We start from the raw sequence: 72089 nt of genomic DNA, 5'->3' as shown, positions 1-72089 counted from the left end.
AAACATAAAATATTTCTGGAAGATAAAATTCAGTTAACTTTTTTATAATGTCTGTTTTAGAGAAACAGCATGTATACACATAAATATTTAAATACACACACACACACACATATATATCCATATCTATATATATCCACATATATGCGAAGTAAGTCAATAAAGGAACAAAATGGGCACAGAATCAAAAGTTAGAAATAGAAGAATTAAGCACGCAAATCTAAGTGACACTGGGAGTGTCAAAGTATTCTTTGGATGCAGATCTTCCCACCTTTAGTTGAAATCCTACCACAAAAGAATTTGATAATATTTTCATTAACTCAATATTTTAAAAGTAATTTATCCTCAAATATCCTAGTTGCAATTTGCAATAGGCTTTGGCATTTTGCCCTGCCTACTTCCCTACAGTTTTGATTTTGCGCTGCTGGGTTTATTTCTCACTCTCCCATCTCAACGTTGTGACTTCTGTCTTACTCTGTGTCCTTTTCCTGGCAGGCTGGACAAACAGAAATAACAAGAAAATTTTGAGAGCAGAAAAGAACAATTAAAAATATGTATCACAAGCAATTCCTTTAAACTTGTTCTTGTGAAAATGCTGATTATGCATAACAAGCTCTTTGTGTAGAAGTATAAGGTCTCATGAATGTCTCCTACACTGGAAAGGAACAAAAGATTACTGAGCTGCTAAAATACCACTGTGAACCTGCTGTTTTGCTCTGAGAGCTTACATCCTAATTATAGCATTTTTCTTTTTTTCTTTTTTAAGAGTCTTTTTTATCGCAGCGCAGACCGGACATAAACATTCCTTTGGATTCTGTGTGTAAATAATGAAAACATAAAAACTATGGATTTTTCCCCTATCAAGCAGGTTAATAGTTTAATTGTATACGGTTATTCTTACATTAAAAGCTGCATACCTGGCAAGCTTTATCGGGTAACAGGGACTTTTAAATGTGCCAATGTTTCTACAGAAGTAACGCGGGTCAATTGCAAAAGGGATAACCATAATGATTAAATCATTAAAATTTTGTCTATGCTTCACAGAGCATAGAGAAAATTAACTTCCCACCAACCTCATTTTTCTGCTGAACATGAAATAATGATTTTCTGCCAGTATAATTACAAAGCTAACATCTGATAGAGTCAGCATCCAGGGGGGATTATCACATGCATGAGTATTAGACCTCATTACCAGCTTGACTGCAAAATTATTACATCTTGTAATTGGATGGTGAGATTTATATACAGATTGGCTGGGTTCTCTGTAAGATTGTAATTACAAGCTTCGTTGGTTCGCTACTTATCACACGGTGCAGGAGGAGGCAAAAACAAGCAGAGGAAAGACCATTTCATTAAGCCATAACCCTATCAAGGGAGGAGCACTGTAACATCCCTGTATTTATTAGGCCAAACAGAGCTGTTTGCAGAAGGGGAGGCCATTTATTACCGCCTGACAAATGGGATTTCATTTATTTAACCTCGGTGATCTATTTCAGTAAAATGTACAAACGAGCCATCCATTTTATGATTCCGGAGTCAACGCCTCAATTATCTAAAGGCTAACTGACTGTTAAAGCACCCATCTGCTAGGATGAATTCATTGATTTAATTTGCTTCATGTTACTGAATGATTCTTAGCAGACAGGGAGGGGATGGAAGGGAAAGGGAAGAAGGGAAGGAAGGAAGGGGGCGGCTGGTGGTTTAGGAGAATGCATCAGAGTGATTCAGCATGCCGGTGTCTGTCTGCGTGTCTGCGCGCGCGCGCCACTGGTTTTTTTTCTTAATCCTTCAGCACAATAGAAGAAGGAGATCAATAGCAGCTTAAATTTTATGAGACAAGGAGTTAAGTTGTTCAGCTCGAGCCAAAACACCTTTGTTCTACCATAACAAGTAATCTCTGTGGCGGAATTAATATTGACAAGCTGGCTTCTTTGTAGCTAATTTTGTGGGTGCCTGAGCCAATCGGGAGCCTTGCAGTAATAGAGTTGTTATTAGAGTTCATTATAAAAGCTGTGGATCAATGGCTACACTGGGAGGGAGAGGACATGCTGCAGCAGAATGCATATGTATGCTCAAGGAAATGAAATCCTTTTAATGTCCTTGTAATAATTTATTCTATAGTTCTCTTTGGCATGAAAAAAAAAAGGCTTTCAGAAACAAAATTAAAAATGTTCCCTTGTGAGGCTTTTAATTTTATCATAACACTGAAACTGATAGGAGGAAAAGCAGGATTTCAGGGGCGGGGAAATTCAGGGAGACCTCCTTACCTAGCTCTGAGTTTTATTAGAAGTGGATTTTGTCTGGAAAGTACCACCACTCCCATTTTATCCGAATCGCACAGACTGGTTTGTTGAAAGCTTATGCTGCTATGAGCATAGCATTGATGTCTTTTAAAACACCCCTTTTCATCTTCCTCCCTAAACCCTCTGTCTCATTAAATCTGATTTTGACTTTTTTTCCTTTGATGAGGTGTCATTTTGTAGAAAACATCTTTACACTCAAGGAGAAGAAGTCACAAATAGCTTGCTAAAGGTTTTTTCCCGTGTTTCTGGGAAGCAATGACCTGTATGCTGTGAGTTAGCACTTTCAGCAAGCTGACAACGAGTTCACAGAACACAGCTCTTTGTAAAAGGTTGCCTCTTTCAGCTGTAAAAGGGCCCTCCTTGATGTAAGTGTTCCCAGAGTAATAATCCATTTCTCTTGTGGCAGGCACCAGCTCATGCTATAATCTTTCCCACCAGCTCCAAATCAGTACAAGAAAGCTGTTTACTGGACAATTTTCCCTACATCTCAATGTCAAATGATACTGCATTAAAATGTGAGAATATCACACTCTAAGAAAGGCAGGAGGATCAAAGGGAGCCCTCACAGTGAGTGAGTTGAAACAAATTAGCATCTTTTGGTCATGGTTTCCTAGATATAAAAATATGGCATTTCAGGGCCATAAGTTGTTTGCTTTTCTTCCTCTCCTTTATTTCACTATAAAAAAAAAATAGCCATTTATTTTTTCCATCTCCCTATGCTTGTCTCTGCCAAAAAAATTGAATCACTTTCAATTGATGCAATTAGACGGGGTAAGTCCCTTGTGTAGACACTGTTGTTTCAATTCCAGCAGATATCATTAAGTCAATATAAGAGACTCTTCCACAAAAATAAGGCCATCAAGCATGAGCACAGTTCAGTCTGTTAGGGTTTTTTTTTCCAGTTACCACATTTTTCTCAAGAATTGACACAAAAACAATCATTTCAATTTTCTCATTTCTTTTTTTTTTTTTTCTCCAGACATCTGTCTTAAAACTTAGATTCCTGCTATTTGGTACAGTAACAGAAAATATTCTGTGAGAGAAAACCAGTGAATTAAAGAAACCTTGCCATCACAGTTTCCACCCTCTTTATCTTCTATTTTCTCTTCCCAGCTAAAAGAAAGTAGAGGGAGAGTGTCTGGAAGCAGTAAGAGGAGGCATTGAGAATGAGCAAAAAATTCAAAATACAGGCAATGTACAAAGGCAAAAATCTTAGGGAGAACAATTTTTTGTTAATTAGAAAGTTTTGAATTTGGCAATTTCTTTCTTTTCCTGTAACACAAACCCCACGCAGCAGTACAGGCTGGGGGCTGACAGCTGGAAAGCAGCTCTGCAGAGAAGGGCCTGGGGGCTCTGGTGAACAACAAGCTCTCCATGAGCCAGGAGTGTACCCGGGGGGACAAGAATGGTATGTGGGGGGCATCAAGAAGAGCAATGCCATCAGGTTAAGGGACGTGATCCTGCTCCTCTACACAGCCCTAGTGAGGTCACATCTGGAGTGCTGTGTCCAGTTCTGAAGGGCAACAAATTTGGCTAGGGGACTGGAGCATCTCTATTACAGGGAAAGGCTGAGGAAGCTGGACCTGTTCACAGCCTCACAAAGAGCAGACTGAGAGGGAACCTCATCAACATAGAAGTATCTGAAGGACGAGGACGGAGGCTCTTCTTGGTGGTGCCCAACAATAGGACAAGAGGCAATGGGTAGAAACTGAGGCACAGGAAGTTCCAACTGAATATAAGGAAGAACTTCTTTACTGTGCTGGTGACTCTGAACTGGAATAGATGCCATCCCGCTTGAACAGGGAGGTTGGACCAGATGACCCTCTGTGGTCCCTTCCAACCTTACCTGTTCTGTGCCTCTGTGATAATAAGCTTAAATCTCAGAATTTTACCTGAATATACCTTGATTGGAATTTCACTTTGAAAAAGGCTGAAAGAGGAAGTGTGACATACTCCCTTTTTCCCCTGTTTAAGTAAATAATTTTTCCAGTCACCCTCTGTTAGTTCCTTTTCTCTTCATGACAGCTTATTTCTGATAGTGAAAGAATGTCAGAAGAAACCTATCTTTAATTTTTATGACTTGTCATGCTGTTCTCTGACATTCACATCCTTCCCAGGATCCTTCTGAGGGATCCTTCTGAACCTCAGTCTCATTGATTTCATTGTTCTTTGGTGTTCCTTATTTGTCCAGTACAGAAAGCCTTTAAAGAAAGCTTTTAAGGGAAAAAGAAAATTGGCAAATATATCTCAGAGGTCAAAAGGAGTTTCCATAGAAATAAAATTACTGCAAAATGAGCGAGATCCTTCAACAATAATGAGAAAAAATAGCAAAAAAACTTTTCAGCCACATAAGAGAAATGTGAAGTCACATCACAGTGAGATTGACACAGAGAGTAAGGGCAATATGGATCTCGCTTAAAAATTAAATTACCATCCTTATAGAAAATGGAGATAAAATACCATCCTTAGAGGTAAGAGCAAGACAGCTACTGGAAATGCAAAGCAGAATTTCCCCTAGCAAATTATTACTTATTAGATAGATATATATTCTGGTAGGTCATCCTTTTATTAGCATACTCCTGTAAGTGCTCTGTGGTCAGAGATGCCAAGAACTACACACAGCTGACCTGTGGGAAGCCTAGTACAGAAATTGGAAAATTAGTATTATGATTTCTCCTGTGCATCTGCCTTCACTAATTAATTTGTCAGGCCTTCAGCCAGACCTTCTTAATGTACATCTAAAGTTCCTTAGGACACCAAATTTCTTCTTGCAACATCATTTGGGACACTCCATGTCAGTGTAACACAAGCATAGAAATCTTAAAAAATTGGTTTTAGTTTTCCATTCCCTTTCTACCAGATTTCACTGCTCTGAACCACTACTCATCACTCCTTTTTATTGATTATTATTAATCTCCTACTTTACCCCATTTAAAGTTTGAAAATGATTCTCTTTTTCTGCTTGATGGAGTACAGAAGGTCTCTTCAGCCTTGAATCCTTGATCACTGACTTTGAAAGTTACTTCTATACCTCACTGCAGTCTACTATAATTTCTATTAACATATCTGCAGCTGAAATTCCTCCAGCACCAGATCAGTCTCTAATTCTCCTTGATTTCAATGGAGAGAGAGTTTCACGATGCAGATCTGATGCTCTGTCACAGCACTTGCTTATACTGACACCACTCCAATAATTTCACTGGGCCACTCCACACTTACACTAAGAAGCAAAGAACAATCAGACTGCTGTGGTAAACGGGTAGCTCGTAGGACAGACTCTTTCTTTGCCACATGTTTATCCTTCGTGGAGATGAGATAGACTGGGGAGTTGTATTTGCTATGCTCTCTTGTCACTAGAAGAAATGTAGTAACATTTAAGCTGCTGCTCTACCTGGATATCCCATAATACTACTACTAGAGCAATAACTTTAGAACAATATACTTTTGGGTCCTTAAATGCAATGGTATTTCTTTCTTTGGGGTTTCTGCCTGCTTTCTGAAAATATTTGAACAGCAGGGGAAGCCACTCACCAGAACACACATTCTCCAGCCTTACTGCTCACAATTAACATGGGCAATAAACCACTGAATACAGCTGTGTGCTGCATATGCGGCTACAGTAAAAGACATCTACTTTTCAAGTTTTAATGCTACTTGTCCTTTCACCTTACACCTCAAAACAGGCCTGAGGCAGGTATGTATTGCAGTGTAAATAAAGGCCTTGGAACACACTATTCTTTAGTAAAATATGTGTTGTAATGAGATAACACTGCACCTCTAATAGTTTACCATATCATGAAGGTCTACAGTTATCTCAGTCTGAAGTCTGTTCAGCCTAGTCTTATCTACTCATTCAGTTATTTTTTTATTTACAAATTTTCAATACAACTCAATTGTCTATAAATAAACAAACAGATATTCAGTGCCAGTTAGTTTGTCTTATTTCAATACAAGGGCCAACATTTTCACTAACTTTCATGAGAATAGCATACATGGTGAGATTTTTGAAAGAACGGTTTTTGTCTTTTACGAGCTCATACTCTATCTAATCTACATGCACTAAGATACAAAGCATTTCACAAATTAAATACGTTCACAACTCAGAAAAGACATTTACCAGGGAAAAAAAGAATCAAACAATGTAGTCATGGTAACCTGTAATTAAAGATCAGATCCAAAAGCTTATCACAAAACTGGTATCTACCACACACACATGCTTTCTCATCTTACTAGAAATAAATTCTGGAGAAAAGCTGTATCCAAAACCAGCAGATGTGGGTCGAAGGGTTCTTTAATAGCATGAGCTGGGTCAAAGAGACACCAAATTGGGATCTGCATTGATAGTTCTAAGGAAATTTACTGAAAAGGCATGTTCAGTGAATGTGCTTAGGAAGGCATCAAACTGTGGAGGTGTGTAGAGTACCAGATGTCCCTCAACAACTCTGTAGAAGCAAACATAGCAAAAAACTCTGACCGGATAAGATAAAATCATGACAGCCCAGGTTGGAAGGCCTTTGAAAGACCACCTCATTCAACCTTTTATAGAAAAGGGAACTTAGATGAGATTTGTTAGTAACCCAGTTGCGTCTTGAAAACCTCCAGTGATGGGGACTCTGACCCTTAGAGAAGTTGTTTAAGTGATTGATTGTTCTCACTCTGAAAATTTTCTTTCTCATGTCAAGATGAAACCTGTCCTGGAACCTGTTGCCCTTTGTCATCTCCACATTGCTGCTTGTGAAGAGAAAGTCTCCATCCTCTTTGTAGCCACCTTTTAAGTACAGGGTGGTGAGATCCCCTGTAAGACTTTTCTTCTCCAGAGTGAAAATACCTCTCTACTTCAGTTTTTTCTGCTAAGGCATTTTCTCCAGACATTTGATCATTTTCATGGCTTCCTGTAGTGATGAGATTGAACATTTATAGTGTTATCACTTACTATGCCTCATAACTAGAAAAAGTAGTTAGATATATTTGGGAAGGACAGAGTTGTTTGAGAGTCACTGTTGTCCCGCCTGCTAACTCCACACCTGCCTGGTAATTACTTTGCTAATGGACAGGAAAAGCTTCCTAACTAGGACAAGAAAGGACTCAGATAAGGGTTAGATTTGATCTAATAATCGAGAGATTCATGATCCCAAATGCATTTTCACCAAAAGACTTGGAATTCTGATGGGGCATTTGGGAACTACCATGACTTGTAATAATGAACATGGCACAATGATTAGTCCCCTGATCTACCTAAATGTGTGCTTTTGGCTTTGCTTTAATCACTGGGTGAGGAAAAGACTCTGAGGATGTCATTTGTCAGACCAAAAAAACCACCTGGTTGCTGAATGAGGAAAGCACTGCTCTGGAACTAGGTATTTTTAAGAATGTGTTTTCTATAATCTAGTTAAACGTAAGAGTATTTTATTTCTTAAGGACACGTTTCTTCCCCTGATTAGGTGGATATGATTAACATACTGATTTTAATGTAGCAGTAAATTAATTAATCATTTATTATCACTTAGGTAGAAAATTGGTATTCTTGGTTGTGCAACTAAAAATAATATTTTCAATAAAGCCTGTAATTCTGGTAATGAATCCTCAGGCATTCTTAGGAGTGACTTCACATGAACAACTCATATCACAAGATTAATACGAGACTAGAATAATTTTGTGTAACGCATAAAGAGCTCTATCTTCATTTGCACAAAACCAAAATGAGCAAATGTCAGGAACACACCAGGACACAAAGGCAGTATTTTTAAGTAAAAATTGGTAAACTCAGGTTTCTGCTTTTGCCGTTATCTACAAATCGATACATTTTTTGAAACAATAGGGGATTATTGCTTCAAGGATGATGAAAAGACCACAGAATTAGCGAAGCACTTGCTCATCAGGAGCATTTCCCTTCATTGCCCTTGTTCTATTTTGCCCATTGCATTTTTTTCATCAATATCATTTCTCTGCTGACAGTAAGTGCCAATAGAGTCATCAAAACAGTCTTTGAGATCAAGAAAGACATACATACAAACTACTACTGTTTGTTATTTTGAGAAAAAGGCATTCATTTAACACATATTTTTTAAAGTCAGATGCTTCTAGATAGCAAGTTCCTCAAAAACATTTTCTAACATTTCTTGTTTGTATACTAGCCTTGACAACTATGATCTCAAAGAAACCATCAGTGTTTGGGCACAGTCAGAAGCCCTTAGGAGTTCTGAAAACCCATGTTTTCCTGAATATAAACACCTTTGTGGAGGGTGGGGAGGAGGTGCGGAAGAGGATAAAATTAGTGATAAATTCTCCCCCAAAAACGATTTGGAAAACATAGTTAGAATTAGAGTCAGTACTTAGGCAACACCTCTCTCCTCATCAGCTTTCCATAAGCCATAATAGAGGGTCAAAATTAAATCTATTCACTTGTTCAGTCTTTGATGTAAGTGAAAAGCACTATTCTTCAGTTTGTTCCTCTGCTTTCTGTGATTTCCTAGAACTCTGATTGAAGGACTGAGCAAGCCTAGGAGTATTTAACTTCCAAAAGACAAACAAGAAAAAAGGACTGCAGTTTGGCCACTTGGCCTCTATAACACTGCAGATCACTGGTGGGGACCAAACTGAGTTTTCTCTGTCACAGATACTTGCTTTAAGCAGAAGAGCACCCTCTCTCCTCATGGACACATGATTTGCGTTCCCGTAACGAAACTACCAGTTTCAGTCAAACAAAATTAAATTGCAACATGGAACAGAACCTAGTATTTTGGCTGAATAAAGTAATCACAGTAATTCTTATTGCCTAATTATAGTAGCTAATGGGGGAGAAGTGCATGGGACCTATTGCTTCTCTCTCACAGGTAAGTACACAAGTCAGCAGCCTGCAGTGCTGCATTCACTTGTAGGCATAACAATGCTGAAATCTACTGTGCACAGCAGACCAGCTTCAACAAGGGACCAGGGAGCACTCACCTTGGAATATCCTACATCCCACCAGTGAAAGTGATTTCCTATTACAAGCACTTTACACCTCTTTTCCACTCTTTTACCAATTCCTATGCAGAAGGAATATGTATGCCCAGCTTGGCAAGGTCCTAAGTCCATGGGCTGCAAAGAAAGCAGCTTTTTCTTCCCTCAACCTTGGGAGAAGAGCACTTTCCTTCAACTAAAAATATCCACCGACCACTCTGGTTTTGTGTTTCTTTCTGTCTGTGAGTCATTTCTATGGTGGACTGAACATTTCTAGGAAAATAAATAAATAATGAATTTATATTACACAATTCATTCTCTTCCACATCTACAGTGACTGAGGCCAGCCTTGCAGGGACAGGAGCCCTGCTCACTAAACACAGAGCTCCTGGGGGTTTGCTACTTGACAAAACCATTCTTAATCATTCCTATCCCCTTCCTTTTGTGGGAAAATGACAATGAAAAAAGAAACAGCAAAGCATGGCAAATGGAAAGCTAGGGAGAAGGGTGCATAAATAATACAACTCTGCATTCTTGTGAGACCAGGACTGAGTCCAGCTGAACATGGAGACAGTCAGGGTGCTGGTTCCCTATCCTTAGGACGCAAAGTGGGCATTGGGTCCAGCAAAAATAGCTGCCAAACTAAAAAGAGGAAAAGGAATATCTATGCTATCTCCCTACCTTGTTCCTTCACAGGATGGTTCCCTGTTCCCTCTACACCACATCCACCCAGCTCCTGTCAAGGCTAACTCAGCCCATGTCTGAAGAGAAAGGCATTTCCCCAGGGACTCTCCATGTGACTCTGGCCCTGAGGAGGCCAGATGCTTGCCATCTGAAAGGAGTGGTCCCATCCTACTCCAGGCACCAAAATATCTCATTACAGCTCTGAAAATAGCATTACATATATAACACACATATGGCATAACTTTCCCTCTTACACTGCAGGACTGTCAAATAAAGTCAGTGGAGTTGCAGTGATGTAAAATATGCATAAGTAAGGTAAGAATAAGACCCCTTTCTGCCCTCTGCAGCCTGATCATATGAGAAGCTAAACATTTCCCACTAAGTGCTTAGTGCCCTCTGCTCACATCTATTTGGTTTCAGTGAGAATTCAGCTAGCAGAGTTAATCTCTTACAACCTACTATTCTGATGCAATATGTTGCTCATATTCAGGAAATCTGAACTGAGTTTAGAAATTCCCAGGTCCCTCTGACAGTCAATAACTTACTATTTTAGTGCAATGAGCACATTAGCCCCGAACAGCTTGAGACTACATTCTCCATTGATCAGATAAACAATTTGTGAGATATTTTATTACAAAATGATTCACCAATTTAGCGATCTTTTCATCAATGATGTGCTTAAATTGGATGTGAAATGCCAAGAAAGTTGCCTCCCCAGGGCATCATCAGTGAGAAATGTAAAGCAGAGGCTTTCAGTTAATATAGTTCACGTAGCAGAGTTTTATCTTTCAGTCACATCAAATTTAAGTCAGCTGGTAATACGTGTTTGACCTCCCATTATCTAAAGCTATAAATTGCATTGTAGTGATTTGTTAATCTCACCTTAAATTATCCAGCAACCTTTATATCTTTTTTTTTTATGAAGCATGGGGGTTTTCTTCTTCATTTACTTATGAATCTGTTAAGTACAGTTAATTACATCTCTGGTTTCTTGTACCTACCCCAGTCATTCAAGAACCCTTACTTCTGTTGAATATAAAATGCATTACTGTTTCTAAATTCATTTAGGTATAGAATACCCCACTGTGGCTATAAGTGCTTTATTCCAGAGAGAGCATGTATAGTCCCAACAGCCCACTTTCAGATTGCATCTCTGAATCACAAAAGAAGTGGAAAATGAATCATACAGTGTTTGTGATCTTTTCTCAAAAAGTACCTAAGCCTGTGTTAGCATATTTACTAATACAAATTTAATTAACAAAATGGCTGTCCTCTTTTATGTCACAGCCACTTCCTGTTGCACTTCTAACACAGTTTCATCTCGAAATTTCAGGAATGACACAAACCGTCACGGTTCAATACACGACATAAATAAACAAGCAATATTTTTCATTTCCCTCACCACCGCTTTTGAAACAAGAAAGATATGGAAAACTATGTAATATAAAGGATATGCAGAACTACAGAAAATGAAGTATCTTCTTGGTATTTCCAGAAGAAAAAGTTCAGAAGTCAAAAGTCATGAGATTATGAGAAATGTATTTTTTTTAATGTAAACATTCAGTCTCAATTATTCACTATAATCAGACTTTCTAAGAATTGCTTCGCTTCAACATCTGTGTGATACTGAGTTTTGCCAGCTTTTAGAAACCTGCAGCCTGCAATCAACACAAGTCCCTGGCAGAGGATCCAGAAAAGGCATAGTCCTGTGTGCTGGGCATTGTGAACAGCCCTAGGGAGAGATGCATCATAATCAATGTCATGGGGGTAAGAGCAGACTCACCAAACTCATTTAAAGGTGTAGCTACTAAGCCTTCATTAGATGGGTCCACTTTCAATCCTGGCTAATCTAAACAGGATTCAGACTACTTATATGTAAGATGTTAATTAGCAATGACTTGAGAGATGTAGTCTCTCTGCTTGCAAAATGAAAGAAACCTAGCTTTTTTATGCAGTTTTTCAAGCCTTCAAAGATGCCTCGGACAGACTTTTCTCTTGGCTTGATTAACAGGCAAAACATCCCCTTTCCTCAGGTCAGACCCTCTCTTTGCCACATTAAGTTTTAGAGGGATCTCTCCCACTGACCAAAGCACAGATGGTAAAGCACATATAGGCACACCATTCAAACTTCATAATATTACAGTACAGAGAACTTACGATAATTTTTATTAAGTCAAGCTTTATCCTTTGGCCTTCAGGATGTCTCAGAATATTTAAAATTAATTTCTCCTACATCACCACTGTCCTTTACTTCAGCTGTCATCTTTGTTACTGTCTGTGTGGACTCCTCTTGCAAAGGAGCTCATGACACCAATAGCAAAATAAAACACTAACACAACAAGAGACCTGTAATCACTCCTAAGCTTGCATTTGCACTTCGGGGACATTCAAATATCTAACCTATCATTCTCCCTTTCACTTAGGCCACTGCATGGGAAAACCTTTAGGATTGGATGCTAGAGATAAGCCCTATCGCAGGATCTACCTCTAAAAAGCAGCGCTGTCAGTCAGACAAAAACTCAGACAACTAATCTTGTAATTAATGGTCAAAAAGCAATACTGTTAGGTATTCAAAAGAGTTATATTCCAAAGAGTCATATTTCAAAGCATTAGTCCAGTAAAAATTCACATTAACAACCCTTTCTCTTGTACCTTTAACCTTGGTTCTCAATGTTTAGCACAAAAGTCAAACACAAAAAAACAAAATCCAGCTAGGAAAATATGTTCTGGCTCGCCTTTGTTTTTTGATACAGCTCTAAAGAGTTCTCTGTTTATTGCATCTCTCTGTGTCACCAAGAATACTCAAGAACAAGCAAGAAAGGCAGTAATACATGGTATCACGTAAAGAAGTGTCATGTGGCTTTTAGCAAGTTCATAGCTTATCAACATTTTTGCTGAAGTATAGGTGCAACATTAATAAGCATCTAATTTGGAATTTTATGTTAAGAACACAGATGAGTAATTAGCAAAAAACTGTTGTTAGATGCTACATTTCAATAAATTGGGGAGGGTGGGGTTGTGGTTAGTACTCATAGCAGTTTAGCATTTGCTGAGTGTCTGAGTGTTAGTGGGGTTAACATCAAACACTAAAGAAGAAACCATTGCTGGGACCCCAAAATCATCATCAGAATGTTAAAAAACCCAACCAAAAAAACCAAACCAAAACAAACCAAAAAACAAACAAACAAAAAAAAAGGATAGAGAAAATAAGAAAATACTTTAAACTTGTCTTTTCATTTGATTTTTTGGTTTGGTGCACTGTTCTAAACTTCTTCACAGCACTCAAATTTCTTAATGAAAACTAAGATGATAACATAATCACTCATCTCTGGGAATTAAGGACTTAAATAAATTTGTTACTAAACTGGTACTCAATAATATTCTCATGGTATTATCAACTAATGAACAGTCATGTCTCAGTACAAGCTACGTGACTCAGATCAGGTAAATACTGAAAGCTGAGTTCTCCGAGGCAGCTTCTGGGTCCTGCTCTATTCCCTGAGCATCAGGCACACTCACTGTAGACACAAACCCTATTTGAGAGAGAAAGGGCACCCCACCAACATGCACCCATGGATCCTAATGCAACAGTTCTACTCATGATACAGCTTCTCTACCAAAGCACTTGAAAGGTATGGTTCTGGGGAGCAGCCCAGAACATCTGTACTTATTTGGAATTAAAATCACTTTTGTAACAAATATACTGCTGTTTTAATTTTGAAAAAACTGAGCTCAGATAAAACTCATCTAAAGTATGAACCTTTTAACTACCATCACTCTTTCACTAAATGGTAAATTATCTCAGCTTCCAGATATACTTAGAAAATTGAGAATTCATTGCCACAAAATGCATACAAAGCCAAACTAAAAGTAAACCCATAAAGATGACCTTATCTTCACAAATGGGACAGAAAATCACTATCTAGAAGACACTGGAAGTATGTTACAGAAACATAGGATCATTTAGTTTGGAAAAAAACCTTTAAGATCATTGAGCCCAATTTAAAAAGAAAAATAAAGAGTTCTTCGCCCTCTGACTGGCAGCAGTAATTAAACTCTTTGTCTTTCTATTTGAAAATATTATTGTATCTGTGCATATGGGAAAAAAAATCCGTAAGAACAAAGAGATTTTGTAAAAGATCCTGTAGTATAAGTTTCAAATGTGACAGAAGCAATCTGGCAGATTTATTACGGGTCAGGAGTCAGAGCAGATTTTTTGAAAAAACACCAGAAGTCTTATAAAACTATTATACTTTCTATGATGTTCTCAAAATTCAGAAGAGTCTGCTTGTGAAAGTCTTGCAGGTTTGAGATAGTTTGTTTTGGGGTTTTTTTCTCATTATTAGCTTTAGCATTTATTACACCCAAAAGTGATCCTGTTTTTATCTCCACAGTCTGTTCTTGCTGTGTGCTTGCAAATTTCATAAGACTCTTTCAACTAAACAATTTCAATTTTCTATTCATACACTCAAGACTTCAATCACTACGGCTATTTGAAAAATTATATCACCAGCAAGAGCAGACAAGAATTTATCTTTTGTAGGCTATAAAGAGGAAGATATTTATTTTCATTCCTGTAGGAGAGGAAGGTTGTGACAATAAAAGGTAAATGACACCCACAGATTTCAATTGCACAGTCAAAAGCTGGGTTTGTTTTCAGAAAAAAACATGAAAATTGTCACACATTCTTATGGTTTTGCAGCTGCCATTTATATTCACAAATCCAGCCATGTGATTAGATTTATTTTGTTTAGTATCAAATCAAACTAAAAATATTACATCTACTTGTGAAAAAACTAAAATATGGGTATTTAAGACTGCAAAGACAAAGTGTTCACACGATCTTAATAATATTAATTCACACACATGGACATGCAGAATCAGACAGAGTAGCATCTTTCCAAATAACTCAACCAATGTGTTTTTTCAGATAACTGTACCAATATGGATAATTCTCATCAGCAGGCGTTTTTCATGTATTAAATGAAAGCATGATTCAATGACAGCAATGGAGTCTGTCCTGGCACTGCTTGAAAGAGAGGAGCTCAACCATAATGTGGGATGTTGAAAAAAAATGTACCTGTTCTCACCTTGGAACTGGTCTGTACTAAACCTGATAAAAACAAAAAACCAAAAACCAACTATATATATATATATTATATATATATATATATATATCTCCTTGAATTTGATTCTCCACTGAGAGGAAAATGATGTGGCTTTAAACTTATGTTGACTGAAAATTCAGATGCCTTCCTGAGCAACACGAAATTCAGGAATGCTATTGGATCTTATTTCAAAATTTGGTCTTTTTGTTTAAAAAAATCAATGTTGCACACTTGTGTTAAACAAAACATATGCCATTTTACTTCATACCACTATGCCAGACATAAACATTATTCACTTTTGAAATTCATAATTTTAAGAACGCTGATAATGTATATGGGTAGCCAGGGAGTTATCAATGAAGTTGGAGAACAAAGATTCATAGAACAAGTAGCTCCACCATTGTCTACCTCCTAATATTACTGTGCCTCAAACTCTTGCACCACCAAAACAGCTCAGAAATTGTATTAGCTCATGACCAAAGGCACTGGGAAAATAATTCAAGCAGAAAAATTGAATGATACCTGGGTAGTGTGTAAAAGCATTTCTGTGCAAGTCTGAAAATCTTGCCTGAAGCAATTAAGAAAGATGCCTTGACCAATTAAAACTACCCTAACAGGTATAACAGCAGCTCTGAAACATTCCTTGCTGATTAAAGAAACAAGAAGGTCATGATAAATATAAATCAGAGTGTAAGAATTGTAGAAAATTGGTAACAACTTGGTAAAATAGCTCAATCTATCATTATGCCAGAGCTATGGACAATTTAAAGGCATATTTCTCCATGAAAGCATACTTAAGGAAGGAGAGGCCAATCAGGACTTACTTTTTCAGCCAAAGGTGAAGAAAGCTTAGGCTTCTGACATCATTAAGAGACATACTGCATTAGAATAGCAGCTCTGTTTATGGTGGTAATTCTGCTCTCCCATGTATTCTTGCTCCTTCTATTGCCAGCTACACTATCCTGCTGTTAAATCTTCCTGAGTCCCTGCAGGAAAGAAGGAAGGATAAAAGAAGGGGCTGATGGACAGCTGACATCCAAATCACATTTTCTAATAACTGCTAGAACTTCCCTTCTCCCTCATTTCCCCAACGGTATCATCACACTTAGCGCACTTCCACTGACTGAGTTAACGCATTACTGTGCCTTTCTTATTAGGCTTCATTTCACTTCCCTGCTCTAGCTACATAGCTAGATGTATGAATTTACTTTTCTGTCAAGTTTCCCCCTCAGTCTCCCAATCCCTTCAGCCCCAAACAGCAAAACATACATACACACCCCCACCCACCCACACACACTCCCCCTCCTCTCTGTAAAACTGCATTGCTGGTCCATGTGAATAAGAAAAACCCCTTCACAAAATCCTACTTTGCAGCCTACCTTCAAGCACAGTTCTCTCACAATGCCTACAGATAATGGCAGTCCGCAGTGGCAAGGCCAGGAGTGGTCTGAGATTTCTGAAGTGGTTAGGAGAGACAGAAAGAAAGAAACAACCAGGCAGAAGACATTGCATGAGTCTGAAAACAAAGTGGCTCTAATACACTGTAGCGACATTAGGCACAGGTTTAACAAGCTTTGTTAACACATTTTCTCCGAGCACCCTGTGTGAGCTGGGCCCCAGTTTGCATTACCACATTTGCACTTGCCAATATGTTCACAGCACCTGACCTGTTGCAGCCTTCAGTTGCATCTGGTCTGAAACACTGACTGTGAATTTTGGCTTTTCTTACATGTCCATGCAGTGTCTAGGGCAAGGTAGCTCTGAACTTTTATTGAGGTTCTTAAATGCTACCTTGATATAAGTGGCTAACAGAGACAGCAGTAAGAAGACTACATATTTAAGGAGCAACAACCATCTCACCACTTTGGTTGGTATAAATCCTGCAAGAACCATGGGCTGTATGACTCTACTAGCACATACGACTCTGCAGACAAATTACGTTTTGCTCAGTGGATGTCTACTTTCCCTTCAACCACTGAGGTACTGGACAAGAACAGTTTAAATATAAATTTAAATTTTGTTCATTGGTTCTAGCTCATCTCTATTTCCAGTGTAATCGAACATAAATCTGATCACACAGCTTGGATAATATCATTGTTCACTTTATAGCCATGGCTCACCGTCACACTGGACAAGATCACACAGGGGATAAGGTCACGGAAACTCTCTGTGCGTCTTCTACCCTGTGATGTTATCAGGTACTCAACCCTAAAGCAATAGAAGTACACTGATAAAAGAGGGGAAAGGGAACTGTGATAATAAATCAACTCAACTGCAGAGAAAGTGCCAGGGAAAACAATATTGATTTTTTTTTACAAGTCAGCGCACAGATTTGTCAGACAAAAGAATAGAGATGTCAAAACCCACAGAATCAAACACGCTAATATTAAGAAAAAAACATCCACACTACCTACAAAATGCTAGAATATGTGCATAGCGATGTTTATCAGGAAGATGAATGTATTTTATCATACTCAGAAAATTTAAAGGAAATATAAATATTATCTGTATTTGTATTTAGCAGCTACTCTTTGCCCCACACTGATTTTACATTAAGACATCTAAGTACAGTCAGACAGAAAGGGAGTCCACTGCAAAAGGAAAGTGCCTCTGGCCCGGTGAACAAAAGATGCTTCACTCCTCACCTAAGGGAGGTGACTCACTGGTCACCACCTCCCCAGGTGATAGCAAATTATCTTGCTTCTCTTCAGTGACTTAGAGGAGCTTTCTTTCTGAAATGGCCATGTTACTCTCCTGGAAATAGGGGAGTGGTCAGGGGAGGTCAAGCAGACAAGCCTGTATTGGAGAGAGAAAACATTTAAGTTCTATTCCACTAATGAAATGAAGTATTAAAATTATATAACCCATTAAAATAAATATAGTAGACAACATCATAAACTTTGATTCTCTCACTGAGGATCATAAGCAAGTAGTAGTTACATGAAAGCTGAGTGTAAGAATAGAAATAACTAGCAGTTCAGAGCAGTGATTCATCTGCTATCTAACACTTATCTTTAATAAATTCAGAGAAAATAAGGTCAAAATGACTCCTACTTCAAATATTGTATCCTGCAGAACAGAAGTCCTTAAATTTCAAGCAGTTCCTCTTATTCGTATTCCCAAAAGCTGTTTGGCAAAATCAATTCTTTTAGAAAGACATTTAACATTGATTTGAAGACTTTATAAGGTGTAGAAATCATCAGTTCCACTGGTAATCTGTGCTAGTATTTTCATGCCCTCACTGTTACAAATTACTACTAATTTCTTATTCAAATTTGGATGCCTTTAACTTCCCACCATTAATCTTTTCTCTCTTAAATTACAGAGGCAAGATTTTCTCACCATAAAGGTATTTGGGCATTATAATCACAGCACTTTTAAATTTTCTTTTTAGAAAAAGGGATAGACTGAATTCCCTAAAAATCATTATAACTCGTATTTCTCAGCACAAACATTATTTTTGTGGCTCCTTTACTCAATAGTTCTAACCCTTTGCAGTTCTGGAGCTGCAAGGAGTTGTTACTCACATGGATGTGGGTTGCACCTGGAGATAAACTGATGTCATTTCCCTAATTCACAGGACTTCAGCACCTTTCATGCTACTGCCAGTAGGGTACCAGGAATACCCACAGCTACATGCCATGGAATGTGTGCCAGGTACAAACTAATAGTGAACCACAAATCAGGGCACTGTAAAAACATTATGCTTTAGCAACCATTGATGTTCTTTAAATTGGACATGTTGCTTTCATTTGCTTGGCCTCGTTTTTATTACCATGTTTTTATTTCCATTGAATGAGAAGCAGTGCTAAAAAAGAAGAAAATGAACTGTGTTTCATCTTTGCAGGATGGTCACAAGATTCTTATTTAGGGAAGAAACTATAGTAGAAGTACCAGACCAGCTCTAGGCATCACTGGAAAGGTAAGCAGCAGTTTTGATTTTCAACACCTACTCTTCGCCAGCTGCCAACACTCTAAAAGAATTATGATCTTTCAAATACTTTTGAATTTTATATGTACGTTCTTTTCTGTGATAGGATTTTTGTTTTCTTTTCCCATCTTTTCAGTCTCTGAAAGGGTTATTCCAAAATAAGAAATGTAATGCAGAGTAATATGTAGAATTTATTTTATTCCCAGTTATTTGATACTGCATCTCAGGATAGTGAGAAAATCCATTAAAATAGAGGCTGTAATGAAACTTTTTCTGACTGTAGTTTCCCCTTTGCAAGCTTCCCAAGTTTAAAAGACATTCATGCCATGAGCCACACAGCAGACCTCTTGTGCCTGAGGTTCCCTTCTTGTAGGGACACTTCCAATTACTAAAGAAAAGTGAAGTGCATCATAGCCAAAGTTTTCAGCTTCCAGCACAGTGAGGCAGCTGCCTGTGCTGTGAGTCCTCCTCATAGCATGGACAGCCCCTGGTCCCACCATGGAATTAGGACCTCTTCATGATGGGGATACAGCACACAATTTGAAACATGGGCTGATTAAAATGCCAGTATTTGAGACGGCTTACAGCTAATTTTGTTTGCTTGGCACAGAACCACAGAATGGGAACTGTCTTTCCATTATCTCTTCATGAAAAAATGGTAAACAAAATTTCAGAAGCAGAATCTGTGTCTTTCCTGTTTGTTTTAACTTTTGAGCCAAGTAAAATCGTGTTGAAGTGAGGGCTATTAAGGCAGCCATCCTTCAGCAACTTAAATGCTCTGACAGTCCCTAGAACTTTTAGGACAAAGGGTAATAGTGCTAAATACACTGTGGACAGGAGAAATACAAGCCACTGGATTAAGAGAGCAAGACTTTTGAATAAACACCTACATATGATAAATGATACAAGCAGGAAATAACAAGTCTTGCTGAAAAAATACTTTTTCCAATATACACTGGTTTGTTCTTGTTCATCAGGCCCGTCAAACTTACAAAAGTTGTTTATTTGGATATTGTATGGGCTATTTACTACCTGGAGTTCTGAATTCCAACCCGACAGTTTAAGCCTATGGAGTCTTGGAAAAATTCCAAAAGCTCTAACACTGGATTCCTTGTACCTACCTTTGCATTTTTATGAAAACATCTAGACCTGATAAAACATTCCATGGAACCATACTTCTTAGACATAAACAAAATCCTATCTACTATTTTAGCAAGAAATTGCTAAACTCTTTCCTTAGAAATCTTTTTCCCACTCTGCTATCTAATGATTAAAGTGAATGCTTTCCTTCCTTCTACTTTCCTGCAAAAATTAAGAGAATTCTCTCTGAACAAAAACCAAACAAATAAAAAATCTCTAATCATCCTTAAGGAGGTAGAAAAACCTCAGTTGTGTAGATGCGATTCAAGGTTTTTATATGACAACTTTATATTATTTATCTTACTAGAAACATTTTTAAATTACATTTATGTTCAAACTTCTTAGAAAAAAAAAAACCACACTCCACTGATTTCATCATTTAATGGTTTGGGGTTTTTTCCAATTTCCCTTTATTCTCTTCCTGACTGTCCTGGTTTTGGCTGGGATAATGTTAGTAAAACTGAGTGCCTGTTCCAACTCATCCAGTCCTTCCCTGCTTTAGAGTCTCCTGCCTGGATCTCTTTTCCCTATCTGCTGATGTAACATCAGTATTGAATGGCAACAACCGAAATATTCATGACAAACTTATCTTGCTCAGTCTGTGCAGCTATTTGTCTGTTTTAAAGACAAGTTACTCTTATGAAAATCTAACAAGAACACAGCATGCCTGCTGGCATTTCTCCTCTGCACCAGCACATCTTATGAGCCTAACAAGGCTCATCCATCATCTGCACTAACCATGGACTGAGGTGAAAGGTCAGGAGTCAGGGATTGGAGAAAGTCAACTGTACGGGGACAGAAGGCATGCTGATAGGTAAAAGACTGTATCACTGTCATCTACTGGCAGCAGTGATTGACAAAAACAATATTGTTTGGTAATACATGACAATTATCCCTTTATTTCACATTTGCCTTTTGCTCTCCACAGCTGGAGAGATGCAATAGCTACTGCTGAACGTCCATGAGAGACTTTTATGGCTTCTGCCATGTCTGTAGTGCACAGCATCTGCTCAGCTTTTAGAGGTGACTCCTTAGTGAGAGGCTCATGGTTTTAGGGTCCAGATTCAGTCGTTTTGCCCTACATAGATAAGATTTCTTATTCCCCCAGAGGGTTCAACAGCTGTGTGAAAGAAAATGGTCTTGCCACCATCTGATGTTCCTGATAGCACTGTTCTGGACATTTTTCTCTGCAGGGATATTCTTTTAAAAAACCCTATCATGTTAGGCTTCCTTAAATCCCACAAGCTTTATAAAATAAGCCTCCCTCTCTCTGAGCAGGGCTTTTCTTTCACTCCCAACTATCCATTCTAGAATCTGGGCAACAGTTTTCCAATTTCTAATTGCTTTCCATCATTCTAAATCTCTTAATCATAACATATGAGAGCCTAACCAATAAAAAACATGCTCCATTTTTTTTCATGTCATTTCTTCATAAAATTAAGGAGCAAAAGAACAACAGTATATATGGGATTATTTTAAGAAGAGAAAGATGTCTCAGCAGTCTGCTAAACAATTGCATGTCCTTCTCTCTCAAAAAGATTCTATGTTGTAAAAGTAGTAAATAGTAATGTAAAGAATGTTTCCTAAATTACATGACCTTCCTTTCACAGTCCAATGAGCAAATGATAGGAACACTGATCTCAGAGGGGTGTTTTAAGAAAACATCCCTACGAAAAATATACAGAAATATGGTATCCTGGATCTAAAGGGAATAGTCTCCATTTCTTAAATTTCTGATAAAGATAAATACAGAACCAGGATCTGTGACTGTCTTTTGAGGAGCCCAGTTGAAATTTAAATGTCCTTAAAATTTAAATGTCCTTAAAGAAATAATCAGGGTTTAAGCCCTGAAGGGATCTCTTAACCACTCAGCCCGACTTATTTTAACATTCATTACGTATCTTTCAGCTATCTTATGCTAGACTGAAAAACTTTATCTTGGCAAAAGTACTGTTTGCCCAACAATTGCAGAGATTTTTGCCCTAGGACTTGCCAAGATGTGTGAGGTGAAGAAGCCCCTTCCCAACCCACAGTACATGTCAGTGCCTGCCCCTTCTCGCTGCATGGTAGCAGCTCCCAGGGAGTCACTCTCATTGTGCTTTCCAGCCAGAATGAAGATCTCTTCAACAGCCAGCATTTTTTTCACCTCAGAAATACTTAGAGCAATCAAGTTACTGCAACCTTTTGTTTTTCCTTCTCTCAGCCTAACAGCTGGAGGTTTCTAAGTCTGCCTTTCAAAAGCCTTTACATCATCTTTGCAGCTCATTTACACACTGGCCCCACTTTTAAAATATGACCACAGCCAGACTGTGGGGAACAGAACCATATTTAGCTCCTCCATATCCATCTCACTGACTTGGTTTAAAGAGGTAAAAATCACCTACTTATTGATCCTCTGTGCTCATGCCTAAGGATCACATTAGCCATTTTGTCAGCATAGCATTGAACTCAGTAGTTGAAAATAATGCTGCAATAATGCTGTTAGTGTTCCAGTATGACACAGTTTATAGCTAGAAATTATGGCACCTATAATATGAATGTCAAAAATATCACATTCCTTTTTCAGTATTCCAGCCCAGAACTAATTGGAGGTCCAGAACCAAGAAGGTGTACACAGTACAGAGTGCTAGTCTCTCAGTCACAGCCTTTCAATGTTTTACATGCATGTCTTCATTTTTGCAAAAAGATAAATACTTAATCTTTCAGAATTTTACATCCTGTTTTATTCTGTTGTTTCAAGGAGGATTTATTCTAGTAGAACTACCATACAGTCTTGGAAATGGTCAAATCACCAGAAAGTTATTAATCTTGGATATATACACCAGGAAAACTCAGTATAAAAGATAAAGAGTAACTTAAGGATTTTAGTCATTAGTGGAACATTCTTTTTCTGTGCCCAGATCCTGAAATCTTACATCAGCCAGCACATTAAACTCCCAGAAGGCAGCAGAGGAAAGGTTCATGTGAAAAAGCACTTGACTGCTGAAGGAGCCACTCCATAAAACTATTAATCCCCAAGAAGGACAACAGAGCTTACACTAAGGGTGAAATATGTGCAATTGAGGGTGCTACCCATTTCATTATTGATTACTGAATCTGCTGCAAGGAAGTAATGATTCAACTCTCCTCCATCACCTAGTTCCTTAGCACTGAAGTTCTGAGGTCTCAGATTTTAGCATCATAATCATGCTGCTTTTTCTTAAGGATTTCTGGTTCTTGTTTTTGTAGGCATATTAAGTCAAGCCTATTTAAATGGTAATTCCTGATTATGAAACACTGGAGAAAAAAAAAAATGCACCAAAACAAACCTACCATCCATTTAGAAATATTTTTATTAGCAAATGTATAATACATTTAGGTGAGTATTTTTGACTATTAAAATCAGTATTAGTCTCACCCCTGAATTCAAACTTTCCCATGCTGAGAATAGCCCAGAACCCTTTCTTCCTCTGAGAAAGGCTCTTTATTACTCATCAGGCATAGCAAAAGCTAATGTCAGCATAAGGGTGGGGGGTTTTTCTCTTGTTTCTAAACTCGAGGTAGTTGCAGGAGCTGATGAGGCATGCTCAGATCACTTAGCCATTCTGACTCCTCAGGGAGCTTAAAGCTGCCCAGAGAGTAAGATCTTAGACTGCTGAGACCAAATGTTTAAAATAAGGGCAGAAATATTAACTTAGGAAGCGGCTCAAAGCTTCTTCCTCCTTTTATCTAAAAAAGTTGTCATTTTCTTTTGATCACAACAGAAATTCCAGGTTCATTCACGCCATTTAATGCTAATCCGTGCAAGACGGTGGATTTGTTAGCTGTCCTTCTGACTACATAAGTAAAATTTTCTGTTCAAATACTATTAAGCTTAAAATATTGAGTTTCTCTAACTCTACTCTCAATTACCTATTCACCTCTGGTAGTACAATAAGGTCATCCAGATGACTCAAGTTGCTTCAAGCGCACTATTTTAGCACCTTAGAAAAATCTCACTAGGCACCGATACAACTACCAAAAATATGTTTTGGTGCTTTAAATCTGTCCTTTAATGAAGTCTACAGGTAATATCTGGGCTTCATTGTGTACTTAATGAATAGCTACCTTTGAGGAAACAGTAACTTGAAACCATCTGTCAACGGAGTTACTGGAATCCATGTATAAAAGTGGATTCATCCTGTAACTTTATTGATGTAAGTAATATAAAGATACTTTTCCCAATTCAGTTCCAGATTTGCAACATTTGGTTTCGGTAACAGAAAAATCATACTTTTAAGGTGTCAACTGAATTGTACTTTTCTCTCTTTCTGGCTTTCACAATGACTCTATGTAGAGACATGAGTTCCTTGCAAGGACAGTACAAACATCTGAACTCCACAGATTCACTTAAAGTGGGAATTGCTGGGGTTTTGAGCCTGTCAGTTCTTATGTCAGGTATTGCTGGTATGCTTCTAACAGTGACTAAAGAACAAGAAGTTGTCCCTTGTTCCCAAAAGGGTACAATCTATGACTCAGCATCAGAAAGCAGATAGATTAGATATACAGAGAAGCACAGGAAGACAATGAAACATTGGTTTGTGTGATTTATCAGTTAAATGACACAAACAGTGTGGTAAGGTAGATGTGAACCAAGTAAAAGAAATACCTGCTTTTATCAAAGATTCGCAGTGTCCAAACTGTAAGCAAGCTATGTAACTTCCACCTTTTCAAAGGCGACAGAGAGGTCATTGGTTTGTCCTAAATTTGTTTGCTCTTAACTAAATTTGTTTCGCAATTTGGTTTGCAAGGTTACTTCTGATTCCTATTCCAAGAACTTAAAAGTTCATAGATTTGCAGGGACAAAGATCCTGTGTCAAACTACTAGCACACGACATTATGTCAGACTACATAAAATATTGTGGAACAGCAACTGCAAAGTATTTGAAGGCTAAATTCCATTTAGTGATCTAACTCAGAAGAACCTTTCTGTTTCCCTGATGTGTGCCTGTGGCCACCCGACATGTATCCAAGTTCTTTTCCAATGTGTGTTCTCTCTCAATATTTTTCAAAATCTCTAAATCTCCATTTGATGTGGAAAATAATGTCTAGGTAACCCTTCTGTGCATCCTGTGACATTTTAGCACTGTCCTTGGTTAGCAGTTACCAGGTTTTGTTTTGCAATGAAGGGTAAAGTCAGCAAAGTCTAACAGGACATGTCATTAAATGAAATTATATAGCACCAACTATACAAATAAACTTTTTGTCTCAGCATTTGGTTACCCTTTTCAGTTGACAATGGGGTTAGTAAGATCACTCCATATGTAAAGCTGTCTCAATGCAACTGCCAACCATGCACTTCATTAGGTTTCAGATATTATGTTCTTCAAACATTTTGTTAAGGCTTAATTTAGCATTCTTTATGATATACTTTGTCTCATGTGTCACTCAATGCAATACTTTTCCTAAAAAAAAAAAAAGCAAAAGCAAAAAAAAAGCCCCAACCTTGCTTGGCAACAATGAAATAGAATAAAAGAATATTTCAAGTTGGAAGGGACCCATAAGGACCATAGATGTAGATATTTCTACGGATTTTGAGCCGACATCTACAGTCTCCTTTGGCAAGGAACATCGTGGATTTCTGCATCTGTAACAGAATGCATTACATAGCTTTATATATTCTGTATCTGATCCTATCATATTCTAAACATTTTAAAATACTCTTATCTGGTAATAAAATCATACATAATAAAACAGCATCAAAGTCTACTTTGGTCTATTCTATCTCTCTATTATAAAGTATTAAATATTAAATGATTTAGATAAAAGAAAGATGAAAAATAGGTATTCTTTCTATCACAACTTAGCATTAATATTTCATTAAAGTCCAGATGTGACATATTATTAAATACTGACATTTTTCTTCAGAAGTATTTCTTCTTATCACTGAATTTTCAAATAATAATACTAAAAATGAATTTTTTTTCTATGAACCATTTAAATTTTGAAGAAGAAAAGTTACGGGATTTTGTATTTTAATGAAGTGTGCAAGACTGAACCATGGCCAAAATCATTGTACTTGACAGATTACAAATACTTTATTTTTTTTAATTATTTTCTGGAAATGTAGAGTAGCATTGAATGACATTCTCTTCTGCTTTTCAAGCAGACTGGGGTTTTTGCCACAGAGGTGTAAAACTTCAAGTGCAAATCTGCTCAAAACACAAGGAATGAGTTGCCATTTTATCTAGGGAGCTGAATCAGAGAAAGGCAGGAAGGCAATCCTTCATTCAAATGTTGGGATGGTTTTTTTCAAAACATATGAAAATAAACAAATACATTCAGCTATCAAGTTTTTATTTCCTTCCAGTTGTTGAACACACCCTTCCCGCTTCTCCTAGTTAAAGTTATTGCAACCAGGTTTTCCACAGGATTTTGGTGAGTGTGCAAAGTATTTGTATTGATGGCTTAGTCTCCCAAAGCATTTGTATTGATAGCTTTTTTTTTCTAAATATATGATCTGTAGCCTGTTCACACCTCTATTTATATCACCATGAGCTCTTTCCATTCTATACTTGTTAGTACCAAGGCTGTATTCATGTTCTGTTGAGATGCTTTGTGTCTTGTTAGTCCCATATGTTTCCGCCAATGCGACTCCAGCACTTAAATGTTGTTTTATCCTCTCAGGCCAGGAACTATTCAAAAAATAAGAATTTTATTAAGTTGTAGCTGAAATTTTATCTCACTTGAAGTACATTATAGTTCATATGTACTTCCTTCATCCTAAGGCTGGGTCTTAATAACTTTAGCCTGACAGTAAATAATGCAGCAATTGCTTGCATCACTTTCAGTGTATTGTGTAGGAAAGGCAAGCGACCCTTGGAGCCTGGACTATTTTGGTGAGATGAATGCACAGTGAAAGGGAAACAGCTCATTCAGCCACACATGTAACACACCACACACACAAAAAAAGAGAAGAGCTGGTGAGACAGGTACGTGTATCACACAGCACAACATAGACAAGGCTGAGATAAGTGATGAGGTGCTTATCATCCCTGGACAGTGTACATCCTTGCAGTTACACCTCTGACGACCAAGAGCTTTTGGGTACACACACATTATATGATAAAAAATATTTCAAGTTTCATGGCAGAGAATCATAGAATCGTCAGGGCTGGAAGCGACCTGCAAGATTATCCAATCCGACTGTCACCCAGCACTACCACCGTAACCCCTAAACCACATCACCCAGCACCAGATCCAGATGCCTCTTAAACAGCCCTAGGGATGGTGACTCCACCACCTCCCTGGGAAATCTATTCCAATGCCTGACCACTCCAACAGTGAAATTTTTTTTATAATATCTAATCTGAATCTCCCCTGTCTCAGTTTAAGGCCATTTCCTCTTGTCCTCTCACCGCAGTCACAGCAGAAGAGACCGGCCCCGCCTCTCTACACCTTCTTTTCAGGGGGTTGTAGAGAGTGTTAAGGTCCCCCTGAGCCTCCTCTTCTCCAGGCTAAACAACCCCAGCTCCCTCATCTGCTCCTCACAAGGCTTGTTTTCTAGAGCCTCCACGAGCCTTGTTGCCATTCTCTGCACATGCTCCAGCCCCTCAACATCCTTTTCAAAGTGTGGGGCTCAAAACCAAATGCAGTTCTCAAGGTGTGGTCTCACCAATGCCACATACAGCAAGACAATTTTGTTTTCCTTTGGAGCAAAAAATGTATTTGTTTTTGCTGCCCCTGTCCACTGCCCTAGCCATAAACTCTTGACTCACACTGTCAGGCACTGTACACACACACACACACACACACATAACCTTGCCACATAAAAGTTCATGGACTGTGAATAAGTATAGTAGGCCACTAAAGAAAAAAAAACCAAACCAACCAACCAAACAAACAAAAAATACAGAAAGAAAAGAGACATTGGAATGATTACGAGTAAAGTTCTTCTAAGAAGGTGGAAAGCACTTGTTAGTAGATAAACAAACTGAATGGGTAAGGTAGTGACCTTTGTTTATTCAAGTGAAAAAAAAAAGATCAATATTCATGAAGGTAAAAGCACAAATATCATTGGGGCAGGATTACCATAAACACTGCAATTTCATACCAATTACTTCTTACACAGACAAAGCGTAAAATTAGTTTTAGCTATTTTGCTCTCTATGACCACATTAAACAAAGCCACAGAAGTTGTTTGCTTACTTATATGCTCATTAATAACAGACATTGATCAGCCTAATTGCAAGTATACATTTATACATCACTGCTGAAGTCATTTATCTCTGCTAAAGCTATTCACCCATCCCATTAAGTTATTAAGTCACAATTGTTCTCAAAAACATTTTATAAGGGCTTCCATAAAATCACAGTATTTAGAAAGAATGCTGCTTGACATCTCCCATGTAATTGTTTTCTGTAGAAGACAGAAATTAAAGATCAACTCCACAAAACGAAAAATGTATTATAATTCATAAAAATTATGCATCATAATGTGGACCTGTGACGGAGTTTATATTGCCCAAGAAATATTTATGTATATAAACATAGGAGAATCTATCACTTTCATAACTCATCATCATGTCACTGCATTATAGTGCTCAGCTTTTGTACAAGATGGAGTTAACCAGCATCCTTAATTGATTGTGAAAGGGGAGTGTTTCTTTTCTTCACTTTATTTCCATGTGCATCACGGACAGCAGGGGAACTGCTGCCCTTGTCATGTAATCAGACACAAGTTCACAGGTAAGCTTAACTAAGTCTGCCAATTTGATTCACTCCCTGGTTTGCTGGAATGGCCTAATCCTATAGCCAACTTCAACACACAAAACATAATTTATTCCTAAATACCAATGTAGAATAAACAGACCTGATCCCTTGAAAGACAGAGATACACAAGAGACACAGACAATATGATTATGAACCATGTCACTTTACAATCCTCTAAGACGGTCCTTCAGCATTAAATTCTTGCACCTTCATAAACCCCAAAATACCTCAGAAAAACAGAATATCCCCTTGTTGGCATAGCATAAAATCCCAGTCTCTTAAGCTGCCAAGCAGCCTTCTGATGAGTTGACTACTAAAATTTATTACAAAAATAACAAAAACAAGCAAACAAATATAATCATGTCAAATGGCAAACCAAAGCAGCCTTTGGAGTGGTAGAGACTGTAGACTTGATAAACATCTGCAGGGAGCTGAGCTGAAATTTTGTGACCAGGAAGGCACCATGGTAACAAATCAGGGGAATGGTCTGTGAACTTGGAACTGCCAACTCCCAAAGAAGCATCAAGAAATGCAACTTCGAAGTGAAAAATATGAAATCTCTGTAAAAGTGGTTATGAGATACCACTGAGCATTCTGAAGCAGCTACAGACATGTGCCTGCATTATCTGGAGTGCCATAGTATCACTAGTCAGGAAGCAGCAAAAGAGGCTTTTGTGATCCCTGACCCTGGCAACTACACGTTTTGGGGTTTTACTTCAGTACTGCTTTCAATCCATTTACCACTGTAAACATTACCTCGCAGCTCATAGAATCTCTGAAGATCAAGACAGAAACACCTTCAAGTCTCCAGAGCAGCTCTCTGCTAGGGCAGACTTTTAAACCTACAGCCGACCACACGTACCTCACATCCACGCACTTGGCAGTTTCCAACATGGTGAGTCCCTGTCTCCAGCAAAGGAGACCATTGCCCTGTCTGTGGGTGTCCCCTGCTTGTGTAACTGCCTGCAAACAGTGGTGTCCTTGTCTAAATTGAGCAGGAGACAAAGGAGTGCAGAAGGCATGGACAGGGATGGCTCTCTTTAGCAGCACAGGTTTCAAGCCAGCCACAATGGACCATCTGTGGCAACCGGAGATGTGTGAAGAGTCGCTGTAGCTGTGCATGGCTCGGTGTTTCCCACGCCACAGATGAACTTCCTTGGGATGGCACTCTCCTAAAGACTAACAGAACACTGAAAAAAAAGGCAGTGTATCTGCAGTTCACAGAGTGTACCAAATGATTTTCAGAGGCTTATGTTATAGGTTTTATCTTCTGACTCCTTAAGATGACCATGTAGAGTGGCGGATTATACATGCATATCCCTCCTGGTATTTTCTTGCCCTTTATCAATTATTTTCTGATCATAAAGCTATAGAATTAAAAGACAGACTGTACAATTTTAATTGACCTTTTATATCTTCTGTATGTTTGAGCAATCTTAATGTTATTCTCCAAAGAAAACCTCAAGTCACTCAAATTTCAGAGGATTTCTTTTTATTTTTCTTATTAAAGGGAGAGTTTTTAAAAGTTTCACAATTTAAGTAATTTGTGAGTCTTCCTTAATTTAATCATTTTACTGATTGTTAATAGAACTCCTGCAGAATTGGGTTAAAGTTATGAACTATCTTTTAAATTTCCTTCAATCCTTTACTTACATCCTTGGCCCATTTCAATTCCTCTTTTCTTGCCTTATTTTATTCCTTACTTTCTCCATTATTATTTAGTTCATTCCTACATTGCCATCAAAACAAATACAAATAACACCATTTCAGATTTTTGAGAAGATCTTGGAAGTCCTTTTCCTTGTTGAGGACATCCAGTTACTGAACATTGATACTTACCAATGACCTTTGAAGTCACTGACATTAGGAGCAAATGGCTGCTGCCAAATAGAAGCAACAAGCGCTGTTTTGGAGACCTTAGGTAGAGGTCTGGAAGAAATCTGAATTCTGGAGACAGATAGGAAGGCACCTGTGCAGGCATCAGAACTGGCGATGAAACCAGTGGGTAAGTTCTAATAGATTATCTGGACTCTCTAAAACCTATTTCCCATTTATGTATGTGTTGAATAACCAATATTAATATTATAGGTAAAATATGTAAGAAATTGTATTCTTTCTTCCAACACTATATGATGATTTCAAAGTCCAAACAACCCCTCAAACAAAAAAGTTGCTTTTATATCTGAAACTGAAGCACCAATTTTTGAGCTACATACAAATTTAACACAATTGCTTAGTCAGAACAAGTCTACTACTGGTACATAAAAGAAAATACTTTCTCATCCCTTCAGTTAAAGATTTGAAAAATCCCAGCCTCCCATAGCACTTCCCTATATCCTTCTAGGGAAACAACTAGCAAAAACAAAGAAGAGAAGTGAAATTTTCTGCGCATTCAATGCACTATAATCTTCAGCCTTCTTCCTGAGTTGCAACAGAATTCCTGCACCTACATTCTGTTTGTTCTCTTTTACTTCAAGCCCTGGCTGAAAAGAAGACTGGAAATACTTTATTAGCTCTGAAACACTGGAGAAATCCACTACCAATGGAAAATTGTCCACCAGGATTTTTATTTATTTATTTTTTGTCATACTTACATGTTTTTCATTCCTTGGGAGCAGCACAAAACCACAGAATCACATCAGTTAATCATGCCACAATATACCTATTACTTCTAAGTACAAAAATAGAGCAGGAAAAAAACCTAATCCTTCTCATCTCTGCCTCCCCCTCAAAAACTCCAGAACCAACAGACCATAAGTCCTTCTTAAGATATCACAAACAAAACTTTAAAAGGCGAAATCTACTGGTTTTCCTTTCCTGTCAAGTTAATGCTGAAAGTTTGATACAGTATTTATTTTTACTTCATCTAATTTCTAGCAAGTGCCTTTCCTTAAAGAAGGAAAACTGTGGGATATATATTCAACAAAAATTAATTCCTCAGGAAAATGGCTCATACCAGATGTCTGTGAGCTGTTAGCCACATGTTGCCAGTTGAGCCTTTTGTTGTGATAAGCTACACACAATTCTTCCAAGTATTGTTCGTTCCTTCTAGTATCACCAACTAATCTGATTGAAAGACCAGACAGTAGGTTCCAAATTCCCAGATGGGGACTGCCTGTAGCGGCTAATAATTTTCACACCAGGAAAAAATAAAAAGCTCTTTTCATGTTAAGAGTGTTTTATTTTATTTTTAAAAAGATACCTCAGATCCACATCTTTCCACATACTCATTCAAGCCACTTGCAAACATTCTTGCACATTTTCACAGTCTGTTGCCAAAATATCTAAGACTAACAGCAGCAAATTACCTCCTCACCTTTTTGATTTTCAGACTCAAACTTTTTTTTGGCTAGTGTGATGGCTGAGGAAATTGCAAGGTGCTAAAACAATCAGATAAAACAAAACAGACAATTACCTCCTCTTCCTGGCATATCCTGCTCTCCTTATGGAACTTTCATATTTGAATAATGATAGAATTGGCTGTCTCCTAGCCAATTATAAAGCCAATGCACCTGCAAGAATGGAATTAAATGGAAAAGAGAAATAGGAAATACCTTGATCAAACATAAACCTTCAACCAAAGAGGAAGCCTGAGCTAGAACAGCACATCCAAAATGAACTTTCTCATGCAACTTTCTCTAAACTCCTAACGTTTGCACTGAGCTATATACACTTTTCAGCTACATACAGTATCTAAATATAATACACTTACATAAGCCTTTTCAATTTTACTGAATTAATTTATTTATTAAAACTGAAATCTTAACATAAAAAATGTACATTTTTTCCTCCAACAAGAGCTCTTTTTTTTCCTTGCCATATTGCAGGACTGGAATATTTGAGACTTCTAATCTGTCTCTGCGGAACTGATGTCAAAGTATAGTGCAGTCTAATTTTAAAAAACAGAAATTATAGAAAATCTCCCTTCCCAAACTTCAGCAGCTGAGCAGTGAGGACCATCATAAGAAGGCAAAATGTTAGAGGTTATTCTTCCCTTGCTATCTCTGAAAATGCAACAACATGTAAAATGTGTTATCTTTCCCATTAATGCAAAGTGAAATATGGTTTTGCATGCTGTCTTATAGAGATCTGCGAAACAGGAAATGATTGCTGGATGGGGACAATGGCAATCAGAAGCATCAACTGTGTTACTATACAACATGGAAGCTATCTTTTATCTTAGAAAGCTGCATTTGCTTGAGTTGAAGGCATATTCATTGACCTGGAGGCCTGTCAGGAAACTCAGTAAGATCAAAAATTATTTTTACAGTCCATTTAAATTTGCATCTACCCTACACTTTCATGCTCTTTGTTCAAAGCCAAAACTTCACAGATAAATTTGCATCTCCTTCTCTAAATTCTTTCATTTATGTTTTTCCACATACCTGTATTTCTGTGTGCAGACAGAAATGAAAGGAGGTAATAATTCTGCAGTATTACCACTTAACCCTGAAAATTACAACCCTACCTTTAAAATAGTTCTATTCCTCCACTATTTGCAGTTCCAAATCTCTCCTTTGCTGTTTGCACTCAAATTTACAAATGCATTCAGAATGGTTGTTCTTTAAGGAACGTACTGTATGCTCCAGGTTCAAGAATGGTCCATCCCCACCTGTAGGAAGTCAGGCAAAGATTGCAGGAGACCAATGTAGTTAAACAAGGAGCTCCTGACTAAACTTAAGCATAAAAAGGAACCATGCAAGGGAGGGATGCAGGGTCAGGTCATACAGGAGAAATATAGGTACTGAATACCCAAGGATGTCATTAGGAAAGCCAAAGCCCACCTGAAGTCAAATCTAGGATATGAAGGATATGAAAGGCAATAAGAAGGGCTTCCAGAGGCCTACCAACAGCAAAACAAATCATAGGTGAAAAAGCAGTACTGACACTGAATGGGGCAGGGAAGCCAGTGATAATGGACATGGGTAAAGGTACGTCACCTCAAACTTCATTAATAAGACTTCCTTCAGGAATCTCTGGATTGAATCTATGAAGACTAGAGCATATCTCATTTAAAAAAAATGTGCTTGAGAAAGCTAGAACTGTTCAGCATGTGACAGAGAAGGCTCCCAGTAATCTTATCAATGTGTATGCAAAGGTGGAAATAAAGATGATGGAGACAGACTCAGTCATATTCAGTGGCAGGGCAAGAGGCAAGGGGCACAAAATGTAATAGAAGAAATTTCCTTTTAACATCAGACAAAAAAATTCATTATACAAACACTGGAACAGGATGCCCAGAGATGTTGTGGTTTCCATCCTTGGAAATATGGAAAACTTGACTAGGCACAGTCCTGAGCAACTTGCTTTAGCTGCCCATGCTTTGTACATGACAGGTGGACTAGGCCATCTCCTGAGGCCCTTCCAAACTCAGTAATACTGTGATTCCAAAAAAGGTTGCAAATCATGTATCACAAGTACCTCAGAAATAAAGGCTAGGAACTTCAACATTTGGTTTAAGTTGTTTGAAAATCTGTTTCACTGACCACACAAGACAGATGTCAGCAGTGGAAAAGTAGTCCCTGAAATATATTTTTTCAAAGGGGAAAAAGAATCTAGCACTTTGTTCTGCCACTCAAAATCCTATTATTCAATAAAGATCTGAATAACTTACGGAACTTAAATAGTAATTACTCAGTGATGTAAATAGTCACTAACAATCATCAAGTGGTAATGATTTTGTGTGTTATAAAGCTTGATGCCTTTCAACATTTTGTAAATGGTCTGGAATGAAGTAAAAACTGATTCATTATCATATTTGTAAATCCACCAAAGTCTGCAGAATATTAAGGTAGAGAGAGCAACTGTGCAGAGTGATCTGGAAATTAATTTAGTACGTTTAAGCCCATTCTTACAGCACATACCTTCATACAGTCAAATAGATACAGAAGCAAGGAATATCTGCTTGAACTTTATTCAAGGACTCTATCCAATAAAACAGTCATCCCTCATGACTCCTAAATAATTGTCAAACTCCTGAATAACTTCCAGCCCAGTTCTGCCACCAAAAAAAGGCTACTGTGAGTGTTGGTAAACAGAATAGCAGTATGTGACAATACCAAGATACACTTTACCTCTTTGTGTCCTTGATGAGAACTACAGTGAAGATACTCAGAAATAATATATAATTATATATAGACAGAGGAAGTGCAGAAGTGATTTAGACTGAACAAAGCCTCACATTAAATGAATTCAAGGATTGCATTGGCTTAATTTACCAAGAGTAAGTTGTGATTTTGAGCAAACAACTATATTCATTGAAAAAAGCAGTTTAAAAGGCTGTTTAGAGGATAAGAGTAAAAGCAGAACCCATAAGTGCTCACTAACACTAAACAAATTCAAATAGAATTAAGTTATCATTTTTTAACAATGAGACAGAATATTGACTCATCTTTTACAGGTTTGAAACAGGCTACCTACACTTCTGAAAGAGTATGATAGATTATGAGTTGTTAAGCTCTATGCATGTAATGATCTAGGGGCTATGCTACCTTGCCACCTGGAACTAAATGATCTAATGGTCCTTTCTAAGACAAGATCAATTACTTTGTGGAAGCATCAAAATAGTCACATTTAATTAAAACGCAATTTATCCTTGTCAAAAATTAAGTTCATTATGAAGTCACCTGTGTGACACAGGTTAAATCTGGAGGAAAAAACTTCAGGTAATCAGTATCCCCCTGTTCCAGTAGCCACATTTTAAGGCATATCCTCCTACAGAAGCTGAACATTGACCATCCATCTATTGCACTATAAAACATTTCCTGTATTTATTCTATGCTCCCTGATTGTTCAGTCAGAATTTGCTAATGTAAGTTTTACACCTCTACTGATCTGCAGAATATTTACAGACTTATGACATGTTTCCAATCAGAAGCATGCAATTTTAACAAAAACATAGCATTAATGCTAGTAACAGGTATTAAAAGTCTCATTAATACACTTATTTCAATTTCTATTGAATTTATATTTCTTATTCCTATTTAACAGGTTTAATTACATTTCAGTGAAAGAACAATGTTATTCCTTTTACCATCCACCCTGTCTTCACTACAGGAGAGCATCTGTACAGAGGTGGACACTGTTTTACACTGCACTGAGCTCAGCAGCAAGCAGGTGGCCACAGTCCCTTTCCCTCTGGTGTGTAGGGGCTCAGGGCACATATTGAGGCTCAGCCCTTCATTTGCAAACAGAAACAGGGGAGCAGATGATCACTAAGACAGAAAGAGCAGAGCTGAGAGAACAGTGGATTTCTGCTTGGAGAATGACCATTAAACCTGATGAAGCAAAACAAGAAAGTCATCTTGACAGCAGCAGATAAGAACATGTTTGTTTTCTCCTCAACAATATGGCAAAGCAAAGCTACTTCCATTTTGGAACAAACCAAATTACTTCATTTTCTCTGGCAAGAAATGTTTTATTTTTACCACAGGTGTTGCAAAAGCAGGCAAAGCAATGGATTGGAGAGCTAGAGCTAGGCACAAAACCGAGACAGGAGATGGCTCTTTTTCTCTACGGAAGCCCTGGTTTCACAACAGCCAACTCTTTACATGCACAAGGCTACTTAACTGCTCTCCACCTGAGGAGGTCTGAACTCAATACCTGCTCCTTGCAGAATGTCTGAAACACAAAGCCCTTGGTAATTCTGATGGGATGTTCTGCTGCTTTTCCTGTTTAAGCTATTCCAATCTGAAATATCTCTTGGTACAATGAGAGAAAACCATTCTGTATCTTCTTGTAATGTTCAGCGCCAAGAAGCCTGGCAAAAGCACGTTTTACTTAATGCATGAGATCTAACTGATTGGCTGCAGCTTACATGAGTTTCTACACTGCCCATCAACCACTTCTAAAAACCTCTCGCAAAGGTATTTTACTTGTATCTTCCTTCCCCAATAAAACATTAAGTAACCCACTACCTAACCCTCTGAGATTTCCTGTGACACTATCACACAGTCGTAAGTCACTGTTCCATCTCCTTTTCAGAAAACAACACCCTAAAATAGTTTGAGAGACTTGTTTCTAACCAGCAGGTCCTTTCCTAACCCAATGACGCCCTACCCACTGCATCTATTTTCTAACATTTTTCTTGAGCAAAATGGCTGGTTGAGTGACCACTAATTCATCTCCTCCTGAATGCAGAGCAGAAAACATCTACTTCTCTGCAGTCTATCCTGACATATAAGGAATGATGTATTTTCCATCACAGTATTTAAAACTATATGTGTTTCTCCAGTACTAGCTGAATCATTCAGCTCTGTAACATCATAGCACAGTGTTGTTTTTATGAATTATGGGTCTCTCCTGAACACCAAAATGCTGAGGTTTTCATTTTGCTCTGCCAATGTACACCTGCAGTTGGAATAAAACATTCTAACTCTGCAGACACGCTTATTTTCAGTTCTCTGAGCTAAACGAAAAAGTGATAGCAGACAGCAAAACAAGCTTTGCTTTGTCCATCTGTGGCTGAAATGCACTGTTGATTAGACCTTGTGTTCCTCTTCAGCTCTAGGAGGGACTTTACTATCTTCACAACCCTGTGGTGGAATAGCTGTATCCACACTTTGCTGGATTTAACAGCCTAATGTCCCAATAGGAGCTATTATTAAACAAGGGCTAGTCCAAATGGATTTGATTTTATGGTGACCTTTATAGTGACAGCATATTCAGGGAGGGCTTTCTCAGAGGAGTGAAAGAACAGATGGGCAGCCAAGGCTAGCAACTCTGCTCACTTTACTGCATGGGATATTTTTTCCCCTTGTGCTCCCCAGATGTATTTTCCTGCTTTATTTTTTGCCTGCAGTTTTAATACATTTCTAAAAGATTATTTATACATGTATTTGTGTGGTCCAAGTCCTAATAGCATAAATATCACTGTTTATCTAAGTCTTTTTAAAGCACAATTGACCCTTCCAAGGAACAACGTTGGACACTACAGTGTGCAAGATTCCTTCATTCACTTCAGCTTAGGGGTCTGACTCTTTTGAAAGCCCCCTTTCTGTAGCAAAACATCTCTAAAAGTTTTGTCCTAAAACAAAAGGTTCAGTATACCTGCCTTAGTGCTCACTCCAGGATTTACTTTCTATCATTCCTGGTTGGGAAATCCATTGGATGCCAATGATAACTAATGCAGCACTCTGAAGAAACAATGTTTTCCGAACAGATTGCTGAAAACATACAGACGTTTGTACACCACCTCTTTCTCCCAGGATGCTTACCAGACATCTATCACTGCATCAAGAAAAATGTAAAAAACAACACGAAGCACAAACAAACAACAAAAAAAATGGGCTCAAGCATTACCTACCAGATAGCTCTAACTGCAGTACTGAAAATAATTCTCTCTTTACATGAATAGTTATTAAGGATATATGAATTCAAAAAACATTTTATCATGTAAGGGTTTTTTCCACCCTTACAGAGAACAGCAACTGCACCCACTCTATGGATTACTTCCCCTAGGCCCTGCAGAGCAACAGGCATATCATACTCTGCTGCAGGACACATATCATGAAATAATTGAATGAACTTAGCTTTTTGTGCATGCTTTCCCTTTCCAGGATGAAGCCCTCAAACATTTCTTCAAATTTTCTTATTTTTCCAACAATTACTCTCTCCTGTTGAAAAGGGTTTGCCATTATTTTACTACAACTAACATCTTTTCATGCTGAGCCCTTTACATATTTTCAGACTGTTTTCACATTTTCACATTGCTTTTCTTCACACAGAATTGTATTTACCACATTCCTTTACAATATTGTGTTCAGAAGCCTGTGCCCTGAAGTGTATCCATCTTCCTTTGGCTACATCGATCTTCTGTTTCAATGCTTGTCCTCAGCCTCATTGCAGCTTATGTGACAAGGCTCAATTCAACTAAAAATTTAAAAAAAAAATCCTGTTTGATATCAGACTAATATTATATTATTATCCATTATCAGGAATTATTTTAATCTAGTAGTGCTGTTATCATACTTGCTCGTGTTTTGAGGTCTTGTAAGCCCTTGCAAAGTGATACAATTCCACCACAATTCTTGTCTCTTCTCAAACTGTGTCCACTTCCTTTTGTCTTCCAGAATGTGCCATGTGATGACCATCTCCATGTTCTTTTTGGGGACATCAACATTCTTTCATCCTTACAGTATTTTGGATCCTCCATCATGAACAGCAGGATCAGAGGACAATATCTGCACTCCACATCTTTGTATTTAAACCTGCTTGCTTCATAGGAAAAAGTCACTTTTGTCAAGTGTTAGTCCTGAGCTACACAGTAGCCTCTTTTTTGATATTCTGCTTTCATATATTGCCTATTAACTGATCACAAAACAGGGGAAGGGAAGGGAAGGGAAGGGAAGGGAAGGGAAGGGAAGGGAAGGGAAGGGAAGGGAAGGGAAGGGAAGGGAAGGGAAGGGAAGGGAAGGGAAGGGAAGGGAAGGGAAGGGAAGGGAAGGGAAGGGAAGGGAAGGGAAGGGAAGGGAAGGGAAGGGAAGGGAAGCTTTTCAGTCACATCACATGCAAACAACTTCATATTTCTTTATTTTCTTCTATTTTCTGTTCAAAAATGAAACTCAGATACTTCATTCTTACATCATCCCCATCTCCTTTTCTTTTCAACCGCTTTTTCTCATTTGATAATACTCTTTTTAATTTGAGAAACTAGCATTCCATACTATATTCACAATGATTGTACATGATGAATTTGCAAAGTGGCATAATGAGGTTCTGATTTGTTCTCTGTTCCTTTCACAATAATTCATAATATTCTATCTGATTTTTGACTGCCACTCAGCACTTCTCTCCTGTTTCCATAATGCTATCTATTACCACCCAGAATGAGATTTAGGGCTGTAATAGTCAACTCACAACCCATACAAGAATATGTCAAATTAGGACCATTCTTTCCTTGTCGTGCCCCCTCCCCCACTCCCAAGGGCACCATTATCCATTAATCTACATTGAATTTAATCAGCTGTTTTATCATAGCATTCTTGGATTGCTTTGCAGCTCTTTATCTTCGGTAGATGGTATCATCAGCAAACTGTTGCCTCAGTATTCTTTCTTCTTCTGATAATTTAGGAATATGCTAAAGAACATATTGCACCAGAGAATAGTCATCTTCATTGGCAAATTCCCTCCACTGTGACAAATGATGTTTTACCCACACCCTCCTTTACCCTAGTTTATAATCCACTATTAGTCCATATGAGAACCTTCGCTGTTATCCCATGATCTCTTAGTTCTTAGAAGATTTTCCTGAGAAATCTTGATGAACTGCTTTGGGGAATACATTTACTAAATCAGAAAAAAGTGTCAGACCTGATTTTCTTGGGTTTTTTTAACAGAAGATGAAGGCTTATCCTAATACATGTGTCTCTGTTTTTGAGACAAAACTTCAGGAGGAAACACTCCGGAGTGAGGGTCTCCTCCGAAGGGAAAAGGGCGTCCCCTTTTCCTCCGTCAATGAGACAAATAGGTCACAAGAAGTGAAAGTGGGAAAAAGAAACCAAACTGTTTATTAACACCCAAACAAAACAGGGCAGAACAGGATAAAAAAAACCCTCAAAATACAACAAATTCCCGGAGAGGGAACAGACACATGGGCTCGGACCAGTGCGGAGACCCCACGGGCCCTCCAGGGCCACCCCCACAGGCTCCCTGGACTGGCGAGGAGGGAAGGCAGGCAGTGACGCAAGGGGAAGGAAAGGGAAAAAAAAACAAGAAAAAAACCCAACAGAACCTTTTCCCAGCTAGCTGGAACACAAAGGAAAGCCAGAAAAACAGCACAGTGCTCCCAGCGCACTCCCTCCCTAGCCCTGCTCACACCCTGGAGCCCCTTGGGCTGGAAAGTTCAACTGCCCCCTCGGGTCCGTGGCTCCAGCCCCCGGGTCCATCCTAAAGGCACAGCGTCCTCGGGCACTGAGCGGATGGTTATGGAATAAAGCGGCTTCATAACATCACCCCGGGACATTATGTTTCTCCTTGTCCATCTAATATGTGTATTCTTCAAAAACTTGCTCTAGCTTACCTAAACTGATTTTACTGACATGTAGTCATGTTTCAGCTGTTTCATCTCCAAGTTTCTTTAGAACTCCTGAGTGAATGTCATCTCTGTCTGTAGATTTATTCTTTTCTTTTTTGTCCATTTGCTCAGAGACCTCATCCATCAATAACTAGATTTCAGAAAGATCCATCAATAAACAGATTTGAGAAAGATCCTCCAACATTTTTCCCCATCAAAAAGCCTTACCATTTGAAAAATCTCACCCAGTTCTTCCCAAATCTACATTTTAAAAAAAAAAAAAGTTTAATTCTTCAGCTTTATTGCCTCCTCTTTCGTACATTAATCACTTCTTGGACTTACAGGTCTCCACAACACTTACTTTTTGAACACACACAGAACAATGATTTGTTACTCATGTCTACACTTTCAATTCTTCCCTGAACACTTTTTTTTTTTTTTTTAAACTCATGTTCTTTACCCACATCATCCTTCTTTTGGCATTCAAAGAATTCCCTCCACAACACACACCAGCAATATGCATTTGCTCTGAGAGTTGTCAGTATGTTTTGAGTTTTGAAAAAAATGACCAGATGGTCATATATGAATTAAACAAAAAATCTTGTAGAGCAAGAGAGGCACAACTTGTCCCTACCCCATTTATTAGTAAAATAGCATACACAGTGTGTGGTATCTTTAGCAAGAGACATTATGAAGTTTCAAGGTACAAGTAGTAACATACACGACAATGATTACATCATCCTTGAGAACAGCAAGTAATTTGGGGTCAATTCAACATACCCGAGTAGATCAATAAGCAAATATTAAAAAAAAAAAAAGGATTGCATGTCAGATGGGCGACCAAATCTTCTGGTCACAACTCCAAGTAGGGATGGCTAGGTAAAGGCAACTAGCCTTTATTAACGGATGACGGTTATCCCTGAAGTGCAGTAGGATAAGGATACAAAGTAATGAAGCAGTGGGATCTTTATTATCATTCAGTGGATACCTGGAAAAATGCATACACAATGAGTTCATAAAGGTTCAGAATTCAACTGATGATGTTAGAGACAACATATCTTTTGGAATCAAGGGGAAGAGAGGAGCATCTCCATGAAACCTTCAGTTGTAAACCACAACAAGAGGTGAAAAACATTGCTAGCTGAGGATATCTGCCCACAGAAGAAAAAGACAAGGAGAACTTGAAGGACTATAGTAACTTGTTAATATGGAACAAAACGGAAGAGGGAGTTTGATGCCCCAGAGAAAAAAAAAAGTGAAAAAAATAAGGGTAGTGTGAAGGAAGGAAATAGATGCTAACTTTGAAATAAGACAACAAGAATATCAAGTATTGGCAATTAAAGAACAAAGTCACTACACAGAAACACGGAAAGAAAACAGAAGGGACATTCAGAGTTCCAGATGGAATTAAAAATGACACTCCTAAGAAAAGGCTGGAGATTTGCACGTGGAGGGGCAGGCAGTCCTGGTTTAATCTCCAGCTGGGCTTAAAACCACGAGAGCAGGTCTGTGCGATCACAGCCTCCTTGCTACTTGCAACAGTCTGCTCATGGAAAGGGATCAAAAAACCAAAATGGCATCATGTCTGTTACATGCAACTGGCAGGTGGACCTGTAACTGGGAAACATCACAAGGAACCTGAGAAACAGTTATAACTCCCCAAAACCAGTACTGCCCAATTCCCACTGGAAAAAAAATAATATCAAGGACTAACTGTTTCAGGGAATACTTGCAAACAGATATTTGTGTGAACTTCAGGGGCATCAAGTCACCAGAGGAGTAAAAGTTCTAATAAGAGATTAGACTAACCAATAGTTAAACGATGTGTGGTATAAGAAGCATCTGTAGTGTTTGACTGTTGAGGTGCATTTATTGAAGGAAGTAATTTTTCAAGAGATAAATTTGACTTGAACGTTCAAGGGAATAGCTACCTAGGATCAAAGCTGACACAACTGATAAGAACAGCTTTAAACTAGGAAATGATAGATCTCCAAACACTAGTGAAAGAAAAAATATAGAGTAAAGGAGAACCCAGACATGGATAAAAAATCCTGTGGTTACAGGAGAACATATGGTAAATAAAGAATTAAGACCATGAACAGCAATCAGGTAAAAGATGATGACATACCTGAGTCTGCTCTATATAAGAACAGAGTAAGAAAGACCTTTGATGTATAAACAATTCTCAAAAGTTTCATCAACACAATAGAAATCTTGAATTACATTTACAGGAAGTAAAAATAAATGTTAAGGAGAAAACATAAGCTTGACAACACAGAATTCAGAACTGGAGTATAGATATGGAAGGACAGATACCATTCAGGAAAGATAATTCTAAAGATGAACAGCTTTGGGGTATGAACAGGCCTTACGAAGGAAGCATTTATGGGATCCACGGTCAGATATAAATTTCAATAATGATCACTGCATCATTGGAAAGTGAAATACTATTAGCTATTGTGACAGTATATTCTTTGACAGGAGACAAACTTCCTTACAAAGATTAGAACTCACAACGGTGAGTAGCAGATAATGATAGGGGTGGAGGCAACTGGCTATTGGAAGTTACAACCAAGAAAAGTGTGTAACACACAGCCAGAGCTAACAAAAACTTACACTGTCTAAATTTTATTTTGCCATGTAATGAAGACTTAAATAGCTTAACATTAAAAGCTGGGTTAGTATAAATTAAATCAAAGGATGAAAATAATAGTTTCATAACTCAATTATCATAAACTTCAGTAAACCCAGGGGACTCTTCAGGGAACCCAAATGAACTAAGGAATTCAGACACTGGAATATCTTTCAGTCAAAGATAGTAGGATACCTAGGAAACTGAATTCCAGACATCTGGAGCAGACTCCCAATCAGACTAAATTAAATGTTACAAAGTAGGCTACTAGCTACAAGTGAAGAGCCGAAAAATACAGCAAGGATTATGAGGGTCATTTAACCTCAACAACAACATGGAAATTGAATGGAACTTGCCAATTTTTTTCCTGGCACAATACAGCAAAGCAGAGCCAAAAATTTAAAAAAAAAAAAAAGGGCATATCATGATTTGGTGAGTTTGAACGAAAAAAAAAAAAAGATTATATAAAATTGGGTCAGGAGCTGAATTAGTGTTCTGTATCTGTTTTCAAACAGACTTTGATGACAGACTATGAGCATTGGCATGGACATCAAGAGGAATACACAACAGAAATTATCACAAATGAGGTAAAAAGTACCAAAAATTCAAAGCACTATGTACCCTTAACTGGGAAAAAGTAAAACTTCTTCCAACTGATATGAACAAATATGATAAGAAGGAGGCTGAAACCTCTCCCTTTTTTTTCCTTATCAGAGAACAATATTGTTGACAACACACAAGAAAAGGTTGGAAAAAGACTCGAGAGGTTGAGCTTTGATTTTAAGTCAGCAGAGTTTCTCAGATCCTTGCCTTTGCATGAAGACAGTTCTGGCAACTTTTTTGCCATTGCAAAAACTCAACAAGGAATGGGACATTCCAGCCCACACTAACTGTGACTTTCCATCACCACATGGAAATAGGGGTGCAAAAATCCTGCTGATCTTCAGAATTCAGCAGCTTTCAGAATCACCTTTCACTCATGCTTTGACCCACACATGCTTTAAACCTAAGTCATGCTGCTGAAAAATTGACTACAATCTGCACTGTCACATAGCAGTGATCTTCAGGTAGATCTTTAAAAGTAGCACATCTCTGCCAACAAACACAATACATAAGTAACAAAATGTCTGAAACCATCAACAAGAACATGCCCAAACCTAATGACAAGACAAACTGAGGAAATCTTCAAGAATTTCAGGAAGCCACACCCTCTAAACACTTCATGCCACTAATGGTCCAACAGTGCTGACAGGCATCACCACTGGTGGCATCTGACCATACACTCAAGACACAATTAACCAGAGGCTTAAGCAGCAGAAGTGAGTGCAGAAGTTTCCTTGGTGACAAAAACGTTTTCCATGGGATGAAAAGGGAGTGAGGAAAGATCTCCTTATTCCATTTCATCTGGCTCTGGCAGACACATCTATTCTTAGGAAGTTTCTAAGCTCAGGACATCTGGGCTTTAACCTTTCAGGTACATCCTGGAACTGGTATGCCACACAGAGTAGACACATTTAAATTAATCTTGATATTTTTTGTCCAAATGGCACCTATATATCCATGCTGTAATACTGACATTAGCATACTCTGCAGTCAGTGAGTGAACAGGCTGAGTCACAGCAGGGTCCTAATTTCAGATTAAATCGATCTCTAAGTACCTCTTCAGTGTATCTGTACATCAGTTTATGCAATTTTGAGTATTTATAAGAAAAATTAGCTATTTCACTTTCTATTTTCCTGCAGAACTCCAGCCAGACCTGTCACTTCCTTGCAAGGCTGGAAATACATGTTAAAGGCTCAGGAAGTAGTCATCTTGATGAAGACTTCTGGTTTATAACTAAGGTCTTAATTAGGGGTGTAAACTAGCCTGTAAACAAACTTTCAACTGTGTGTATACACAACCTATGTAATGAGATCAGACTTCATGCCTTATTGCACAAATAGCATTTTTATTACAATAAAACAGTATAGTACTACTTCTTTTCTAAAGTATACCTATTACACAGTGAAGTCATTGAAGCTACAGGCAAAAAATAGCTGAATAAATGCTCTGCAAATACCGTCAATATCATGTTGTCAAATACCGTCATTTTTCCTGATTTGGAAAATGATCCCACTAAACTTACGCGTTGGTTCTTCTCATTTGAATCATGTTCAAAATGATATGAACTTGCTGACACTTATGACTGCTTGTAAAATTATACTTACTGCTTTATATAAAAGTGCATATATATATGTATACAAATTAATGTATATTTTAGAAGAATTTAACAAACACTTCATTTTCTTAACATATCTTAATCGGTTTTACAATATACAATACAATAGCGGAGTCCAAAAAAAGTGGTATTACACTATTTTTTTTTGGCTACATCCTCAACAGAAGTGACAGGGATTTTTGATTAAGCAAAGAATGACACTTATCATACAACAAAAGCATAGCATGGAACATTCACTGAGGTTAAATATGCTTCTATCTTCATTCTCTGGAGCTGAGCTCTTTAATTTTTTACTGATCTCTGCTAAACAAGTCCTAATACTCCATAGCTCCTCATTCTTATCCTGTACTAGAACTCTGAATTCTCACAAAATCTACTCAGTATATACACCAAATATTTATGAAATGCTTCATTAACCAGTATTTCTCTTACAACATAGTCCACAGGGAGCTTTAAATTTCAACACATGGAATAAACAGCAGTGAAAAAACGTCACATTTTATTTTTATGTATGATGGATATGTTACAAATTGCTTAGAATGATTTTTTATTTTAGATCTTGATTCTGCCAAGAAGACAAAAACAGACAAAATAGGCACATCAGCCAGTGATAAATATTTATTTGAGCTATATTTTATCCTGAAAGAGAGAACCGCCATTTCTGCAGTCAGTTTTCAGAGTCACTTTTATATCTGTGTCATCAGTTAGAATAACAAAAAAAATAAAAAATACATTTTCTGATTTCACCTAGAGCAGTCATTTCAGCCCTGGATCCAGAAACTAAAGGTGGCCTGCTGCCAAGTGGGAAGTCCTGCACACCTGCCTTGTCCTCAGCCATGCTTACATACAATCCACCTTGCCCAGGTGTTAACACAGCTGCAGTGTGAGTCAGGTCAGGGTGTCATCTCATCTTTTTTCCTCTCAGGTTACTTTTCCCTCAGGTCACTACAGATTCAGCTCACAGTATTGCTACATGAAAACTTCTGCCAGTAGAAGGGATGGGACAGAGCTGTAGGCAAGAGAATACCTGGGTCTAAGAGACAAAACCACATCTAGTATTAGCAGCATGTACTTCAGTCATCTAAGAGTGATTATAGACACTTCTCACTCTAAGATACTCCGTGACACTTTTCACAACCACACCATTAGATTCCTGTCTCAGTAATTACTATATTAATAGCTATTTAATCTTCAGTTCATGCAATCAAAAAAAGATTCTTATCACACACAAAGTCGTTTTGTACTGCCAGAGACAAAACAGCAGTTTCAGCACTTCTCTCAAAGCACAAGGAGATACTCAGTAACTGCAGACTGTGGCAGGATGTGCTGGACTCACACATAGCCTGTTCCCCACTGCTCTGTAGGTGACAGAATCATCTCTGTGAGACCCTCTGTGAGACCCTCTGACTTGTATGTGCACCTACAGATGCTGAAAAACAAAATGAGCTCCTGGTGCTAAATCCATAGGCATCTGGACTGAGACACACAGGTATGCATGTGCACACACATATGGATACATACATTAAAAAATAACACTTATGTAACTGCTGTATTTCTACAGTACCTCTGTATTTGCCCTACATGCATATGTATGAAATTATGTTCTCCTTATCAATAAAACTCTATTACAGAAACGTATCTTTGTTGCACAAATCTATCCAGCATCTCTGCACAGAGGCCTTTACATCATATATATACACACACACACATATTTTGCTCCAAAATGTTACCCAAACATCTCATAATTTAGCAGAGGATAAAATTCTTATCCAAAGTTTTTGAACCTCAAAAAAAAAGTATGATTCTGTTATGAAAAAATAGCTCTGAGATTCTGATTTTAAATACCATAAAAATAAACTTTCATCTAGCTTACTTTCCATAGATGTAAGAGATGGAAATGTTAACGACTCAAATAATCAGCCACCTACAAAAGCAGCAGGATGCTTTGCTGAGACCAGGTTTGCACCCCCAGCCAAAGGGGAGAAGGAGATGTTTTTGTGTGGCGGAAAAACCTCTGCTCTGCATAAGACACAGACGGTGCCCACCCACCACCAGAGGTTGACCATGACAAACCAACCTTTGTATAGCAACAAGCTGGGTTTTGAGCCAGATAAGGGAGAAGGCTGATAAGAAGCAAATCCTGATAGGTGGGGTAGTGCTTTTTATCTTGCCAAAGTCCTCCACTTCACAACTGCCTCAGGTGAGAAAACTCCCCCTCCTAAACACACATAGGCCTGAGGGTGTTCATCCCTTCTGATAGGGATAACTAGCTCAACTATGCTGATGTGAGAGGCAGCTGTCATGTCTTGGAGGGTGTCATACACCATCAAAGACCCCCAGAATCATTTCTGGGGCCTTCCACCTGACGACTGAGCATCATCCACAGTGTTGCAACAAACAATGTTAAACTCATCCCTAGGGGAGGCACCTAAGTATTCCCACCTGAACTGAACCTATTTTAATCCACGGAACTTTACGTGGTGGGAGCTTCCCCCACCCACAATGAGTCAAGACTGTGACCATCAGACATCTAAATGTCAACAATCAAGTCTCATTGCTGGATCCACTGGTGGGGATATCTTTCCACTATCTACTCTTACCCTTTCTTTCTTTTCCTCATGTACTTTCTGAAGTGATATCTTTATACGTTTATATTGTTATATTACTGTACATACCTCCTTTCCATTGCAAGCAAACTGTTCTAGAATAAACCCTACATATAGATAGATAAACACTGGTCATTCAGTGTCATTTCACTCTAATCCACACCAAGGGATCTATTAACAAGAACCTCAGTTCCACTTGCCCTCAGGGGCGGGTTGTAACAATAGAGTACAACATTGCCTAGAAAAAAATTACTACTTTAATGACTACTACATGTGATGTGTTTTTAACTAAACAGATCACCAGTTTCAGGCTAGAATTAGAACTATTCTATTACTTGCTCTAAACCTAGTACAGGAATGAATTTATATACACTGGTATTTTGCCCAGCTGTCAAGGATGCAAGTTAAACAAACAGCCCAAGTAAAACCTGTAATTCAGTATCTATCTTTAAACTAGCAACTACTATCAGCAAAACCTCTCTAAAGTCCTTTAGTGTGGAAGCTGCATATCTTTAGATGCAGGAGAGCAAGCTGCACAGAATTTAATTACAGGTGGGAAACTGGAATAACTTTTTAGGTCAGGAAGTTATGTCACTCCCCAGTGACAGAACAGCAGAAGACTGTGACTTCAAAAAATTACTTCAGATACCAACACAATTTTCACCTGAGTTGCCAACACAGACTTCACACACTACAGCACCATGAGCAACCACCCCATCCCAAGTCTAGCTTCAGAAACAGTTGATTACAGCAGATAATTCTGCAGTTACCCTGGGAGGAGGTACCCCAGGCTCAGCCAGTTCAGAAGAATCTACCAATCTTAACTGTCTCTAAAGTGTACGTGCCTCATTCAAGGCTGAGATTTCCCCTCCTTTCTCACTAGACTGCACTGAATTAGCTACCTCTTGCAAATGGTCATTTTAGTGAAGACTGATAGAAAAAACACATTAATGACATCTGCCTCCTAGGTGTTAGTAGTCCAAAGTAACCAAATTTGCCCCTCCACTAATGACAATTGCCTTGACTTTTCTCTAAATGCTAGAGCACACAGACAATTATTTCCTACTACCTGTCCAAGTTGTTTCTATTTTGTGCCATTATCTTCCTAGTTTTGCTGAGTTTCTGAGAGTAACCTGATCTTTTCTCTTCCTTTCTATGTCCTTCTCACCTGAGGTAAATGAAGAACAATTTTTAAAAGCTGCTATCTTACTGAATTTCTTCTTTTTCATGCAGAATGGAAAATTATGTGTGTCCTTACTACTCATGTATTCAAGGACTATCTGCCCCCCTTTGGCTCTCTTATCTCTCAGATGAGTTTCCTGAAAACCTGTATCTTCCACATGTTTGAGTTTACTGGTCTACTTCCCTAAAATCCACCTGGGTCTCTCACTCTCCTAGTTATTGGCCTGATAATATTTTCAAACCCTTCTAAACAAACTGGAATTATACAACCATTAAACAGCAATTAGAAAATGGTTCCAGTGGAGGTTTTGACCTTGAAAGAACCCAGTGTGGCATTTTTGACAGTGGATATTTTGGTTCTATATTAAATTACTAATTTTGAATGAATGATCTTGTAGACAGACTGCTTGGGCTATGAGAATGTCAATTGATTATACAGTGTCTGCTTAAAGTAGCATTGAGAGGATTATGCACTCTATTTTCTAAGGACCATAATTGGTCCTTGGAACAAATTGCAGCATCTCTGAAGCGATTCACACACATTAGGCCCAAGGAATAAACAGCCTGATAAAAAACACATAACACATTTCAAACCACATTTGCACAGGGAAAGTCATTAATCAATCACAATTCATATGAGCTACTGGTATCCCTATGTAGGAGGCAGATAGAAGTCTGGTGATTTTGAATCATGACATAACCTTGGAAACCCCCTTTCAGTTCCACCAATAAGCATACTATTCAATCACTAATAGTTCCTAGTTCTTAAAACAATTATTTAAACTATAACAAGATCCAAGCTTTTGATTTTATCAAGTCTCTAACCACACAAGTTATATCTTTCTTTTTTCTTTTAAACATATGTCTTCTGGTATCTCTTTTCTCAGACTTTCCTTTTGTTTTTTCTTCACCTTTTACAAAAATTGTAATAAATACTTAACCACCACTCATTGTCAAACCTGTTAACTTTCAGACAGCCATCTCAGGTACCCTAGTATTACATATCTTGGCTCTATTTGGGCCCTTACACCTTAATTTAGCTTCAGGGATAGCTTCATTTGAATTTTGTAACTTGTGCTGGGTTCTGTGCTGTCACAGCCAAGCTCATCACTACTTAAAGTGATCAAATCCCATTTGAGCCTATACAACTTGCAACCCATGCAGACTTTCAAAAAATATATGAGTACACTTACTGCAAACCAGCACCTTCTATCCAACTTAAAGAGAAAAACCCAGCAATTAACTTTTCCCCATTGTCTATTGTGGCTCACACTTCAGCAGAGCCATATCTCTGTCTGACATCCATGTCAGACAGCACATCATCACTCCACTGATTTTCCAGCTGGCCAGGAGTCTGAGAATTGCTGTCTTCAAGGAGCCAAATGCAGACAGCAACTTAGACACAAAGATTCCTTATACTCCCTAGACTTACCCAATACTCAGTGGCACATTTACTTCTATTTTTATAGAGCTCAGATTTTCTGTATGAGCCATTGATCTTGTTTTTGTTTGTTTCAAGACCATCCAAGCTCATGCATTCAAGAATCTGTTTTGAAACCCAAGGAGGCCAACACAGATGGTTTTAACCATGTCAGTGTCAAGTCACATTCAAATGTATTTCCTTCTCCTTGCACAAAAGCAGCTATTTTTAAAAACTGTAAAACTGCACACATCTGGGAGTGCTTACAGTACTAGTAATCCCTATATAGTATATGTTGTCATCGCTAGTAGGAATTCCCTCTCCCTTCACCACAGGCCAAAAGAACACAACTTCTTTTTGAAGGAGCTCCAGTTCATGTGGGCTTGATCTCAGATTTTTGGCCATACACTTATCACAGATTATTAGTTATGTTTCAGTTCCGAGAGTTTCTACTACGCAACACAGTCACACTACAAATACAGAGACAAGTATGCCACACTGTATTCTTTATTATCTCACCTGTTTCAGTTCATGCTGAAGAAACAAACTAGAACGAGGAGTCAGGGATAGTGAACATCCATGCTTCTTGATAGATTTTCAATAACCTCCATCAGTCTCTTCTCTGATGGGCTTACTTGGTCAGAGGACTACTGAGTGGTTCAGTATTCTTCAGAAAACAGCTTATGCTAACCCCATCCATTACATCAATCTTCACTCTTTTGTCCCTTTAAAAAATATTAGCAGTGTTCTAGAACAAGAGTTTCTTGTTCCCTTTTGTGCTTTTTTCCTAGTCCCCTTTCTAACAGATCCACAGCTTCATGCTATGCAGCAACCCTCCTCTTTGTTGAGTATTTGCTAGTTTTGAGGGTTATTTAGCAAAACTGTCAGGGAGTTGTTTCTATTTCAAGGAATTCTGCTAATTTCATCCCATTAAGAAAGCTTTAAGACAAGACTCAACAAATCTCTTCACTGAGCTCCCACTCATTATGTCTAGCTGCCATTATGGTTTCTATCCCTGGAGCCAGGAAACACTCACTGAAAAAAACAAAACTTTGAAAGCATACTGCTCTCTTGCAAATTGCCTCACTCAGCCCACACCTGCACGAGGAACTCACATGGATGAAACTTTTGGATGTTTTCCCTGACACTTATTAAGAAGTTATCTATCATACAGGAATCCAAACTAACTATTACTACAGCCCTTGTATTTTTGCTTTCCAGCTTTCCTTATCAAATTTCACCAGTCAAATACCCAGGCTCACTTAGCCCATCTTGGTTAAATGTATGTTATCAACAACCACCCAATTTATTTCAATGGTTAGAAGGATTTACATCATGTCAGGAATCAGCAAGGGCCGGCTGCTCCCTGAGGTAGTACAAGCCCCAAAGTGAGGATGACCCAGTGTGGGCAGTGCCCTCACTGACCACAGCAGTGTCCCACATCTGAACCCAGGACACAGATCACACTGCCTACTGGGAACAGGGCCCTCTGGTAGTGCCAGAGAGGGCAAAATGATGAACCAGGTCCAGAGACCATACAGGCTCTCTAGCCAGGAATGAGAGAAAGAACTGGAAATAAGGTTACAACTGAGGTCCAAAGTCAACCCAGACAACAAAGACAAGACAGAACACAGGCAATAAAAAACATCTAAAGGCATCCATTTGGGAGACAAGCTACCTACAACACAGGTCTGAGGTCTCTCCAGGAGTTAGGGTCACACCAGAAGTCCCAAGCCAGAGCTGAAGTGGGGTTTCTGGGCCCATGGACAGGGTTGATGACAGAGGCCCCATGTGAGGCTGGTTAGAGCAGTTAAAGCCTATTGGAGCTCTCAGAGCCCTGATATTTTGCAGTTTCAATTTGTTTTGTACATATTTAGTCCTTCAATTTCATTTTTACCCCATCTACTACCAATTTTCCTTGCCCAGAGTCATCATGCAAGTGCACTTTACAGCCAATCCTATGTTATTGCTCTCCAGCTGCCTAGATCAGAACTAAAATTTTAGGTTCACGCTTGCAATTTTATTTCCTGCTTCTATTTTATAGCCTTCCATTTCTCCAATAACTGAATCACTTTTCATATCTGATACTTGTGAATGTCAGCTCGACTCAAATTTACTGGTATGTTTTTTGTGTCCAGGTCATTGTTTTCTTTTTTGTTGTTCTGCACAAAAAAGACCAAATAACTGAGTTTGGGTTTTTTTCCCTCCTTCATTTGCGTAGTGGTGTGATTTGATTGCTCTCTGAGTCCAAATGGAAGCTCCCTTCTGGTTACTGGCAGTACATTAGCCATTTGCTACCGTGATTGCTCTGGCCTGGTCCCACAGGAATAGCAATCATCAGTTTGTGCCTTGGAAACTGGATCCTGTTTCAAGCACCTGCACAGGATCTGCTCACTAAGAAGCTGCCTGACATTTATCTATCTGTAAGCTGGCTCTATTACAAGTCACAGATAATGGGCTCACAATTCATTTAATTAGGAATGAATGTGTAAAGCAAATGGCACAAATTAATATCTTTTATCCCAAGCTCAAGTCTCTTACAGACCTTTGCTGCAAATGTTTATATGAAACTAGCACTCCCTTTTAGACTTATGGAAATTGCCCAATTCCTCTTTCACTTCTTCTTCTTTTCACTTCTTCTTTGCCTCACTCTTAGTCAATTCAGCAAACCATGCATCTTGACCAGCTTTGGTCAAGATGGAAAATGCCTTTGGCTTGCATGTAAGTCTCAGGTTTAGATGCACCATTGCATAAGAATTTAAGCCATTTATACGTCTCCTCCATCCATATTTGGAAACAAAAAGGTCAGTAAAGCTCCACCTGACTCACTACAATAATTTAGTAGCAAATAAAGACAGCAATCACATAACTTATGTCACACAGTTGTGAATCTATTCATAAGGCCTAGACGAACATTTTAATATTTCCACAATTGTTCATCATATGAAAACACAGAATCATAGAATGGTTTGGGTTGCAAGAGGCACAAAAGATCATCTAGTTCTAACCTTCCTGCCACAGGCAGGGTCACCTTTCACTAGACCAGGTTGCTCAAAGCCTTATCCAACCCGGACTTGAACACTTCCAGGGATGGGGAATCCACAGCTTCTCTGGGCAACCTGTTCCAGTGTCTCACCACCTGCACGGTAAAGAATTTCATCCCAATATCTAATCTAAATCTCTCTTCTTTTTGATTAAAATCATTCCTCTTTGTCCCATCACTATTTCCCTGTGCAAGAACTCACCCTCTCTTTTAGTTTAAGCCCCTTTAGAGGTGTTTACTACACTTCAAGCTCAAAGACTGAGCCGTGCTTGCAAGTCCTGGGCGTCACTATTCCAGGCAACTTGTGCCTTTATAACTCTCTTTTCCCACAGGTGTCTGGGAACCCTCATTCCTCCTCCCTCTCCACACAAACCTCCAGGACAAACCCATTTTAAAAAAAATCTCGATAACCTTCTCAGGGTTTCAAAGCCACCATTAGTGCTGCCTAGCGGGCAGCGTTGAAGGCCCAAGATCTTTACCCGTGGGTTTATTTACGGCGGGCTGGGGGGTTCTCCAGGCTTCCCTCGCTCCCTCTTTCCATCCCCTCTCTGCTTACCCCGGGCGGACCACAGGTATGCGGTGCCGGCGGGCCCCGCTCCCGGCCCCGCGGCGGCCAGCGGAGGGCGCCCGCCCCGCTTCCCTCCTTCCCTCCCTCCCGCCCGCCGGGGCCGGGGCCGCGGGCATAGGCAGGGCCGGGGGGATGAGGGGGTGCACGGGCAATCCCCGGCCCCGGCTCCCGGCCCCCGTGTCGTCCCGCCGGCCGAGCCGCCCCCGCCGCCGGGGAGAAGGGGCGAGGGAAGCGCCGTGTCACCTCCCCGGGGCTCCGGGGTGCCGGCTGCCTGGGGCGGCCCGAGAGGCAGCGAGGAGCCGCCGGCCTCGCCCCGGTGCTCGGCACAGGCGGGCGTCGTTCGCCGCTTCGGGATAACGCTTCTCCCTTTTTTCCTCTTCCCCGCCTCCTCCCCCCCCCCTTTTTTTTTTAACCAAAGATGTCCCCGTACTTTATTTGGTAATTTAACGGCATGTGATTTAAATCAATATAAAATTCAAATACTTTTGTGCCACCTGTTGGATTTTGCCACTAATTACATGTAGCTGGAAGCACACTGCCGTGTTCAGCCTGGGAAGTGCTGGCCTTAGTGCCACCGGGTGCCCTTACGAAAATACTGCTTTGTTTGCTATTTTGAAATGTTTTCTCTCTGGGCAGGCAGATAGAGCTGGTTTTTTTCCTCATAAAAACCTAACCTATAAATTACAGACTGCATTCAATGAAGGCCCAGTGTGATGCAGGGCTGGAGTTAGGGTTCCTGTGATAATGCAGCAATAATTATTTGGGAATGTTATTAGCAAAGGAACTCCAGTCTGAAGGCCCGGGAGGCAGAAATGGCTGGTTCTAGGTACACAAAGCCATAAATGCACCTGACAGTTTCCGTGGTTCATGAAAGGGAGGAGTACTCCAGGCTGTTGCTTTCCTCATGCCTGTGAATACACAAACAAGTACCAGCACTACTGCTTAGACTATCAATCATGGGCGGTCATACAACACAAAGCATGCCAAGTGTTATACAGCTGAGACTCTCTCAAAAAATAATTTTGTCTGACCCTTCTTCAATAGCTGTCAAGTCATAATGTCAGGACACATTTTATCATATAAGAATAAGCCGATTTTATTTCACGTTGCAGTGGCCAGATTTATTCATTATAGAGTAATATTTTTTAGAATGACCAGGGATAAATGAGCTGCAAGTAATACATTCCTATAAGAATCTGAAAATTAACCAATGATTTTATCTGGATTTCACTAGAAGAGAAAATTAATGACCTCTGGGTTATCAGCTGTCTTACTTGTTATTTTTTATCTGCACGTAATCACACCACGGACACCTTACTGTTCTTTGAGATCAAGAGGTGCAGAAGCAAGTAGAGAAATGCCTGGAGAAGGAGTGGCACTTGCTCTTCTTCCCAGCTGTAACTGTAAAACTGGATGTGGGTGGTCTCCGTGATGACCCCTCCTTACAGTGACAGGTGAAGGGCTCACCACTGCTTCTCATGAATTGTGGGCCATCTCTTCAGTGGATGGGAAAGTACACTAAAACCAAGAAACATTCTTCCACGGTGACACCAGGAATAAGTAAAGTCCCAAAATTGATTAATTTGCCTCCATTTACATTTTTGTATATTATTTTCCCATTTTTAAGCAGAAGATACACAGGATGAGAAATGTATAAAATTGGGGGTTGTCATTGGTTTTGGTTTTGCATACAAATACAACCATATCTTTGGTGTGTATGTTTCCATAATGTACTCTACTTTTGTGTTAAAATGCAAATGTTTAGAAAGATATGAAGTACTGTTTAATGAAAATATACATGCTTTCTAAATTGTTTGTGCTATTTAACCCGTTTCATGCAAAAGACTACAGAATTAGATTACAAAATTAATAAACTATATCAGGAAATAGTGTGTACAATACAGTATTTCAGTGCTGGCATCTGTCAGTCTGATTCAGAGAAGGCTTTAGTAATATATTTGGCCAAGTCTTCTGTTAGCAAACAGTATCTTTAAACTGTTTCAATTGACCCCAATTTTATTGACTTTGGATTTTGCCGTAATCCTGCTTCAAAATCTTCTCTGGTTTTATGAGAACAATTTTCCACTGTTTGAACAGTCATAAATGCCCACAAAATTTACAAGATGACAGAAAAACACACCAAGTAAAATTAAAGTGTTTACACACCAGTACTTTGCTCTTGGCAAGTCCATAAGTGACTTCACAAGATGCAAATCAGTGCACATTACATATTACACATTGTCTTTTTAGACCAGTCTGTAGGCAACATGAGCACGTCCTGGGGCCCCAACACAATAGCTGGGTTTTTGTTAAGTTTCTACAGGCTCATAAATAGCATCTCAGGCTTTAGTTCCTAATGTGGTAAAAAAAAAATATGATGGCTTTTAATAAACTGAAGCCCAGTTATTTAAAAAATGCAAAACTGACTTCTTTGCTTTCATTCCCATCAACTTCTCTCTCATGTGGACTATATTAATAATTTCTTGTCAATTTATTTCTACATATTCAAATAAGCCAAGAAGCAAGGAAAGGAGTCTTACACCATTTAAGATCTTTCCTACAAGAAAAAGAAAAGGATTTAAAAGAAGCAGTTGCAGTTCCCATTTAGCTGGTACTTTGAAAACCAGCTGTAAATAAGTTGATGAAATCTCTTGTGCAGTGGATTTTAAGATTTAAGGAGCCTTTCTTACAGTGGAGTCAGTAAAAGTTTTGTCATTTTAAGCCAAAATTGAAAGAGAAGTGCATCAATTAAGAAGGAAACAGTGATTTTTCTAATCCTCTTTCTTAACAAACCTGGGTAGACTTCTTTGATGCAGAGAAGGTTAGGAGATAAACATTTGGCTTGGTATTGATACCAATCCTTTCTTAACTGAAGGAAGAACTATAAAAGATCTGAAAGTGACACCCTACTATAATGTCAGAGACCTGCAGAAGTCATGACACATATGATGCCTCAGCTGTGTAAAGTCTCAAGGAATGCAAATGCAAACATTCATTGAGATGGAAGGAGGCCAGAAGGGAGGCTGAACGGGTGGGAGGGAGGGAAGGGGACATTCACTCACTTGCTGATCTCTTTGCAATTTGAACTGCAGAATGAGGTAGCCCTTTCCAGTGACAGACGTGCCTGGAAGGGAGCCCAGAGAAGGAAATCCTGCACAGAAAGAGGAGGAAGAAAGACAAGAAGAAGGAAGGTAATGGTTCTCCTTCAAACAGGAGAACCACATGGACTAATCTAGAAAGCCATCTTATTTAGGAAATGTTGCCCAAAGCCTCTTCTTCCTGGCAAAGAGTTTGACACTGCCTAGGTTGTCACTTCCACCAAAATACGTGCTTTTCAATTCTCCCATGATTTTAATTTGCTGTGCTATGATTTCTCAGCTTATAACATAAGTTTAGTTTTAATGCTTTTATTTTACAACCCACTCAGAAGGGAGTCAGGTTCCTTTTTTCCATTCCTCTGCATTGCAAAAGCCCTGTTTTTCTCTTCTTTTCACTTTTTTCTTCTTTTTCCTTATCATATATTCCTTTGGTTACCCCAGGAGTGCCAATTTTGTTAACTGATCTGTGTGATACATTGCTCGATCTTTCTTGCTTCTAAGGTAGTCATAAAAAATAGGCTAATTATGGGGGTAAAGGAGTTGAAAACATATAAGACTAATATTTATTTCTTGGAATGGCAAGTGTTACAACTACAATTCAGGCTTAATTTTGCCTGGGAAAAAGGGTTCTGCAATGACACCAAACAGTAAAATATTTTCTGTAGATGTGGAAATATACTAGTGTGGGCAGATTTTGAGAAATATGCACAGACCATGCAGAAATGTATGGGATATCATTTTCCTGGTTCATAAGGGATACCTTTTAGGTGATGGTCTCTGTGTTTCTATAACTGTGGGGGGAAACCTGACATTAGAATGTGCATCCATCTTCCTGGACAAAAGAAAAGATCAACTTCCCAGAAACTTTTGTCACGGAGTCAATTCCTAAACAATGACATGTAATGCTAAATAAATCATTTTTTGAATTACAAATTGAGAATCCGTTACCCTGGATAAATGTTATTCATCGGGGGGGGCAGGGAAGGATGACCTAAGAATAATTGTCTACAAGTATTCAGAAGAGAATCTGATTTGTCACTCCCATTTTGAAGTGCCAGTGTGAAAGTTGTTGGCAGCTTTTAAAATCTCTCCTTTGGCTTTCAAGTAATACGTGTATGGTTAAAAGCCAGTTAGAGAATGGTGGTGTGATTTGGTGATGCCAGGCAAATGGCACGATTTAAAGTTTTTTTAAAAACTACTCTCTTTAGAGACTTAGATAAGGCCTTTATTTGCTTTAGTCGTGCTTGGCCATCTTATTCAGCATAGTTACCAGACTCATATTAACAAGATGTAATGTGTAAAAGTAATGCCATCACTTTGCATTTTGTAACTGGTCTCTTCAAGATAAGGTCTTTTTCAACTGTTTAAAAAGTGCGATGACCGACTATACATTCAAGCAAAAGCAGCTGTTCTCTCTCACCAAAAAACGTGACCATATCCTCCATCACTGCCCTAAGTACCTGGAAGCTAAGGTTGTATTCTTCTTTCCAGTTCACACTAGCAGAATTCGTCTACAAGTGTCAGCAGGAAACACTCAATTTACCTGACAAATCATAAAACAATATTTTATGTTGTAAAGAAACTTTGGACTCTGCCAATGTGCCAGTCAATAGTTATGTATGATGAATCATCAAACAAATATTTCAGTGCATGGGCAAAAAATAAATCTAGGTTCAGCCCACATGCCAATCAATCAGAGATTGCCTGAAGAATCATGGAACACATTTGGAGACAAGTAAAAAATTTCTAGGCTCTGCCAGGATGCTGGGCCAATCAATCACGGTGTGGCTGATGAATCATGAAACACACTCTGCAGCATGTCAGCACACATACGTGGTTGGCACAGTTCTCATCATCCCGAGTTTGTCTTGCAGTTATTGACTGAAGGTGAGTTATAGGACTGTTGTTTCTCCCACCTACTGACCTCTGCAACCAGCCGCTCTTAAATCCTCTTGCCCTACACTTCATTAAAAGTGGAGATTCAAGACAAAGGTTCAAGCACGAAAGCAAACATGGTTTCGATGTCAGACGAGTTGTTAACATGCTGCTGAAAGCTGTTGAACACGTATTTTGACAACAGAACAGACACCTACAAGAGTGTTATTCTGTTCAAAGTCTGCTCTGCTGTTTACATGGAAATTTAACATAAGACATAATAAATATGTACCATATTACATGATATTAAAGAAAAAAAGATTAAAAAGTAAATTTGGAATTTTTACTCACTGTCCCATTGGCAATCTTTTTACCTAAGGAATTCCTAGCTTTACTGGCATTCATTCACCAGGTGAAGGTGGGAGGGCACCATGGGACTGTGATCATTTTGTTCTCCTCTCAGACAAAACTGTTCAGCACAAAATATTTCTCCTATGTAATGCTTCAACCTTTTACATCTTACATCAAAGTCATCTGTGTGAAATTAACATTGTCTACAGGTCTGGTCTGCTTTGTCTTGTGATTAGCCCACATTAGAAATATTTTAAGAGTATGCTGCAAAGCATTTTCCCTGATTACATGAATACTCATCTTGTGTGACATTTTCCACTTAAGATTTCTGAGTTTAAAAATGTATATTTGAAAAAGCAGCTTTTTTACCAAATACTAACTCTTGCAGAATTTGGCTACTCATTGTATCCCTCTATGTAATATTTTATGGTGCATTTTTCTAGACCAAGGCAGAACATAGCACAAGAGCAGGAGTAACATTTGCATAAATGACAGCAGCAGTCACATCTGAAAAAGAAAATAGGAGCAAAGAAAAATCCCATACTCACACCACATTTTTTCCATAGTCAGCAAGGCCACGTCATGAAATGGTGAAAATTTCTTGCAGGTATTTCATCAGTAGGTGTTCCATTTTTATATTAAAAAAGAACAACCCGGGTCCTGATTTCCCCGGACTATGCTGTTCAGTTCCTTATGGACTCTTTAACATCATCATCATCATCATCATTTTAATAAACAGATTTCTCAAACTTTCCTAATGATTCTTCAGCACCCATGCAGCACAGCATGTACAAATGTTTTAATACAGCATTGAGAAACATCCCAAGCTGTGGGAAATTTAATTATAACCTCTTGTTCTACCACATACAACATTATAATCAATTTGATAGAAAGAAGTTTGGTTCCCTATGCCAGATAAACCATTACTGATTTCATAGGAGTAGATAAAGAAAAAAGAATATTTTTAATGAAAACCTCAATTATCAACTAAAGGAAATTTTGATTTGACCTTTTATGTTACTTCTGTTACTTCTTAGTACCCATTAATAATTTATTTTCTTTTCTTCTGATGGTTATTAGCATCCCTATTCTTATTCTGAAACTAAAAATGTTGGTGGCAACAGGGCAACAAGCAGTTTAAGTTGCAAAAGGTACTATTTGCAAAAATATAATACACAGGAATTATAGTGTTACACCTTAAATGTAAGTGGGTAACTATAGTCAGTTCCCTTTGATGTCAAGGTGGTGGTAAGTGTGTTGCAAGATTACATCTATGAATAATATACTACTGGAGGAAGTGCTGGGAAAGGATCATAAATTCTGAAAAAAATACTCATGTGTGTATATTTATTTTCATGTATATTCTGAACACAAGTGTATATATGTCAGACAGGTTTTTAAGGAATCAAAGGATAGGTGAGATCTTTCCTGCATAAAAATTAACTCTTGTCACCATTAGAGGTCCCTAAAATTTGCACGTATAGTCCCATCTCAAGTTAAAAATATGCTGAGATGAATAAATAACAATGGTAAATAAATAATGAATGGAGAACTTACATAAAAAATACTAGTTTTGATTCTACAGTTTTAATTTCACTTTTCCCTCTTTGGAAAAGTGCATTAAAAATATACTCTTCCCATCCTATGCTGGTAATATCAGCAAGATAATTAAATAATACGAATCACCAGGGCTATGTCATTGACATTTTCAGGGGATATGACCCTTTATGTTCATTATTTTAAAGAACAAGTACTTTTCCTATTGTGGTCAGTTAATGTCAATTTCTTTATTTCAAGGTGAGTTGTGCCACACTGTCAGCCTTGTTTACTTATGCTTCACTGAATTAGGCTGAGGAGGATGCAGAAAAAATTACTATAATATTTATGAAATAAAGACCTAGTCCAGTTTGCTCCAGGATAAAAATATGCTTTAAAGACATCTGCCAACTTCAGAAACACATTGATTTGCCAGCCTGTGCTTGTTAGAGCCACCACTGAGAAATAAACAACAAAACTTGGAAAAGTGAATCCTTCCCAAACCCAAATTTTGAAAGGCTTATTGTATACAGATGCTGCTTTATTCCAGCAAATGTGTGCCAGATATGCACAGCTGTCTTTCTGTCACTTTTGATCCACCTCAGTGTGTCTCCCCTGCTAGTTCTGTCTGTACCTTATTGAAGGTGTTAGAAGGGAAAAAGTTCATTTCTCGTTTTGAAACTTTCACTTCCCTGGTATCCATCCCCCTCATATTTCAGTGGGGCTCTTATGTCTCTGTGATGTAGAGGGCACAAATGGATGAGAAGATGTTCACACACTGATCAGATATAAAAACTCATATCTGAGTTGCCCACTACATTAAATAAAGGCCTAAAACAATAATAAGGTGGAGGTGCTAGTCCCTCCTCTAAAAAAGCCAAATACTGATACTTTTCACTTAACTGCCTGAAGCTTGTGATTTAAAGGCTTGTTTTCTCTGCTGATAGCCCCAAGCTGTGCCCAGTTTCTCTACAGACAAAAGGATAAGAGAGATGGTGACAAGCACACACCCCTTTTATGAATCAGAGGAGCAGCGCTCTTCTTGTTCCCCAGGCAGTTGAAACCTGAGCCACAGTTTTACAGCTTGGCACTTACCAGCTGGCTTTCACGTGAAAGGCTTTTAAAATATATACATACGTTCACGCACACACACACACAGAGTAAGATATTTTTGATTCTGATGACAGTTACAGAAATATAGAAAAAATGTCTCTAAATCGTGTTCCTTGTTGCAACTGGGGCTCTTTGTATCTTCTCCTGTGCACCTTGGACAGGGGGAACAGATTGTGCCTCTCCTCTTTTCATCAATCTTTTATGTATTTGAAGGCCAATGTCATATCCCTGTTCAGCTGTTTCTTCTTTAGGATAAATTACTCCCAGGTTGTTCAACTTCTTCTCATAGCTGATATTTCCAAGTAGCCCAGCCTGGATATTTTGCTCTTGCTATTACTTGGAGCATGTTGATAGAACAGAAGGTTTACTTGTGTATCTTGGCATGGCATTTCCATGTTTTATCATCTCGGTGAGGTGTTTGCCTTTCTTTGTGAGAGCCTGGCATTGCTTGCTACCCAGTTCACCCTGTTTGCTACCTGCCAACCAGTCCTACATTTTGTAGAATGGATGAATACTTTAAGTACCTCAACCACCAGCCCAGACTGAAACAGGGGAATCTAACACATTGAGTTTTCTCTGCTTTGTGGATTTATTTGGGCAAAAGAGTGCACTAGAGTTCCTCTAACTTTGTAGACATTTGTATCTGAACAAGTCATTCAGTAACCCTTTTTAGGTAACGGCAATAAAAGGAAACAGGCAATTCTGTGGTGTGCTTTGTTTTGGTTTCCTATACACATATCAAGTAGGTCAAATGAATCACCCACTATCTGATTCAAAAGTCATGAACATGAACAAGGAAAATTGGGAAACAAAGAGAAGCAGGTTTGTCAGGAGAGATGGAGAAAATACTAAGAAGAAAGTGTTAAGGAAAAGACAAGAGAGAAGAAAGTGGACATAAATTGTGAAGGCTTCACGGGTCTTTTAGAAATAGTTGCAAAGATCAAGCAAACAGTATCTGTGTGTGAGTACTGAATGGAGAAAATGCAAAGTGAATATAAGCTACAAAATGTGCAATAACAGATTCTGTATGTATTGAGAACTTCTCAACTAAGCAACTTAACTACGCACACGAAGAATTCTCAACAGCAGTTTTAAGAAGCAGAACTTTCTGTTAAGGAATATAGCATGTCCTTTGGAAGAGGAAGTTGGTTTGTCATGGCAGATGCAGTAAAAAGAAATAAAGAATGGATGCACATAAGAAGCAAAATGTTGGTCTTTCTGGGTTAGACATGTGAGAAAGAGGCAAAAGCAGAGAACAGAGGAGAAAGTGGAGCAAACTGAGTGGAAAGGAACCAGAATAAAAGGAAAAGAAAAGCAAAGAGGAAGAGGAAGAGAAGTGTGGCGAGGGAAAGGCAAGCAAAAAGCCACAGGCTGAATTATGTAAAGAAAAGACAGTCAAATGAGATTGGAATAGTTTTGTCTACCTTCAGGAAAAAAACATACTGGAGAAGCATTACATGTAATTATGCTGAAAATATGCTTTAGCAAGTAACTTTTATTCTTTATGTGAAAAAAAACAAGTAAATGTATTACAGGAACATTTTTGTACTTGTCCATCTTGAAGTATCCCAGAACAACATTTTACATTATGATGTATCTTTTGCAAGATGTCTTAAGCAAATGTTTTAAGTGTTTCTTACTCAAACTCGTCCCTAAGTAGATTAAAACAGTAGAAAAATATATGAAACCATTGTAAAAATTGTTTCAAGTTCCATGCTTTCATTACTTTAAACACCTTACCTGAAGGTTTTTTTTTATATTCTTTTCATGCACAGAAGAAATTGGCCCAAGAAAAGAAACATTCCTGGATAATGGGAAGCAACATGTGTGTATTTCTAAAAACGGAGAAACTCTTTGAACATCTTCCAAAAAAATCCAAGTATATGCACACATTCTTCCAGCTAAAGGGAGAACTAACACTTGCTGTCTTCTTACACATTGCTTCATTTTCTCTTTTGTATTTATACAGCTACTGCTTATATCCTGCAGTCGACTCATTAAGAGTAGTGCTGGCTGGGTGCTCTTCCTCCCCACCCCCATCCCTGGTGGATCTTCAGGAGGAATTTTATCTCAGGGGAGAAGAAAGAAAATTATTTTTAGATAATCCTTTCAGATGGGAAAAAGGGCACTGCTCATTAAAACATATCTTAATCACACCGTCTTCTACCTTGCCCTCTGGTTCAGCCCGTGAAGGTGGAAAGCAACAAGGAAGAGAGCAGTACCTTCCACCCTGCTCCTCAATCTTGGTGTTGCTGACATTTGAAGAAGCTGGAAGGAATCATTTAAAGAATGAGGAGACGTGAATTACAAAATAAAAAAAGAGGTAGCAACTACTGCTCTGTTTCTCCTTTGCTTCTGCAGTCATTTCACTCTCACAGTCTCTCAGTCAGTGAATGGGAGTGACTCTTGGAAACAGAATTAATGCCAGGTGTTACCTCCTGACAATAAATTGTATGTCCTTCCTCTTATCAAATTATTTAAATTATCCTCATATTAGCTGGTAAAACATAACATTGGGACACAGTTTAAGGAAAGAAATTTTGTGGCATCTGAAGTAATTTCTTCCCAGAACCAAGCTCAGAAATATCCAAAGAAAGGGGAGCTACTTCAACCTAAATAAAGCATGAAATTGAACAGGAAGTAGTTCTACTCAGAACAGGTAGTAAGGGGACAGATGATGGAAGCTATGCTCACATGGCTCCAAAACTTAATCTTGTGTCCCACCATGGGATATTTAGGATGCAAATATTCCTTATAAACATTTTAAGAAGTCAAGGGACTAGTGAAACATTATTAGGAAGCTAAGTAAGTCATTCGTGGAACAGAGAGCTTTAGAAACAGCACGGTCTGCTTTTCTCTTCATGCCCGTTATTATTTCAGCCAGAGATGTCTTACAAATGAGAAAGGCAAGCCAAAGACGAAGGCCTGAAATGGCTCACTTTTACTTTCTCATTTCTGCCTCCTCATTCTATCCACATTTTTTATAGTGTCATGAACTGGCAATGCATAAAAAGTGATACTAATGGAAAGAAACATGGTACATACCATGTACATTGACAGTGGTGGTTGGAAATTGGGAAGGCACTGAGGAAAGGTGAGAGGGAATTTGGAGGGTGAATGAGCAGCATTTCACAAACAAATTTAGTCAGCGATGTCAAAGAGGCCAGCCATATGTGCTTTTATTTATTGTAGGACAAAGATCTAAATTTTTTGTTTAAAAAGCACATGTAATTGCACAGGAATTGCCAGAATAAAGAATTAAATATCACTTGTATCATGTGTGAAACCTGTCTCTCCTTGGAAACTGCAGTAGACCTGCAAAATGTATTGAAAATCCCCTTTTTTATCTTCAACAGCAGACTCAACTTGAACCTAACCTGGTATATAGAAATAGACCTAAGCCTGCAAAGTCATCCATCTTACTAGCTGAATTCTGTCTGATTAGTTGCTCTGCATTTTGGTTTTCAGAAACACCCACATATCCATTTCTCCTCTAAATAGAGGATGAGAGAACAAATGGGCCGTGTGTCACTGAAGGGGTCAACCTAGTTTTGTTCTAATGTCCTGAAATAAATCAACTTGTAAAGCAGAGACTCCTCACAGAGAACTTTCTGTCAGCTTTCCTAGTTACAAGGGGTGCTAACAGACACTGTAGGCTTTCAGATGGTCTCATTAAGGGAAAAAAGCAGTCTCTGATGATATTCAGTCACAATCTAATTTACTATTTTGTTTGTTTATTACAAATTAGTTGTATTATTTTTCTTTAATGTATTTGGATGAAGTCAGAAATATAATTCAAGGCAATATGGTTTTATAATGTTTGCTTCAAGTGTGAATGAGGCCTCATTTACTCATTCAGAAAATAATTATATAAGAACCTGTATGAGCAAATGCATAATTTATGTACAACTTCTGTGTGGGAGATGGATCCTTTAGAAAATCTAGTGTCCTGCTGACATGGATAGGCAACTCTCACACTTTCTAGTGTTTTGAACATAGCCTAGAACAAAAATGTCTATCATCATTGCTATTAGCATGGGATTTGACTGAGAGGGGGTATTGCTAAGGCCCAAAAAAATAGCAGGCAGGTATTATAGAGAGAATGAAAAGAGAAGAGTTTAGCATCAGCTTTCACTCATTCAGAGTCTCACCTGCCCACTGGTGTGGAGAGCTGGCAGCAGCTCTTTCAATCATTTTCCCCTGAGCCACAAACCTGCAATCAGGTTGCCCAGTTTGAGGGAAAGGTTTGCACCAGCCCCTTCTAGAAACAATCTAATGTACCAAACAAGTTGGATTTCAGTTTTGAGAACTTTTCTGGTTGCTGTTATTGGCTGGTTACTTAAATTTTTTTCTAAACATGGATGTGTTTTGCAGCAAAAGATAAACATTACAGCCCTCATTTCCTTGAGAATAAAATAACTTTTATGCCAAGGTTACCAGAATCATTTAGATAAAACACACATCAGAGCAGACCCATGTTCAGTTTAATCCAGCACTGCTTGCCAAGAGTGCAAGTACAGGACAAGCAAAGTGGGATTTAACAGTCTCTTCCATAAAACTGTCCAAACACCATTCAAACCATATGAACTTTTAGCACTCACAATGTTCTGTATCAGGGAATTCCACACTTTAATTTAATGTTAAGAAAACTACAACCTCTTGTCATCTGCTTTGCACTTACCAATTGGTGGTTTTCACTCCTAGGTTTTGTAGAGAAGGAAAACAGAGGACAGACAGTTCCCCTTCTATCCTCTTAATGGCACTCATCATTTAGATGCCCAATGTGCACCCCTTTAGCCATCTCTCCAGTCTGCTCTCTGGTTTCTCTGTGGCTCAAAACCACCCCAGATTTTTGATTGTCCTTGTTGCCCTTGTCTGAGCCTCTTGCAGTTCTATAATTTTATTTTTGAGATGGAGCAACTAGAAGTACACAATGTGTTCAAGCTCTACATGCCTCAGGGATTCATCACCATCAGGTGGTGGCAGAGTAATGTTAGTCTTCTCTACTATTTTATATTGCTTTCCTTAAAATTCCTAACATTCAATTTCTTCTTCTCTCTCTCTTTTTTTTTTACTGCTGGTGAATGACTGTGTTAGTTGTGTGTTTTCACAGAGCTCAAAATCCCAAGACCTTGTTTCTGGGTGGTAATGATCAGCTCAAGATACATGCAAAGTTAGGATTTTTGTCCCGTGTACATTATTTTACATATGTCTGTGTTAATTAGCATCTCTATTTGTTTTGTAATTCAGTACTGTGACATACTTCTGCACTTTTTTTACAGCTAACTTTCCATTTCACTGCCTTGAATTATCAGCAACAAACTGGCACCAAGGTGTGACCTTTTCTAGATCACTTATAAATAAATTGAACAGCATCAGCCACACCTCAGTTGCAACTGTGTTCATTCTGAAGTCATCAAGTGTTCCATAGAAAGCATGAAATTTTATCAAGTCTTTGTTTATCCATATTCTTTACTGCGCGAGTACTACATCTATCTTAAGGAGGCAGGTTGTCAGATGGTGTGTAAGCAGACACTGAAAAGCCCAATCTTCATTCTTTTGTGACTCCTGCGGACATCACAGGTCTGGGACGTAAAAAGACAAAGGCACCTACAGTGAAGCAAGAAACAAAGTTGAGAAACCCTTGTGGGAGATACAGAGCAAGAGGTAATGACTTCTAGGAGTGGGAGACTGAAATAGAGGAAAACCTGGACATAGCCTGGAACTGCATGGATCATCAGAGAGAGTTTCAATACCAGAAAGTGGCAAAGGGGAAGTAGGGAAACAAAAATAAATGAAGAGTTAGAGGGATTCTCCAGAAAGATACTCAGCACCAAGGGACAGAAGAGAAAATCACTGCCCAGAAGTAGAAGAAAGAACAGGTAAGGAAAGGAGGGACTCATTTAAAGGACAACCGTCCCCAGTCTTTCCACTCAAACTGTATTTTTTCTTTCAAATAAGAAATTGTGCGAGAAAAGTGGAGTCCTAAAGGGTATAAAGTCACCAGTTACTCTATTTGCCATTATAACCTGACACAAATCTTACATCAGCTGACAGTGGCTTTGGTAGAAACTACAGAACAAATGTCTGTGTAGCTCAGCAGTGCTGTAAGTTTGAGAAAATAATCTGCAAGTTAACAGCCTGTAAAAGAAAATGGTAACAATCTTTCCTAAATCATCTCCAAAGGGAATTGCCCATGCTGCATGTATGTGCACTGGTTTATAATAGATAACAATTTTCTCAGCAAGACCCAATGGATAGAAGATCTAATTGACACTGTCAAAAAAGCCTGTTGTCACATTTCTAAACACAGCAGTTGTTCACAAGGCACTGAAATCTGTGCATCTGGCAAAACCTCCCTCTGATCTGTAAAATTTTCTCACAAACATTATGCTTGAGTCTAGGGATGATTTTAAAAATCTTGTTCCTATTGCAGAGCTGTCTCCAAACTGAAGATGAGAAAATCATTTAAGAGACAGCAAACTCCAAATTGGAGCATGCTTCACATTTTGGTTTTTGTTTCTCATTAACTGAAATGATATTTCTTGGCTAGTATTTTTATCTGATTAATTACCAATGAGCAGCAGAGTGATAACTCTAAAACCTTTGCATCATTCACTTAACAGAGAGTAGTGCCAGAAAAAACCCAAGTTTTTCAATTATGAGCTGCCAAATTCCTTCAGCCTTGTTACAGGAGATCCATTCAAATTGACAAAATAATTCATTTTCATTGCCGATCTAGTCATTTTCCTCTCCACTGAGACTGTCAATAACTGCCAATTGTGATGCTGAAAATTGTGATGTTTTATGAGACACTTGGCTTGCTTGCTGGTGTCAAGGGATAGGAAGTATGTTTGACAAATTTAAATTGAATTTGTGCCCTACAGAACTGGTAAAATCTTACACCCAAGGAAGACTTTCATGTCTCACTGTTGAAAAATGATCCCCGAAAATATATTTTAAGAATAGAAAATAACTGTCCAAGAAACAAAAAGATGTCTTTTAGAGGTCAGACCTCTCAGGATAAAATGATAAAATCATCGACAAAAAAATATGCCGTGATAAAATTTTTCAAAGGAAATTTAAAAAACAAAATTCTTTAAATGCATGGATTAAAAAAAAAAGTCAGAAAAAACCCCAAGAGACAATAAGAAGTAGGTGAATAGGAATGGAGTAACAATGAGATGGAGATTAGAGATGGCTGAGATAGGGTCCTCAAACTAAATCAATAGTCTACATCAGTTTCTCAAAAATTATGATTAGCATTATAGGGAAATGGTGAATGAGAATGGGGTCTATGGAATTAGAAATGAATTAATTTTAAGTGAAAGAAAAGCTGTAAGGTTTAAATGGGGGCAAGAGGGGGGAATAAAAAAAATCAACTTGAAAATCTCCATCCCAATATGCTGAGAAAATTGATATTCACAGTAGCATTTACAGTGTCACAGTGGGTTTGGTGTAATACCATCTGATTGAATTACAGTGCAATGTATGCACTGCCTGTGCTTGAGGAGAAAGGGGGAAAAGTGCTCGGACAAGTCTGTGTCTTGTCATACATTATATTAATATACACTAGACATTAGGACAGAGTTTGAAGAAATTAGCAGTTAATAAAATGGAGATAAATAGAAAGGGAGATAGAGTGCAATGTGGATTTAGCACAGGTAGACTGTATCACAGAAGCACATAGCCTTTAATCAGAGACATAATTCTTTGAAAAAGAGAATGGGAATGAAACGTACCACGGTTACTCAAATTGCTATAAAGTGGTCGGTACAGCTCAAGATGGAAAATTATTACTTGAGTGGAAGAAGAGAACGATGACCAGAAAAACTATAAAGGTCGAAAAGTGGGAGGTAAAAGAAAGACATCAATGAGTAGTACTGCAAGAGGATGTATGTGGCTAAAGTGAGAATTAGAATAAGACTTTCTTATAGATTGGTTCTAGGATACTTTTCTATTTATTCAGCATTTTCATTCATTGTCTTGTCACAAGAAGCAGAAGTGAGATAATTAGATGTACCGATGACAAAATATGGGGAAGAACTGTCAATAAAGAGAAGAATCATGAGTTTCTGGGGAAGTATTTTAATATAATCAGATGGAATTCAATAGGGGAGGGTCACCACAAGTCACTTAATAACTAAGACAAAGCACTTCTGCTAGGACCTGGTTATTTTAAAAGAATTGAGAAGCAGAAATATGTGGGTGTATGAGGCAATCAGGCTGATCTGCTTAGGAACGTGAGGCAGTTGTATAAAAGCAAAATGCAACCACCAGGTGTTCTGGTACTAATGCTATTGATAAAGGCAATGGGAAGCAAATGTTTGTCAAAACAGAGATGTTTCAGGCAAAAGTGACTAGTATTTTTCAGTGAAATTAGGTTTTACTAGCGAATTTCCACCCAGCTTCAGCAGTGCCACAGTCCTGGATTGTCAACAGCATTCTCACTTGGGTTATCTCTCAGCATCTTCATGATACTTTTAAATGACTTGAGATAAATGGCACATCCAACCTGTACCCGATGGCCAGCTGATGGCATCTTTTCACTTCCCTAAGCACTCTCAGTAGCTTCTTTTTTGATTGTGTTTTTGACTGCCATAGTTGCCAAGACTTTTGTTAGCAAGCACAGGCTGCCAGCTCTGCATCTGGGCAATTTCTACATTTCTTTCTTACTCCTTTTTTTAAGCTTTGTAGCATGAGCTGTTCTGAATAGCTGGGCCTGCTTGGAAAGAGCACAATATTTAAGTATTGTTTTTCATTCCCAAATGTTTGTAATCAAGTACTAATCTGGAGGTGGCTCAAAGATTGACAGGACTTCCAATCCAAAATTTTCAAACTTGTAGCTCAACTTAATTAGTCTGTGGGCTTCCTTCACACCTTTTCACAAGGGCACTTCCATAGTGGCTCTTGGAGTGCCTGGAGCAGTGTCTCAGAAGACAATAAGTGCTCAATAGAGGGAGTTTCAGTCCCCACTGCCTTCATTTTTCTTGCATTTGGCACTCTTGCTATTTGCTTAAAGATAAACAGAATATTGTCTCTGAAGAGTGCCTCAGATTACAAGCGACCAAAACTAAGGATTTCGCTTCCACAAGAAAAATCTCCCCATCCCAGATGCTTTATGCAAGACTGACAATACATTATAGTTCAGGGCTCAAATGAAAAATACATTGTGGTAGGGGAGAGGGGAGATTGTCTTTTCCTTAAGGAAAAATTAAAACATTTATTTTTCTTCTTGCTTGAACATTATGGAATGCAGAGCCATCCTAACTCCTGGCAACTCTTTGTGCTTACCTAGAACCTAAGGGCAGCTTCTCAGGCAATTTTCAAGGCCGGGTGAACCTTGGAAGCTCCCTGGAAATACAGGGATCTCCATCCCACCTCAAAGTCGTTGGATAAGTCCCTGAAAGCTGTGGCAGCACCTTTACTGCCAAGGCAGGCACTAATTCACAGCAGTCTCTAAAGCTCTCTGCCTTCCCTCTGAAGGGTTTGTCTGAAGTATTGTCTGGAAGTGGTGGATTATCCAGTCTCAAGGAGGTCATCAGTGGCTCAGAAGTCAGGCATCTGTTTAATGAGACTTTGCCTTCATCCTCACAAA

The sequence above is a fragment of the Corvus cornix genome, chromosome 2 (genome assembly GCF_000738735.6).
Source record: "Corvus cornix cornix isolate S_Up_H32 chromosome 2, ASM73873v5, whole genome shotgun sequence".
In the NCBI taxonomy this organism is placed as follows: Eukaryota; Metazoa; Chordata; class Aves; order Passeriformes; family Corvidae; genus Corvus; species Corvus cornix.
Note: the sequence above shows the minus strand (reverse complement) of the source record.